This window comes from Tachysurus vachellii, chromosome 6 (genome assembly GCF_030014155.1).
Source record: "Tachysurus vachellii isolate PV-2020 chromosome 6, HZAU_Pvac_v1, whole genome shotgun sequence".
Classification (NCBI taxonomy): domain Eukaryota; kingdom Metazoa; phylum Chordata; class Actinopteri; order Siluriformes; family Bagridae; genus Tachysurus; species Tachysurus vachellii.
In genome coordinates, this window is record NC_083465.1 from 20493920 (window position 1) to 20564915 (window position 70996).

The 70996-nt window shown below is 36.9% G+C and overlaps 7 protein-coding genes and 1 long non-coding RNA gene across 13 annotated transcripts; 4 read left to right on the top strand and 4 right to left on the bottom strand.

Moving 5' to 3' along the window:
• Nucleotides 1–4674: 4674 nt before the first annotated feature.
• On the top strand, nt 4675–10026 carry opn3 (opsin 3). The gene is made up of 4 exons (XM_060872803.1): nt 4675–4993; nt 7687–8006; nt 9322–9573; nt 9760–10026. The coding sequence occupies exons 1-4, from the start codon at nt 4675–4677 to the stop codon at nt 10024–10026; spliced, it is 1158 nt and encodes a 385-aa protein (XP_060728786.1).
• A 1295-nt stretch (nt 10027–11321) lies between these two features.
• On the bottom strand, nt 11322–23225 carry LOC132847486 (kynurenine 3-monooxygenase). The gene is made up of 15 exons (XM_060872802.1): nt 23018–23225; nt 22395–22464; nt 22061–22158; nt 21692–21781; nt 20759–20807; nt 20396–20483; nt 20155–20320; nt 19601–19672; nt 16348–16469; nt 15068–15215; nt 14562–14619; nt 13816–13898; nt 12848–12949; nt 12694–12753; nt 11322–12265 (listed from the first exon to the last, which is right to left on the bottom strand). The coding sequence occupies exons 1-15, from the start codon at nt 23081–23083 to the stop codon at nt 12119–12121; spliced, it is 1419 nt and encodes a 472-aa protein (XP_060728785.1). The 5' UTR covers nt 23084–23225; the 3' UTR covers nt 11322–12118.
• LOC132847488 (uncharacterized) lies at nt 16599–19590 on the bottom strand. Its single transcript, XR_009648643.1, has 2 exons — nt 17725–19590; nt 16599–17606 (listed from the first exon to the last, which is right to left on the bottom strand). It is a non-coding gene; the product is annotated as an uncharacterized LOC132847488 (long non-coding RNA).
• Nucleotides 23226–26074: 2849 nt separating the features above from the next.
• Nucleotides 26075–30600, top strand: LOC132847490 (phenazine biosynthesis-like domain-containing protein 2). The gene is made up of 9 exons (XM_060872806.1): nt 26075–26256; nt 26339–26438; nt 26867–26965; nt 27051–27160; nt 28757–28786; nt 28923–29011; nt 29246–29421; nt 29706–29768; nt 30462–30600. The coding sequence occupies exons 1-9, from the start codon at nt 26173–26175 to the stop codon at nt 30572–30574; spliced, it is 864 nt and encodes a 287-aa protein (XP_060728789.1). The 5' UTR covers nt 26075–26172; the 3' UTR covers nt 30575–30600.
• A 433-nt stretch (nt 30601–31033) lies between these two features.
• Nucleotides 31034–45862, bottom strand: dna2 (DNA replication helicase/nuclease 2). The gene is made up of 24 exons (XM_060872805.1): nt 45672–45862; nt 45063–45107; nt 44836–44880; nt 43223–44211; nt 41440–41613; nt 41150–41333; nt 40766–40914; nt 40540–40671; nt 40178–40406; nt 39811–39928; nt 39318–39474; nt 38451–38642; nt 38106–38336; nt 37694–37810; nt 37473–37582; nt 37182–37291; nt 36786–37007; nt 36327–36520; nt 35508–35597; nt 34615–34816; nt 33584–33673; nt 32616–32798; nt 31691–31839; nt 31034–31164 (listed from the first exon to the last, which is right to left on the bottom strand). The coding sequence occupies exons 1-24, from the start codon at nt 45708–45710 to the stop codon at nt 31113–31115; spliced, it is 4203 nt and encodes a 1400-aa protein (XP_060728788.1). The 5' UTR covers nt 45711–45862; the 3' UTR covers nt 31034–31112.
• Nucleotides 45863–47300: 1438 nt separating this feature from the next.
• Nucleotides 47301–49895, top strand: LOC132846794 (E3 ubiquitin-protein ligase TRIM62-like). The gene is made up of 6 exons (XM_060871509.1): nt 47301–47882; nt 48112–48207; nt 48394–48627; nt 48734–48756; nt 49236–49249; nt 49330–49895. The coding sequence occupies exons 1-6, from the start codon at nt 47301–47303 to the stop codon at nt 49893–49895; spliced, it is 1515 nt and encodes a 504-aa protein (XP_060727492.1).
• Nucleotides 49896–50987: 1092 nt separating this feature from the next.
• On the top strand, nt 50988–56413 carry mtg1 (mitochondrial ribosome-associated GTPase 1). Its single transcript, XM_060872807.1, has 11 exons — nt 50988–51281; nt 52873–52937; nt 53155–53259; nt 53345–53431; nt 53514–53570; nt 54151–54241; nt 54327–54388; nt 54649–54745; nt 55579–55660; nt 55841–55953; nt 56078–56413. The coding sequence occupies exons 1-11, from the start codon at nt 51179–51181 to the stop codon at nt 56173–56175; spliced, it is 960 nt and encodes a 319-aa protein (XP_060728790.1). The 5' UTR covers nt 50988–51178; the 3' UTR covers nt 56176–56413.
• Nucleotides 56414–64174: 7761 nt separating this feature from the next.
• Nucleotides 64175–70494, bottom strand: si:dkey-191g9.7 (GRIN2-like protein). 6 transcript variants are annotated; one of them, XM_060872812.1, is made up of 4 exons: nt 70358–70393; nt 68918–69010; nt 68133–68742; nt 64175–66712 (listed from the first exon to the last, which is right to left on the bottom strand). In XM_060872812.1, exon 4 carries the CDS (start codon nt 66704–66706, stop codon nt 65306–65308), a length of 1401 nt encoding a protein of 466 aa, XP_060728795.1. In that variant the 5' UTR covers nt 66707–66712; nt 68133–68742; nt 68918–69010; nt 70358–70393; the 3' UTR covers nt 64175–65305. The 6 variants fall into 6 exon arrangements, with proteins under 6 accessions (XP_060728795.1, XP_060728796.1, XP_060728792.1 ...); XM_060872813.1 differs by lacking the exon at nt 68918–69010 and having other exon boundaries at nt 68133–68566; nt 70358–70494; XM_060872809.1 differs by having other exon boundaries at nt 68133–69010.
• Nucleotides 70495–70996: the final 502 nt, after the last annotated feature.

The window sequence follows — 70996 nt, forward strand, 5'->3', positions numbered from 1 at the left end:
ACAACAATATAACAAGTTATATATAATGGTATATAACAGTATTCTGGTGGTATGTGAGAGTGAAAAAGAAAGTTATACAAAATAAAAATTTCAAAGAGTTACTATTGTATTATTGTATACTGTAGCTGTTACAAGTAGCTGCTGTTTAATCTCAGAACCACTTTTTGCCTCTGCTTAAAAATTATGTTTTCTATTTTCATTCATTTTCTCTTTTGCTGGTTATTATCTTTTACATATCACATGTTAAAATTCACTCTTGGTGGTCTAATCAGTATATAAGATTTGATAACCAATATTACAAAACTTATGCTGGCATACACTTAACAATAACAAGGATAGGTTTGGTGGGGTGTTAGCATTTGTCCATTTTTTATCAACTTCCATCATTTATTTGTTGTTGAAATAAAAAATTAAATATGAACACCAAATAAATGATGGTTTATTTGGTTTGATACCAAAGGTTGATAAAAAATGGACAAAAGCTAACACCCACCAAACCTATCCTTGTTATTGTTAAGTGTATGGCAGCATAATACAGAGTTTTGTAATGTTGGTTATCAAATCTTATATACCGATTAGACCACCAAGAATGAATTTTAACATGTGATATTTAAAAGATAATAACTACAAGGCAATACAAAGTAATGCTACAAGGCAGCATGCAATGATCAGTGCACATTTTAAGCATATTTGTTCAAGGTTTTGTTTTTTTACCTCATCTTTTTTTAGGGCATAACCTTACCCGTATGTTCTGTTCATACAGTACCTTTAGTATGTAGAAATTAGACAGGTGTGTGTCTTAGTGTGTAAATACGTTAAGCACATTGAATATCACACTGTGTTCAAGATGAAGAACATCTTTCACTGACATTTCAGGAGGACTGAGTGTGAACACAATGGTGCCATGGGAGGCTACAACTAATGAGACAATGCAGTGACTCTAGCAATAAAGATGATCCTTTAGGTACCAGTGTGATTAAGGTACTTGAGTTTATCAGCTCTCTCTGTCACAGCTCTTCTACCAGAGGCAGTGAGCTTGAGGAAAAGCTGTCAGAAAATATAACAGTATATAGATTGCTGTTACATTATAACTCGATTCTATTTTCATGGTGAAAATAATGTTTGATACTTATTATACACTTTTCTGTACCTTTTCAAATTGTGACCTCATAGTATGATCACAGTTATGGTGTGCAAATGCTCCTAAATAGTGGACTTTGAGCCTGTAACCACCTGAAAGTTTCAAAGTATCAAAATTAGATGTATCCTGTTTAAGCATGATGGGTTTTGCTGCTGTAGTGAATCTGATCATGTTCATTATAAAGGAACAAGAAATGAAGCAACCGAAGACAGTTAACAGAGAAAGAAATGTTGCCTGACAGGCAGAAAGTGGTCAATTACAATTAACAAGAGTAGATATATTCACGTAAAACACTACAGCAGATTTAAATGTTTCAATTTATTTTTACATTCATTGACTTCATTGAAGTTTATGGGCACAAGAATATTACACATTCATTCATTTTAATATGATAATACTTGTTTGTTACTCAAAGCAAAAGAACATAAACGATAAAGCATCTAACAAAATTAAATGGATGCATCTCATTACTAATAAAAAAGTCTTTACCTAAACAGACTTAAAAAATATAGAAGCTGTAACAAAGCATATACTATAGACGTCGATTTACAAATAGAGCTCTTTAAGATGTGAATGAACGACTCTGATTTTTATTTGCAAGCTAATTTTGTACTGCACTTCTTCCTATTAATTTACATAAATGCAGTAGAACTGAAGAATTCAGGTCATTCTTTGGATTTCTGCTGCAGCAAGATAGGGATTTTTGCTCACAGCAGAACTACGGAGAAGAAGATAAAATGCTAATTAAACTTTTTTCTGCAAAATATTGCCCAGCACTGTGTTGAAATAAATGCACATTTATACCAATAGGGTTTTATTCTAGAACATTTACATATACTGTAGGAACTCTGGGTATTTAGATATCAATAATAATTCCACCTTTTAAGTCTGTATATTTTATACTGTTTTTGCAATTGATTGTTACATTCAATTTTGTAGATTATAACAAATGTTAATGCAAATGTGAGGGGTGTAAAAGTAGGTAGATGGTCACAAACAATAACACTGTCTTGTTTTTTGAGTTTCGGTTTTCTTTTCCCCCCAAGTGTTTCCTGTTTTTTTGTGTTCTGTTTTTATCTAGTAAATCTTGTGTTTTTAGCTTTCCCCACGTTTGTGTCTGAATTTTATTCACAAAGACATCCCCATTTCCCCTGACACTTTCCAAGACATCTAGTTCTTACAGGTACTGGGTCTTTATACAGAACATGGCTTAATGCTTAGAATAGCTAGAATAGCCCACAAGTAACTCATCCTATACTGTAGATGTTCAGCTAGACAGAGTCTGATTAGATCAAACAGTAAGCATGAATTTTGACCTGGAATGAGCAATCTTGGTCCTGAAAAAAGACACCTTGTGTCAAGATTGGGATTGGGATTAGGATTAATAAACACCTCACTGATGTTCCTGTGAATCCAAAAATAAAAGTGTCCTAAAAATATCCAGCTAAGAAAGAACACACCTTTAGAAAGTCTAATGGAAGCTTAACACAAATTTCATTCATGAATAAAATCTGTAAAATGGGTGTGTCTAATATGACAGTGTGGATCAATGAGGTATGAGTGTCTAATATAGTGGCCAATATAAGACCCACTGAAATGCACCCACATTATCAAGTGTTGATAAATGTGCTCAGAATGATCCACCTCTCATATAATGGTCTTTTGTAATTTGTCTTTGTACAGTGATGGATATGTAGGTTTAGCTGATAAAAAGAAAATGAGTGCAGGAGGTAGAAGGGTAGGGGTGGAAAATAAAGTGGTCACTGCGCGTGTAACAAGAGATTCAATTCTGCTGTTGGGAACCACACGCTAATTATAATTCGCTTGCTCTATGACAACTGACTCAAATAATCTATCAATACCTGTATGGATGTCTTAGCATGGAACACATATTTGAAACTGTTCAATGTGCATAACTTACCGGGAGTCTATCCCAGGACTCAGGGCACAAGGAGTGGGACACCCTGGGCAAGGTGTCAACCTATTGTAGGGCACAATTGCACACTCCCATTCAAACAATATGGACAATTTAGAGATGCCAGTCTGCCTGCAATGTGTCTTTGGACTGAAGGAAACTGTACTACCTGTTGGAAACCCCTAAAGCATGAAAGGAACATGCAAACTTCATGCACATAGGACAGATTGCATTCAACACAGTTTACAACCCACATTACAGTAAACACAGCACCCAACACAATTATCCTTATAATATCCAACTATTGCAGCTGAATCAGAAACTGGAAAACTATTTTGTAATGCATACAGTGAGGTGGAAATAGCAGCCAAATGCAGACCAGAATGCTGTATTTAATAAACAATAATACATTTAATACCCTAATTGTATCATCTCTACACTGGCTACCTGTTAAGTTTAGAATTGATTACAAACTGCTGCTACTTACATACAAGGCTCTTAATGGTTTAGCTCCCATGTTTCTAACAAGTCTTCTAACACGTTACAATCCTTCACGCTCTCTGAGATCACAAAACTCAGGACTTCTGGTAGTTCCCAGAATATCTGTCTACTAAAGGCGGTAGAGTGTTTACGCATTTCGTCTTCCTGATAGTGTTCGGGGCTCAGACACACTTTTCCATTTTAAATGTAGATTAAAAACTCATCTCTTTAGTCAGCCGTACACATAATTCATCCCATAATCTTGTGCTCTATTACATCTGACCAAATGCACATTATCATCTACTGCTTGCTAATATTATGAACAGCAGCTACGTTAATCCCTCTCCACTGCTTCTCTCTCACTGCTACCCATCCCGAGGCATCCAGTAATTGTACCAGCTCCGATTGTCTTCCGTGCCATGAAGATTTTGGACCTTCACCGAGATGAGGCCGACTCTGTGAGGATCCTGAGGCATCTACAGATGTTCCAGCTCCAGTTGGACTCTATACTAAAGAGGAGATGAGAACTCCATGTGGTTTTTGAGGACAACACTCTCCTCATCAATACATCATTTATCAGACTGTATATTTATAATCACACCCTCCAGTGTCACCCACATGAGGATGAGGTTCCCCTTTGTGTCTGGTTCCTCTCAAGGTTTCTTCCTTTACCATCTAAGGGAGTTTTTCCTCACCACAGTCACCTGAGTCACCTCAGACTTGCTCATTGGGGATAAATACAAACAGATTTAAATATATCTAATATTAATCTTGAATTTTTGTATTCTATTAATCTTTATATTATACTTTATTATATTATAATAACATTTTTGTTCTATGTTTATGTTCTGTAAAGCTGCTTTGAGACAATGTCAATTGTGAAAAACAAAATACAAATAAACTTGAATTTAACTGGAATTAACAAATATATAAATAAATAAATGAAATGCTATTCAGCATGGAGGGGCTCTGTAACTAAAGAGCGCGCGCGCGCGCATCTTAGGTACAGTGAGCTGTGCAGCCAGAGGACGCATTGACAATGATAAAGAACAGCTGAGAGAGGAGTTTCACACGTACTCTCTGCTAGGTTTCTCCAGCTGTGGTGCATCAGAATGGCAGACGTTAAATTACTTCTGTGATGACTCCTCTGAACGACACCGGGACGCGGATGCACGCAGATACCTCGCTGTTTCCCGTCGGCACGTACAAAGTTCTAGCCATTTCCATCGGGATCATTGGCGTGTTGGGTTTCTGCAACAATCTGCTCGTCCTCGCACTTTACTACAGGTTTAAGAGGCTGCGGACGCCCACTAACTTACTGCTAGTGAACATCAGTGTCAGTGACCTGCTGGTGTCGGTGTTCGGGACCAATTTCACCTTGGTCTCGTGCCTGGAGCACACATGGGTTTGGGACACCACCACGTGTGTGTGGGACGGATTCAGCAACAGTCTGTTCGGTTAGTCTTCATCATAATGTCATGTTTTTCTAATAACTTTTGAAGGATACGGGGAAATAGATGCATATACCCCATTTACAGTATGCTAGTACTCTGCAGATCTTCAGGTTAGTGCTCAGATTACAATTAGTGACTGAAACCCATTAAGCCCATTATTAAGCCATTCATTATTTGTCAGCTTTGTTCTACCTCATCAGCAATGGAAAAGGGCAACCACAATATCACCGCTGAGCACGGTTTACTTACATTTACATTTTCAGCATTTGGCAGACACCCTTATCCAGAGCAACATACATTATCTCATTTTTTAATTTTTTTATACAACTGAGCAATTGAGGGTTAAGGGCCTTGCTTCGGGTCCCAACAGTGGCAGCCTGATGGACCTTGGATTGAACTCACAACCTTCCAATTGGTAGCTCAACACCTTTATCACTAGGCTACCACACACCACAATACTTGACCCAGATATGGCAGTGTGTCTGAGCTACACTTACTCTCTACTAAGCTGGTTTTGTACAACAGAAGGCTACAAGTGGGCAATGTTGCCCCTTCAGATCTCCAGGGTCCCTCAGATCTCCTAGATCCTACACTTGTCACGGAGTCCTGGCCAGGAGGAAAGCGATACATAATTTTTATTACAGTATATGCCATTAATGAGATCTTGTAATATAATGTATAGCACAACTCTACTAGTTTCCTTGTATTAGATTAACCCTCCCATCTACTATTACTGACCAGCTGTCACTGATACTGGCCAATAATACATTTTCAGTACTATATAGTGGATATAAAAAGTGTACACATGCCTTTTAAAATGGCAGGATTTTGTGAGGTGAAAAAAAATTCAAAAAAAGATAAATCATAACAGAAATGTTAAACTAAATTCTAAACTAATTCTATCTAATATTTTCTTCACTTTTAAAAGACTCTTTCTTGTAAAAATTTTCTAGATCTGTCAAATTGTAAGTGCATCTACTGTTCACAGCCTGCTTGAGGTCACCCACAGATTTTTAGTTGGATTCAGCTCTGATCGTACATGTTATTTGGATGTATGCTTTAGGTCACTGTCGTGCTGAAAGGTGAAATTCCTTTTCATCTTCAGCCTACTAGCAGACACCTGAAGGTTGTACACTAATATTGATGGTATTTTTAGTAGTCCATGATTCCACATTAATAAAATCCCTCGTTCTAGCAGAAGAAAAGCAGCCATAAAGGAATATGCACCATGGTGCACTGTGGATATGGTGATTGCTTAGTGTAGTGTTTTAGTGTTTTTGCACCAAACATACCTTTTTGGAATTTGGTCCAAATTTGGTCCTTTTAAAATTGGTCTAATCAGACCATAACACATTTTGCAATATTATTTGGAGTGATTTATTTGATCTTCTGTCGAGTCAACACAGACGTGAAAAATATGAGATAGTTATCACATGCTGAGAGTAATTAGTGCTTGTTAGTTATTCTTTCTGCTCTTTAATGTTAGTGCATATCTCTTGGCAGCTTCTCTGGTAAGTTGTTGTTTTGTCTTTTTGTAAATTTTAGGCTGTCTTGTTTTTTTCTGATGTCATTGTGGTTACATCTAATGCAACAAAAATACCTTTACATAGAGAGATCCAGTGAAATAAGTCTATTGAAGTCTATGTTTCAAAATAGATATCACCGATTAACAATATAACAATATCACCTACCATGCATTGCATATGTTTACATTGTCTCTGGAGTAAGATTTATACATATGTGGGTAATTAGGTTAGTGTAACTAAGGTGTGTGCAGCAAAATATCTCATGCTTTTAATTGCACAGCCTCTGCAGATCAGTTGATGTTCAGAAGAGCAGCTGCAAAGGAGACAGAAACCAGAAAATCTTGTTAATAACTGTGGAAGGAGATACAGAGACAGTGTCTGTGTATGACCTAGATTTGCATCACGACTATGTTAATGAAAGGCAGAGTTTTGCACTCTGACTTCCAAGACAGGTACTTGTAAACATGGCACTGCTAGATTCTTAAAAGACTCTTTCATTGTTTAATTGAGGGGTTTGGTTTTGAACACAACACCCTTAAGCCAATCTCTAAGAAAAAGTTCCAAGTAGAAGTGGAAATCTTTTAGAAATTTTCACTTGTTCTCCCAGTTTTCCATTACCTGATTTGACAGGAAAAGCAATCAGAACACTTCAGAAGACTTCAGTTTACTTCTCATAGAATTTTTTTGCATATTGCTATTAACAATTGATATTGTTACAACACGGGTATACAGACATTTGTAGATAAATAGAGATCCCTAATAATCAAGGGGAAGAGAGAGTGCCAAGGAGAATACATGTAAAGCAGACAAGCTTGACAGACAGACAGAAGATAATTATGTATGATAAGACCTTACAGTGGTTTAAAATTGTACATCCTTTGAACAAAATGGAAGCTGGTTTGATCTTTTAATATAAGGTGGAATCCAGAAACCAGGGCATGAGGGAATTCTGATACATAAATCATCTACCAACTTTACCATGAACCTGAATGATTGACTCACTGGGGGATTGTTCCACACTGTAACATGCAGTCACATCCTGTGGTTGGCTATATTCAGTGTCAATCAAATGGCTTCTTAGAAAATGCAACACAAGGTACCTGGTATGCAACACAAGGCTTTCATTAGTGTTCTTGCTGAACCCATTGTGGTCTTTCTTTGTCATCCTAGGTATCGTGTCCATCATGACGCTATGTGCTCTGGCATATGAACGCTACATTCGAGTGGTACATGCCAAGGTCGTAGACTTCCCCTGGGCCTGGAAAGCCATCATGCATATCTGGCTGTACTCACTCGCATGGACTGTTGCTCCTCTCCTGGGCTGGAATAGGTACACCCTGGAGATCCACCAACTGGGCTGCTCTTTGGACTGGGCCTCTGAAGACCCCAATGATGCCTCCTTCATCCTGTTCTTCCTCCTTGCCTGCTTCTTTGTTCCTGTGGGGATCATGGCTTACTGCTATGGAAACATCTTGTACACAGTGCATATGGTAAGAAAAAAAGATCTTGCCATAAGATGTGTGTATATATATATATATATATATACGTATATATATATATATATATATATACGTATATATATATATATATATACGTATATATATATATATATATATATATATATATATATATATATATATATATATATATATATATATATATATATATATATCGCTGCTACTAGGCATTTTTCTATTATAAAGAAAACAAATTACCACATTTGGAAGATGGGGGTGTTTTTTTTTTTACTATGTTACTGTGCTTATTTCTCTGTATGTTTGCTAATGGATACTTGAACTTCCTCTGAATCAATAAAGTATCTATCCATTTATCTATGTTTATGTAGTCAGTTATGTCTAGTCTAATATTTCCTCATTGTCATGCTGGGACAGGTTTGCACTGAACAAAGATGTTTTACACAATTGTGTGCTTCTAACTTTGCAGCAACGGGTTGGCAAGGCTCAAAAAATGGGTGTGACGGTCAGGTGTCTGCACCATTTAGCAATGGTGTATCTGTCAATCAAAATCAAGACTTTATTACATACTGTTAGATCTGAAGGAAAACATAACTGGTGCCAGAAACCAGATATTCTTGTACTGTCAATAATGGTGGGCCACTTAATGAAAATATTTGTACTCACATAATTTGAAGAGTACAATCCAAAAACAATTGTGAAACACAGTCATTATATAATTGGTATTAATTAAAGAATATGAAACATGTAGAAAGCAAGCTAATACAATGTTTAATGGACATTTAATGATGCCATTATATTTTCAGAGGATGAAAGGTTTGTAAATTCCGTTTGCCAGTTGGCATGTTCTGCATGATGCTGTGCAACACTACTAGCACTTCTGCAAAGGCAAGTTTTAAACAAATTTTTTAAATGGACAAGTTATTCCCTATGAGGTGCTTGGTGTGGGTCATCAGCTGAGCGTAATACACAAACAAGATTTTATTTGTCCGTCACCATTGTCTTGTCACCTTACTTAATTTACACCAGATTCACTGGTCATAATTACTTTGTCTCTAGATTTTTACCTTTTATCAAATGTATGCTGTTCGTCATAACTAATATAAATATCCACAAATGGATTTAGCTTCAGCCATCCCCGACACTTCATTACATTCTTACGCTGTTAAATATTTTTGAGCTATGTCAGCAGCAAATTTTGGACTGTACAAGTGATCAAAATTCATGTGAAAATCAGACTTTCCGAAACTTTAGGTATACCATGTGAAGTAAAATACAGTTTATCATAGTGTTAATTCTTATCTCCCTTTCTCTCCATTTCTTTCTGTAGTTGCGTTCCATTGAGGATCTTCAAACAGTCCACATCATTAAGGTCCTACGCTATGAGAAGAAGTTGGCTGCTATGTTCCTGATGATGATTTTCTGTTATCTGGTGTGCTGGACACCCCATGTCGTGGTCTCAATGTTGGTAGCTTTTGGCAATCAGAATGCCGTCTCGCCCACTGTTGCCATCGTTCCCTCATTCTTCGCCAAGTCCAGCACAGCTTATAACCCAATTATATATGGCTTCATGAGCAGGAAGGTGAAGGAAATATACTCTAGACCTATAATTGAGATTACTGAGTAAGAAATCAGGGCATGAGGATATAAAATGATGCACACAGTAGATAGTGTTTATATCCTGTAGTACCAACATTAGTATGTCTTGTACACAAAGAATGCATTTATGTCTCATTTTCCCTTTGCATGTGTGTTTGTTCTTTGTTAGTTTCGGCGCTGCTTGCTGCAATTGCTGTGCTTCCGCTTGGCCCATCTGAAGTGCAGCATTAAGGATCACCCCCTGACCTGCTCCAGCCAACCAGTACGCCCCATAGTGATGTCCCAGAGCCGTGATGACAGGCCTAAGAAAAGGGTGACATTCAACTCCTCTTCCATTGTTTTCTTCATTGCCAGCAATGAAACAGACCCACCGGACATTAGCTACAAATATAGGGAGGCATCAGAGACCAATGTGATTCAAGTTCGACCCCTTTGACCCCACTACAAGAACACAAAACGTATTGGAACAGCAAAGCTTTTGTTTTTGCTGTGTACTGAAGACATTTGGGTTTGAGCTCAAAAAATGAATATCAGAATTTCAGATTTCATTTTAATTTCATTTTCTAGATGTGTTAAACAATGTGGCATATTTGGTGGCCACCCCCCCAATTTCTAGGTGGGCAAAACTCTTGGAACAGATTTTTAAATTAAGACGATATTTGGTTGCATATCCTTTCTTGCAATAGCTGCAAGCTGGAGACAAAATGACGTTCTTCCAATACTTTTGGAGAGCAAAATATATGTAATGAATTTCTATAGCTATTGTGTAGAGTCAGACTTTTCACATACTATCATGATGACTCATTCTATTTGATACATATACGTGAGGAAAAAACCCTTTTACATGATTGTTATGGTAAAAACTGTTCACATACATCATAAATACTGCTTTGTATAATATATATTTCTATAATATATAATTATATATTTACTTCGCTCATATAATTTTGAGTATTTGATAATGAAGGCTATATTTTATGCACCTTCATTACAGCCCCAAATAACCTGCTGTCTTACTCTGTTATTAATACTTTCCACATCCCGCCTGTATTTAGTCATCACAGTACTAAGGACCAGATACTTGACTTGACTGTGGAATGTTAAAAAATTATGCAAGATGAATTATCTTTTCGACATCCCTTGACTGAGTCAGCTTTTTGGTGTGCACACAGAATAAAATGACCTTCCATTCATCTAATGAACTTATCTACTGTAGGTAAAGAAGGAAGTTAAATGTAAATAATGTTTATATCTAAAAGGTCAGGCCTGCATATGGCCAAGATCATCTGAGCAGTTTCAAACTGAACAAGACTGATTGGGGTTCTAGGGCAGCATAACATATATCAGTGTGTATACAGGCACTCATCCATAGTACAATAGAGCAACACGATTATGCAGAATGTTACGTGAATATTAGTTTGATGGCCAATACTTTTATGGTATATGCCCTTATCCAGAACAACATACATTTATTTCGTTGATACAGCTGAGCAATTAGGATTATTAAGGGCCTTGCTCAGGGGCCCAGCAGAGGCAGCTTGGTAGCCCTGGAAATCGAACTCACAACTTTCCAGTCAATAATCCAAGACCTTCTGACTGATAAACAACTGAGGGATCATATCGATACAAACACAAAAATTATGTGTTGAGAAACAAGCAAACTGGGGAGGTCTGCTGACTAAAATGTTAGCAGAATGACTATGCATGAGTGCAAATGATGAGGCAGAGATGTAAAGTGTTATAGTCGTACATATATACCACATAAGAAGAGAGCAACACAGGTGATATGCAGCAAGCACAAATAAATCATATGGGCATTAGATAATGTATTGTAAATCTGAAATGACAGTATTACTTCTGTAGGTTGCTCTGGATTAGACCGTCTTCCAAGTGGCATAAGTGTAAATGTAATAAGTAAAACAAAAACAGACATAGTACTGTAAGTTGAACAAAATTCCAGAATTAAATTTTTAGATAGCAAATGGATAGTTCAATTTCATTCAAACATTGAAGTACATTTTCAATTTGCAAACACCTTTTATGTAAAAGATATTACTAATTCAATCCATGTATATGCAGGTAAATATTAAGTGTCTTGCTCAAGCGTTGCTCCAGGGCATTACAGCAATTTGACCTCGCCAGCTCCTAGTCACTAAGAAAGAGCTTCAACCTTAACCACCACAGCCAACTCTAATGCTTATTCATGGCATTAAAAATAAATCAAAAATATGTAACTATAATTTGAGTCTAAGAGACTTGTCTGGTCTGAAAACCGTGACATTATTTCTTTAATTATGTTCACTGATTTATAATTAATTTGTCTAATAGAAATTACTGTTATTCAACAAGATTAAACCCAGTCCAGCCCTCTTGTTCTGTTCATACAAAGCTTTTTTAAACACATAAGGATTTGTTGGATGTAATAGTAAATTTTAATATTAAGTATTCATTGGAATTGGGGATGGCCAAAAACTTATGGAGGATGATGGAGACATCTTGAAATATCTTCAAGGTTCTCTTGGGGAATCTTAGTTTTGGAACCAGTTAAGAGCTAGAAGTTTGCTCCATAGCTGCTCCACAGTGATGCTGGGCTTTTTGGGAAAGTATCTTATTAGCAAATAAGTCGCTCCCACTGTGGACACTGTCCCCCAAAGCAACAGGCCCTGAGTAATCGCCTGCAAAAAACAAGGACCAATTTAATGCCATGACCATGTATCAGATTTTTCTTATTGCTTTTCAAAAAAAGTAAGTGAAAACATAGGCAAAGATTTATGTAATATTTCTTACTAGAAGATTAGAGTGCAATCATATAAGACGATAAATGCTTTGTTCTATCAGCAGATAATATTAAGCTAATAATAATTTTTGTTCGTTTTTTGGGTAATGGACATATTTTTAATAATAATTGAGTTTAGTGATGAACAATTTAGGCATTAAAGGCAAATGCCATGTGGCAAACTGACATTTCTGTTAAAAAGGATGTCTGATATTCTCAGTCTTTCTAGTTGCTTGGACACAACTGTCATTTTCACACACAGACACACAACCAAACAAACACCCACCCACCCACACACACACACACACTTTTGAATGGTTTATTTACCTTGTTCTGCCATTTCCAACGCATCACTGCTTCATGGTAGCGTGTTCGTGTGAAGGTGACCTGAGAACAAACAAGCTCAAAGGTGATTTTTGTTCATTAAACAGACATAATAAGGTTTGGAAACAAGGAAAAGATTAAGCGCAAAATGACTTACCATTGTGTATAATGGGATTATTGTTCTTGGCATTATAAAATGTAGTGCATTGTCCAGATATTTACGGAACAGGAAGTATTTGGAGTTTACATGTGCTCGCATCTAAGACACAAAAAAGAACTGTTAAAATACTCAATAGCAAGATGTTTTATTCAAAGCATTACAACAAAAACATACAATTGCACATCCCTGTTAATTTGCTGACTTTTGTAATGCAAACAATTAAATTGAATACAAGTTAAATCATGTCAGAGGTTTTTCTACTTTGAATGTTATATAGCAACCATTCAAGGGTTTGCACACGAATGCTAAGAGATTACCATAAGTTTCAAATGTTTCGTATTTTCGTTTCGTTTTCGTATTTGGTTATCAAATTCAACATGAAAAAAGATCCAACATGATGATTTTTTTTACATGTAATTTTTAAATGAGTGTGTAGTCTTTTTCTATCCACTGTATATATATATATTTAAAACATCTACTGATATCCATAACCGTATTTACTATGTATCTGAGTTTGATTTTGTATGTTCTTTTTTTATCTTCAAATTTACAATCATGTCCCCATACTGATGTCTACCCCTTTAAGCTGGACTGTCTGCTACTGTGCTATTCCACATGTTAGCTGGTCTAAAATACTAAAATATTTCAGGATACATATACTGTATTATTTAAAAAAATTCAATCATTAAATCTTTGCCTCTACCCCCTAATGTTTCCTTGCAAATTTTTATACATTTTAAAAAAGAAAGCCTATCTTCTGTGATGTCCATGGATTAATAAAGACGGTGGATTTGAGGAGAAATTCTACACTGAATATAAATTTTTCAAACCCATCAATAGACAATAGGACAAAGCTGTATTAGTATTTACTGTAAATTCATTAGTATCATCCATGTAGTATTACATGTGTATACAACCTATACTCCAAATATATGCCACACTACATTTGTAATAAAATAAATTACCTCTATATAATTGTACATAGCCAAATCAGCTATGGCGTGGTCATCAGGTACACGAACTCGTGTGTACTCCGGGAGAACAGCAGCTGTCAAAAATACACGTATATATAAATAACCGGTTACTGTTACTCTATCGAATCACTAAGATCTGTTCTTGGTTACAACAACTACAATTATAATGCAGCTTAGACGAGGCTGACAATGTGATTCTCACTCACTCACTCATTTTCTACCGCTTATCCGAACTACCTCAGGTCACGGGGAGCCTGTGCCTATCTCAGGCATCATCAGGCATCAAGGCAGGATACACCCTGGACGGAGTGCCAACCCATCTCAGGGCGCACACACACTCCCTCATTCACACACTACAAACAATTTTCCAGAGATGCCAATCCACCTACCATGCATGTCTTTGGACCGGGGGAGGAAACCGGAGTACCCGGAGGAAACCCCCAAGGCACGGGGAGAACATGCAAACTCCACACACACACAAGGCGGAGGCGGGAATCGAACCCCGACCCTGGGGGCGTGAGGTGAACATGCTAACCACTAAGCCACCGTGCCCCCGACAATGTGATTAATGTGTAAATAAGCGAGGTCTACTCAGTAAGTGAAGCTTTTACTCCAACACAAGCTTATATATTTTAAATTACTGTGAATGTGAAGAATGTGAATAGTGGAGAGTGAATTATTCACTGTTATAAAAAAAAAACTGCAGATTGTGATAAAGCACAATGACACAGGCTTACAAAGATCTTCATTTAACTGATCCAGAATCTCATCAAAAACAAGGCAGTCCTCAAAGCCCTAAGACACAAAGGCAGAAAAATAACTCAGGCAGTTACAGATTAAATGTTTTTGTGACAGAATGCTTCATAATTGAATCTTTTTTATATTAGATTTTATATCGTTTCTGAATTATTCAGAATTCTGGATATGTAGTGCATGCCATTTTGAACATTTTAACATAGTTTTACTAGTTTCCATCTATTAAGTAGTTTATACATTATAAATCCGGTATGACAATAGCAAATTCATGAACATACTATGGCCTGTACAGAGAAAATTACAGGTTACACTGTACAACTTTGATTCTTATGATCCTTCCTTGGCACTATACTAAAATAATTTGATTTCTAATCAAACTATGGTTCAAAAACAGCTCAAATACTATACAAAATTCAGAAAATTAAAATAGCAGTAAAAATCCATTCACTATGGCCTCATAATTCCCATTCTTCTCATTTATACTCACTGCATTCATGCCCTGGCCATAAAATGGCACCACAGCATGAGCAGCGTCCCCCATTAAAACACATTTGTCGTTCAAATGATAAGGAAAGCACTTCACTGACACCATGGCCTGAGCAGGCAGTTGGAAAAAGTCCCTCTTTAGAGCATCACTGAAACACACAATGCAAAGAGATAAGAACTGGGAACCTAACTTCCTAGATTTATCCAAATTCATTTCAGTAAGTGCACAGAAAAATGCTACAGCTGTGCATAACTGCTGTAAAAGCCAGCACGTACGTGTATACACACCATAAACACATACACACCACACAATAGTCAACCGTATTTGCTGACCCAAGTTTACACTGCTTATGTAATTTTGGCATCATTAATCCTGGTCCCTGTGCAGCAACGGTTCATTCAACTCATGTGAACTGTGTGTGTTATTTTTTGTTGGAAATAATATATAATTGTATATATATATATATATATATATATATATATATATATATATATATATATATATACGAATCAAAATTTTTGAATCAAAATATCTTTTTACTTTTATATATCTGGCAGAAAAGTTTAGTTCAGTTTGGACTGTGAAAACTTTTACACACAACTATAATATAATAAAATATTTATAAGTGAAGTGAAATATTTATAAGTATAATAAAATATTTAATATCAGCGAAGCCCATTGTGCTGAGATCCTCTGAGATGTGAGTCAATATTAAATCCATTGACCAAAATCCACAAAAAAAATTGTCTTTATCTATAATTTCTAAATTTACAATTAATAATAATGGCAACAAATCTCTAGTGTCATTTTTTGATGCCAAATCTAATCTAGTGATTTCATTATGGTGAAATACAGCATAATGCAGGAAATGGTTTCTAATTGGGAACTTCAGTGTAATAGGTTTAACAGTAGATGGTTATAACAGACATAACCTACAGTAAACCCTGCATTGCAGAAGAAAATGAATATCCCATAGACTTCAAACAGCAGAGCACAGATTTTTTTCAGAGCTTAAAGTTTCTTCCCTCACTGGATTCAAAAGTCTTGCACAGTTTAACAGCTTCCATATCGTCAGTAACCTGATGCACCCTGTACTTCTCAAAGTAAAACCTTATAACTGTGGGCAGCACATCTGCCTACCTGCAATTTCACACTTAACAGACAGTAGGCTTGGAATTTCTGTGTGAATGCACAAATTGGGACAGTAAAAAAAAGGCTGTACTGTACAATACAATTCAGACTGCAAAATAAAGGAGAAAAAGAGATTGAACATTTCTTACACTCCTAAGAGTGGGATGGAATCTGGGAAGTATTTCTGAAAGAAGTTCAGCAGCTCATCGTCTGTGGTAATCTTCTCAAATTCCTCAAATGGCATGAAGAGGGTGCAGGTGAAGGTCTTGTCCTTTAAAACACATGATAAACACTCTAGGATCTTTGATTGGAGTCTTAATAGCAAGCACAGTACATGTATCATATTCAAAGTTTTTAAGCACAGTTCAATGCTTAAACATGATTGGTCTGTGGGTGTGCATTATTTTTGTATAACATTTTATTTGTCACATACATAAACATACACGGTACGACATGTAGTTTTACATGTGAGAAGAAATACAATAATAATGAATATGTAAAATGTAGGCGCAATGTAAAGAGAGAAAATATACAATAAACTACGGTGGTCAAGAAGTGCAAAACAAATTAACAAATCCGAAAACACATTATCAAATCTGAAAACACACTAACAAATCCGAAAACACATTAACATATCTGAAAACACATTAACAAATCCAAACTATGTGTTGGTATAGTCTGTGAATGGAAACTTAGCATCATCGGACGAGACACCTTTCATTCACCTGTATATCTTTAATGACAGGTGTCTTGTCCAATGATCGGTAAGTTTCCATTCACAAACTATACCTACCTCTTCCGGGTTGTCTGAATCGGTGCACTAAACACATTAACAAATCCGAAAACAAATTAGCAAATCTGAAAACACATTAACAAATCAGAAAACACATTAACAAATCAGAAAACACATTAACAAATCCGAAAACACATTAACAAATCTGAAAACACATTAACAAATCCGAAAACACGACATTTCAGACAACCCGGATGAGGTTGGTATAGTTTGTGATTGGACAAGACACCTGTCAATCAAGGTATACATGAAGTTCAACAGTCTTCCGCAGGGAAAAGTTGGAATGGATGGATGGAATGGATTACTGTGGATTAATTCTGTTATGGGGGGCACGGTGGCTTAGTGGTTAGCACGTTCGCCTCACACCTCCAGGGTTGGGGGTTCGATTCCCGCCTCCGCCTTGTGTGTGTGGAGTTTGCATGTTCTCCCCGTGCCTCGGGGTTTCCTCCGGGTACTCTGGTTTCCTCCCCCGGTCCAAAGACATGCATGGTAGGTTGACTGGCATCTCTGGAAAATTGTCCGTAGTCTGTGATTGCGTGAGTGTGTGTGTGTGTGTGCCCTGCGAAGGGTTGGCACTCCGTCAAGGGTGTATCCTGCCTTGATGCCCGATGACGCCTGAGATAGGCACAGGCTCCCCGTGACCCGAGGAAAATGAGTGAGTGAGTGAGAGTAATTCTGTTATTTTCTTATATTTAAATGGAGAACTTTACACATTACACATAAGATTCCATACCTGTATATCTTGAGTGACAGGTTTCTTGTCCAATGATCGGTAAGTTTCCATTCAAAAACGATACACTACCGTTTCCGGGTTGTCTGACTTGTCCTTGTGTTTTCGGATTTGTTAATGTGTTTTCGGATTTGTTCATTTGTTTTCGGATTTGTTCATTTGTTTTCGGATTTGTTAATGTGTTTTCGGATTTGTTCATTTGTTTTCAGATTTGTTAATTTGTTTTCGGATTTGTTAATGTGTTTTCGGATTTGTTAATTTGTTTTCGGGTTTGTTAATGTGTTTTCGGATTTGTTAATTTGTTTTCGGGTTTGTTAATGTGTTTTTGGATTTGTTAATTTGTTTTCGGGTTTGTTAATGTGTTTTCGGATTTGTTAATTTGTTTTCGGATTTGTTAATGTGTTTTCGGATTTGTTAATTTGTTTTCGGATTTGTTAATGTGTTTTCGGATTTGTTAATTTGTTTTCGGATTTGTTAATGTGTTTTCGGATTTGTTAATTTGTTTTCGGATTTGTTAATGTGTTTTCGGATTTGTTAATTTGTTTTTGGATTTGTTAATGTGTTTTCGGAGTTGTTAATTTGTTTTGCACTTCTCTGCCACTGTAATAAACAGATTTATGAATCTCCACACAATAAGGACAAATAAAAAAAGTAAGAATAAAAACAGATCTGTACAATATGCAATGAATGGGATGGAATGCGGATAAGTATGTTTAATATAATTTAGATCTATAGTATATACATGATAATGTGCAAACTAGTGTGACCAGTGCGAAAGGAGTGCTATTACATTACAGGCAGATCCGGCTGATACAAACGAGAGGTTAATATTAAAGGTGGTGTACACAATGTTTGAGAAATGCTTCAGAAAACTGAGTCGGGCCGACAAACAAAACAAACGTGTAGCCAATGAGCAGAAAGGGGCGTGTCTTGTCAATATGGGCGGAGAGAGTGTTCAGTGCACATGTCTGAAAGCGATTGAAACATTGACATGGCGGATAAAAACGAAAAGCAAAAGAAGGCTTATGATAAGGCAAGAAGCAGGACCCGTGTTAATATAGGATCAGCTTTCCAGCGCTGGAGAGAACTGAAGGAGCGGGAAAGCCTGCGATGGGACGCCGAGGTTGCTTTTTTCCTTCTTGATAGGTGAGTAACGTTGGTTTTGCTTTGTTTCACAGAACTAATATATGACGTTCTTTGCATGATTATGCTTGTGTGTCAATTTAGCTTGTTTGTTTATCTGCAATCATATTGTTCTTCCCTTCAGCTATGATAAAGACACATTTCTTTCATTTGCCTGGGTTATGTATGTGTGTTTGCAGAGCTATCAATACAGGGGTGACACCCATTTGGGTTAGAGGCGTGTTTGTTTTGGTGATTTCAAATGTCAACATTGGCTTTCAAACAACGGAGACCCCACCTTTAATGCATTATTGTTTCTTTAGTATACATAGGGATTTCCAGTCGTTCTTTTGTTATTCCTTACATATCATTGTGATGATATGTAATCCCAATAGTAGTTTTTATCAGATTAGAATGGAACTCTTAAGTGCATTTGTGCAAAAGTAAAGTAAAACCATGAAAATGTCATGGTTACTTGTTACTTGTTTTCTGGCTGACATCTTTATGTTCCTTTTTTATGTAGTACTGATATAATTTGGAATCCTATTTAGAGAGTAGACCTTTTTATTGACTCTTAATCAGGTTCAGGTGTAACCCACTTGGTATATACCTGGATTTAGCACATCAGATCACCAGAAACGTAAATGTAAAAGACTCTATAACTATAATTTAGTGATCAAAATCACTTCATGTAAAACTAAAAAAAAGAAAGTGTATAACTTCCTAAATGTGACTTACACATATGATTTACACTTACCATGTTTGGGAGAGCAATCATCATAAATGTGTTCCTAGGCCAGATATGAAGAAAATTGGGCTCCATTGCAAACTGAGGATAAAGACAAAGATTAACGGGGTACACTGTATATAAAAAAGGCAATTGCCTTCACAACTATAAAAATGCAAATGTTTAGCACAATGATGTGTACATTTGATAAAGGAAATAAATACTACACTGTAGATACCAAATATACACTGACAATATGAAACCATTACAGCATAGGACTTTTTAAGGTTCTTTAGAATGTTTAGGTTCAATATCACGTGTTATTTTTGAACAACTTAATTTTATAGATATACTCAGATATTAGATTAAAACTTTACTATAATAACTTGAAATATGCTGTTATGATAAAATAATGAGATATTACAAAAGAGAACTTATACAAAAGATGTTGTTCATTATACTGGGAAGGGTTTAAAGGCCATTCTCCAAACAAATTGAAATATACCAGTCTACAGTGAGAAGGGGTGTTTACAAATGGAGATTAGGGTGTAATTTTAGGGTCTGAGAGGGTTGCCATCACTTACATCACCATTTCTTGGAGGCATAGTGAGCTCAAGGTATCCATGTGGGATGTAGGTCTGGCTGTAATCAAAGCGACTGCGACGTAAAAACTGCTTTCTTGTGGCAGAGAAGGCACCGTCGCAGCCCACTATGAGATCTGCCTGGATCTCCTTTTCAGCACCATCAGGCCTACAAAGAGACAACATAAAAAAATTTCATTTAAAACAAACAAATTTCTATGAAATGAAAAAAGAGACTGTTTACCCAAGAAAGGTCATGGTCCCTGTTTCTGGACTCCAGTCAAGCAGTTTATGGTTAAAGTTCAGTTGTGTGTTTGGATATGCTTCAGCCGCTGGAGAGAGAGAATATTTGTCAAAACATGTTTTACTCATTGTACATGACATTTAAACAAAAGTCTCAGTATCACACCCTTGCCTCGTTGTGAATAAGTTTTAAAAACTTATATTGTAGTACCACAAACTCTCCATCATGAAACCAGGTTACTACTAAATACTAGAATACTTAGAAATTATGTTAACCTTTATTTTGGCAAGAACGTTTTTTCTTCTTCCCAATTGGTAGCTCAGTAATTACACGAATAAAGATTTAAAGCATATGTGTGATTACCTGTTAGCAGCTCCTTATTGAGGTTGGCTCTACCTACAGAAAGGATGTACTGAAAAGAAACAATATAGGAAAACATTTAAGCAATTAAATAGTGAATTACTAAATAATGAGCTCATGTAAATAGAATGAGGGCGGCAAAACATTTAAATGACAAAAAATTATGTCCTAACCAATGTGGTAAATTCTAAAACAGTTGAATATTTATTTTTACGTTCTAGCTGCTGCTTGTCACTTTTATTTTAATGACAATGTTATAACATTTCTGAGTAAAACAAACCTGTGAATACAAATTGACCGATGCTGAGCGTATTATTTATTAATATAGTTTTATTTCTATTGCTCCATTCATTTCATGATTTTTTTATATAAAATGACCAGAAAACTCCATTTAAACATACCAAATGTTGATAATACAGCTCAGTGAAGGAGGTAAAAGTTTCTAAAGAGTGGGAGTTTCACTCATTCTTTTGCTTTTATGTAGAGTGAACTTTATCCTGCAAACACTGGTTATAATGTACTTCTGGTCAATACAGAACCTATTATTTGAACCAGGGGTTAAAACACCTGATTCAACTCAATAGTCAATTACCAGGGTTTATATGTTTGGTAAAGCAATGAAATTGCTAAACATTTCTGGACTCCGACCCTGCAAAGATGTGCACCCTTGGTTTAAATATTCATAGTCCATGCTGAAAAACATGTGCGAACATCCAGGTTGATGATATTTTTAAAAGGTAATTGGGGTCAGGTGTTCTAGTCAGTAAGCTAGTGCTGGAGCCATGAGGAGCAGTTCATAGCAGTTAATTTAATAAAAGGCACCCAGAGTGTTAATTTTTACGTCAAGCAAATAGTAAACCATACCCTACTCAAAATAAAAATCTAAGATGCAAAAATGTGCTGTGCTGTGACAAAATAATATTGATACTGGCCTACCTGGCCTTTCTTTCCATAAGGTATGGGAGAACGTTTTCCATTCACATTGTGGATCATACGAGCATGCATCGGGATGCCCTTAGAAACAACCTGCATTTGATAGACAGCAAAATGATAAACATAGTGTATATTTGAGCATGTCGTCAAATCTTAATCTAACAAATATAGGTTTAAACTGTTTTGCCTTACGTCATATAAACTACAATTATTGCACCCTGAATTCAGAGAATGGTAAATAAAAAATACAACAAATGGTAAAAGAAATGATAAAAAATGCCAGATATCCAAAATGATGTTTAATTTTATATTTATGCTTTATATTAAAAATATATATTTAAATTATATTAATCACAGTCAGTATAGTGATACCTTGTCTTCCATTCCAACATGTTTTAAAGCTTGGCGTCCCCGATGAGAGAGGGCGAGATTTATGCTCCTGCCCTTTACTATTTTGGCACTGCGAATATCTGTGGAGGAATTAAAGTCAGTTATACATAATAACATACAACACCAAAATGAATAATAATAATAATAATAATAATAATAATAATAATAATAATAATAATAATAATAATAATAATAATAATGTTTTACATTTTAATTCTAGAATATTGCATTTAAGAGGTAAATTCTGGTTATTTACAAGTGCATACTTAATAAATGTACTTTGCTCTGCCTGTAGGAAATAAATCTATGTATATACCTTCTCTAGATTCAAACACTGCAACCTCAAAACCTCTTTTTGCAAGGAAACATGCATTTAAGCCACCAACCTAAATCAGAAGAAAGTCATGTTGATCATGTCTAAAAAGGACAGCATCATTAAATGTTATTGTGGAAATATAATTAATTGAATATATTTGAACTAATCATATAAGTTTTTTTTGGAAAAGTCTTCTTTTTTGACTATTTTTACAAACTTTGTGTGATGCATGAAGTCACATTCCATCCCATTCTAAAATTATTGTAAAACCATGTTTAATTTTCTGCACCTAAAACAATATGCCACGACATGAATTAATTACTATTATTTAATTTCCTCAGAGCAAGTACTTCTTTATCCAACTCCCATTTCTAACAATATTTAAGGGCTGTGATGTTATAATATTGCACAAGCATATTATAACTTATTGAGCACTCTGTGTTTCATTCAGAATTTAACAGAATTTTAATTAATTATTTAAGCATAAAATATGCTTATATACCTCTCAAAAAATATCTTAACAAATTTATAAACTGAAATGTAAGTAATGTGGTAAATTAGGAGTTTAGGATCTATGAAACGTATTTCACTGTATAATGAAGAATGCCATTAAGATGTCTTACCAATCCGCCTCCTACTATTGCTACTTTTTTCTTGGTGGATTTATTCTTCATGCTTGAGTACTCCATATTACTGCAAATACCTTTACCTCAGAAAAGACCTTGCGGTATCAGTAGAGATCCACAAGCTGTTAATAGTAAGCAAGAAAATAAAAGAAAAAAGCCAGCTACCTGTCGGCTGAGTATGTTCAGTTAAACTGATATGTACTGTAAATAAACGAAGGACTACAAACAGACATGGGTTCAAAGCTCGCATGCTTAGCACATGACTGTTAATAAAGGAAGTGAGATATATGAAATGTACAATTATTAACCCCCCACAGTGAAGACACAGCAGTGCAAGAGTAAATGGTGTAATATAAAATAAATACTGTTTTATATATATACATACAGTATCTCACAGAAGTAAGTGCACCCCTCACATTTTTGTAAATATTTTATATCTTTTCATGTGACAACACTGAAGAAATGGCACTTTTCTATAATATAAAGTAGTGAAAGTGACATACGGCTAAGTATGGTGACCCATACTCAGAATTCGTTCTCTGCATTTAAGTGCACACACACAGCAGTGAACACACACACCGTGAACACACACCCAGAGCAGTGGGCAGCCATTTTTATGCTGCGGCGCCCAGGGAGCAGTTGGGGGGATTTGGTGCCTTGCTCAAGGGCACCTCAGTCGTGGCTGACCCGAGACTCAAACCCACAACCTTAGGTTGAGACTCACGACTGTAGTGAGTGTACAGCATGTATAACAGTGTCAATTTGCTGTTCCCTCAAAATAACTCAACCCACAGTCTTTAATGTCTAAACCACTAGCAAAAAAAGTAAGTACACCCCTAAGTGAAAATGTCCAAATTTTGCCCAATTAGCCATTTTCTCTCCCCGGTGTCATGTGACTCGTTAGTGTTACAAGGTCTCAGGTGTGAATAGACAGCAGGTTTGTTAAATTTGGTGTTACCGCTCTCACTCTCTCATACTGGACACTGGAAGTTCAACATGGCACCTCATGACAAAGAACTCCCTAAGGATCTGAAAAAAAGAATTGTTGCTCTACATAAAGATGGCGTAGGCTATAAGAAGATTGCCAAGACCCTTAAACTGAGCTGCAACACGGTGGCCAAGACCATAAAGCTGTTTAACTGGACAGGTTCCACTCAAAACAGGTCTCGGCATGTCGACCAAAGAAGTTGAGTGTACGTGGTCAGCGTCATATACAGAGATTGTGTTTGGGAAATAGACTTATGAATGCTGCCAGCATTGCTGCAGAGACTGATGGGGTGGGGGGTCAGACTGTCAGCGCTCAGACCATACGCCACACACTGCATCAAATTGGTCTGCATGGCTGTCGTTCCAGAAGGGAGCCTCTTCTAAAGATGATGCACAAGAAAGCCAGCAAACAGTTTGTTGAAGACAAGCAGACTAAGGACATGGATTACTGAAACCATGTCCTGTGGTCTGATGAGACCAAGATAAACTTATTTGGTTCAGATGGTGTTAAGCGTGTGTGGTGGTAACCAGGTGAGGAATATAAAGACAAGTGTGGTCTTACCTACAGTCAAGCATGGTGGTGGGAGTTTCATGGTCTGGGGCTGCATGAGTGTTGTATATAATATATAATTGATTGGACATAATTTAGAAAAACACACACCTCTTTATAGAAGGCCTAATAGCTCACCATTCACGAAGCATTCAGAGATTGTACCAGCTTCAGTTGTGTTCCACTTCATGAAGATTTCGCACCTTCAGTGAGAAGAGGCTAACTCCGTGAAGACCATGTACCCGGTTGGAATTCGCTCAATGACTATTGCAAACATTCAAATACAAGTTACAAACTCCATTTTGTCCCTGAGGACAACAACCTCCTAATCAATACACAATTGTTGGACTGTATATGACTGTAGAAAGGACATTATTTATAATAACACCAGCTCTGTGATGTCATCATGGAGGAGTGGAAGAGTTCTCCAGTGGCATCCTGTGATGCTCTGGTGAACTACATGCCTAAGAGGCAGTGCTGAAAAACAGCATTTGGGGAAGAAGGGCTTTAGTAAGACAGGTGACCAAGAACCTGATAGTCTCTCTGACTGAGCTCTCAATATCCTGTGTAGAGATCCTGTGCAGATGTCGGAAAACTTTATGTATGTAATAGTTTGCTTGTTTATGTTCATTAACAATGTGTGCATTTGATTGGTTAAAGATAATTAAGACAAGAATCCACTCTACTGACACACACAACCACCCACACACCATATATCCATAATAATCTCTATACTGGCTATCTGTTGTTTAGAACTAATTACAAACTGTTGCTACTTATGTACAATCCGTCACACTCTGCCATCAAAAAACTCAGGACTTCTGGTAGTTCCCAGAAAAACAAAGTCTACTAAAGGCGGTAGAGTATTTTTGTATTTAGCTCCTAAATTTTGGAATAGTCTTCCTGACAGTGTTCAGGACTCAGACACACTCTTCCAGATTAAATGTGTATCTACTGGAGTGTTTATAACTAACTCCTCCTCAATACATTTGTCAGATTGTATATTGAATTATTGTATATGTATAATCACACCCTGCAGTGTCACTTTAATGATGATGGGTTCCCTTTTGAGTCTGGTTCATCTCAAGGTTTCTTCCCCTTCCATCTAAGGGAGTTTTTCCTTGCCACAGTTGCTTCAGTCACCTTAGCTTGCTCATTGGGAATAAATACAAACACATTTAAACATAAGTATAAATATAATATTCCATATACTAAGGAAGTTAGCACTCTTGCTTTCTGCAGTGTGTGTTCAGTACTTTGTGGCATAGCAAGAGCAGCAGTCTAAAAATATGTGGAGGGTAGATTCATTACTTGCACTTTTATTTGTTTCTGCGAAAACATATTCCAGTCTTCACCATCGCCTTATACATAGCAAGAAATCACTGTGGTTTAGGAATACAGAAATGATACAGGTTACAGAAGGAGTATAAATCAACAGTTCATTCCATTAGTATAAAATTATATGTTGCTGTCCCCTTAAACTGATGTAACGCACCAAGCTCAAAGTCCAAGTTGAGTAATAGTCTGTTGATACAAAAAACCTTCGGCTGGTTTTGGTGACCAATCTATCTAAAAATCCTATTACAGGACTTTTAGGAACATCTCAGGATCACTAATGGAGATTCCAATATATACTGTTGATGCATTTACTAATTTACCATTTAAAGGAAACCCTGCTGCAGTTTGTCTTTTAGAGAATGTAAGTCATTTTCAAATAGTCAAAAAGACTACAGTCCATTTAGGCAGTAGGATTTACCATGCAATGTTTATAATGTATCCAGGAACTGAAAGATGAGCTTTATCAGAAAATAGCAGCTGAAATGAACTTGTCTGAGACTGCATTCATCACAAAACTGCAACCAACAGAAGATTTTTGTTCAGGTACTCAACTCTTCAGGTCTTATTGTAATTATTTGCTTATAAGCGGTCATGTTTGTATATTTTACTGATGGGTATGAGATTGTGTTTCTTTTTTTCCAGTTTAATCACATAATTTATACATAACCACTTCTTAGGTCTGTGATTATCAGAGACAAATTCTGACCTCATTGAGGGTAGTTGTTTAGACAGACAAACTTTTAACATATGTGACATTTGCGAAACCTTTACCAGCGTTTTTCAGAATATGTACAAATTCAGAATTCATTTATACACACATGTTTCTGGAATTGTTTTTCCCTTGTGTCTCTTTTGCGTACACAGTGTTATAAACGTTTTGCAAAAATTAAAATGCAAAATGTGTTTCATATTGCATTTATTGTCAAAACAGATCTGACAGTAACACACATCTAATAAATGGTCTTTTACAGGAGCGAGGTTTGCCTTGCGCTGGTTCACCCCTAAAAATGAGATCGCACTTTGTGGCCATGCGACACTAGCTTCAGCAGCAGTGCTCTTTTACAAGAAAAGTAAAAGTATTTAATCTGTAACATTTTGCAAAAAAAAGCTCAGCAGAGATAAATGCAACTGTACCTAAAACCGATTATTTCTTAGGTAACACCAACTCTGTGTTGGCCTTTGAGACTCTGAGTGGAGAGCTGCTGGTGCATCAACGAGGGGAATCATTAGTGATGAACTTCCCTCTCAATAAACCAGAAGTCCAGGTACAGCCACTCATAATTATAGAGGTCCACAAATGTACTTGGACATTTTACCCAGTGTTTAACTTAAAAAAAAATTATAAATTAAAAAAGTATAAATTATTGTTAAAACATGAACCATCTTAATTTCAATGAGAACAAAACAGTCATTAGACACTTAGGCTTAGATCTAGTGTGCTTACATTCCTAATTCCTAATTCTGACACAACACATAGTATGTGATGATCTTTACCTATGAATATAATTACCTGCATGTCTTCAGTTAGTACTTTAAAGTAGGCTTACTAAAAGGGCAACAAAGGCCATGAGTTCTGAGAAAGGGCTTAGCAGTGTCTGTTTACTTGAACAAGGTCACTCCAATTTTCAGATCAGCAAAAATTCTCTCACTGGACAAGAAGTGTATATTTTTTTACAAATCTAAGAAATTGTAATTGTGAAATAACAGTATAAATGCAGAGCCAAAATTTCCACCAAAAAGATTCAATAGGAAATTTTTACATACAATAAAGAAATACAAATGACAAAAAGTAGCAAGTATTGCTCCTGAGATCAGTGAGGAATTCCAGATACAGTCGTCCAAACCTTTTCAGATGGGTTAAAACTTTAGATTAATCTGATGATAGACACTGTGTGGAATAAGCCTGGAGAAGAATTCTAACCAGACTGTACTATGGACACCATAAAGCGTTAAGGTCAGGGTCAGTTTTATCAGGAGTGTCCAAAGTCCAGCCCTATGAACAAATGCAGTAAAGTGAGGGATATTAATTGGCCTGTGGCTTCTCTCCTAGAATGAATGATATGAGGCAAAACAGCTAACATATTGCAATTTGTACATGACGGCAGCAGCAGACTATTGGACAAACTGTTAATGTGCAAATGTAGAATGCAAAGGCTTTTCCCCTTCTGACTAAACTCACTCACTCACTCATTTTCTACCGCTTTATCCGAACTACCTCGGGTCACGGGGAGCCTGTGCCTATCTCAGGCATCATCGGGCATCAAGGCAGGATCCTCTGACTAAACATGTACATTAATTTACTAAATAAACAGTAGTCATAGCAACAAAAACTGTCAGAACGTGATTTCAAAAGAGCTGAAATTAAGAATACTTTTTCCTCGACATCCATAACATATGCATTCATCATTCATGTTAAGAGACAGTTGAAAATTAATATTATGAGACACTACAAAACAAGGATCTCAGAGGATGAGAGAGCAGAGAAACCTATGGTAGCTGGATGATATCATGGCAGAAGCTATTTTATTTCAACCAGCACACAACATTGAAAAATCTAATTGCAATGTTTCTAAACAAAACATGGAAAATCCTTTGGGGATTTTTTGGGGAAATCTGAACAAAAAGGGTTCTAGTAAACATATATACTGTACACTTGTATAACAGCAGAAGGTGGATGAGGTATTGAAATTTGGTGTGAAAACCAGCAATGGAGTGAATGTGGAAGACAGAATGCACAAATCCAGCATGTAAACTGTTTAATATGGGTGGTGCTGTAGACATGGATGTATACTGTATAAGTGAATAGTTTACAGCCCAAAAGTTTTTTGTTCATAATTCATGTGTCTATATTTTACCTGTAGGACCAAAAGAAATTTAATAACATTCTTAAGGTAAGTTTACCTTTTTACAACTATTAATATAACCATCAACTCAGAGTATAGCATCATACAATAGCTATTTTAAAATGTTTACAGACCCATAAACCCAGTCTGGATGCCCATGTAGGTGTTTTCCTTAAAATTACAGGCTGCTGTGGGAGATTTGCCCATTCAAGAGGTCTGTTACTGTAAAACAACAAAGAAACTGCTAGTACGTTTGCTCGATACATGTGACAGGTACAGGACACTCACAACATATATGATAATCTTATTATAATTAAAACACCTCAATAAATTATTATATTCAGAAACCATTTGGCTAGGAAATGTTTTTCATCATAATTCTTATACTGTTTGCAACTTGCATTTGTTCTTCAAAATGCAGGCTAATTTATTTCCAAAAATATTGAGAATATAATAATAATAATAATAATAATAATAATAATAAAAAAACGTGACATTTGGTTGAAGGTCTGTGCTTACTTCCCTGAGTCCGGTTACTGACGCTCTACTGAAAAGTGAAGACAGTGGTAGGATTATGAGTGTTATCATCACAGTGAAAGGAGCTCCATCCCCACAGCCAGGATACGACTTTTACTCCCGTAACTTTGCACCATGGGTTGGAGTCCCTGAAGATCCAGTGACTGGTAAACTACCTTTTACATGACTTAATCTGTCCATGACTTAATCTGTCCCTGCCTTCAAATTTCCCAGCATGCAGGACTCCATTAACACAGGTTTTCAGTATTACAGAAATTGAATGTCTGTAATTAATTCTATTTTATTTACAAATAGAAGTTCCATAAAAAACTTTTATAATGCTGCACATTGGCAATCTGCACAGCTTAAAAATGCCTTCTATGTACAGTAATTGTCTCTATTTGCGTTGGACAGCACAGATACCTGATTTTGATTTTTGCTTTTCCTGAAGGCTCTGCACATACAGTCCTCGCTGCGTACTGGTCAGAGAAACTTGGAAAGAAGAAAATGTTAGGTAATAAGGCCTAATCGTGTTATTAGACTTTTGGTCAAAAAACAAAAAAACATTTTTTATGCCCATCTTCTTATGCCCATCTTCTTAGTTTATAATTCAGTTGTTTTCTAAAATAACAAATATGAAAATAAATTTGGGCATAAATTCCACCACTAAATATAAATAATAACTGATAAAATAATTGACATTGATAGAATGAAAGAATATGAATTTATTCATTGAACTATAGTAAGCCCTTTATCTTAGGCACGGTTGATCCTGAGTCTACCCCACTGGCTACACGAACACCTTGTATAGAAATCCTAGACAAATTCTTTACATTCAGTGCATAGGCTAATGCTTAGCTATTAGGCACTTATAACAAAGAGTGCATCACATTGATTAAATTAATTAAATCATAAGAAACAGCTGAATATAAAACCTCAATCATTCATGATTTATAAAAATATGAGGCTCTGGGCAAAGCCACATTTAGGGAAGATAAGTATAACAAATCATTTGAGAAAAATCCAGATTATACTCAATTTTTGAACAGAAATTCATAATACAGATTCCATTTATAGCTCAGTTGAGAGATCCAGAGGTAGAAGGCATTAAGATTTGTTCTTATGATTAACAGGTTGAAACTGACAAAAGAACAATGCTCCAAATTATTCACAGCCCTTCCTGCTTTGACTTGTGTTTGTGTGGCAGCCTACCAGTGCTCTAGACGTGGCGGTGAGCTCGAGTTGGAACTGAAAGGAGACACCAGAGTGGACATCGCTGGCCGAGCAGTGATTCTCCTTCAAGGAATCCTCAAACTCTAAAGACTTCCACAGAAACACTATGGAAACTTTTATTCATAGTGCACTGATCATCAGTAGATATATACATTTTAATAACAAATTTTGTTCGCCACCAAGTTTATTGGTGGATTTTATTCCAGCAGGTTAATTTGGTAATAAATTATGTAACAAATAATGTCTGTGGTGCTCTAAGAACAGATTTTTTTAATACATTGATCTAATTCTTTAGTCAAGAAAAGTTAGAAAATAAATACTTAAATAACTTTATTATTAGAAAACAGAGAAATTCTCACAGGACTGTATTTAAAAAATACTTTGTTCAGAATATCTTTAAACCAAAATGATTAAAAGCATGTAAAAAAAAAAGACTTGGTAAAATGAGGTAAGAATTACAAACATCAAAAATGGCATTAATCTCGCAGTATTATAATGTACCATTAACTTATCATCAGTCAAAACTCTCATTCAAGTACAAAGAAACTGCCTTCATTATGGGTCGTTAACTCAGTAACTGTGAGGTAGAAATAAGATGCTACAGAGTGTTCAGGTCCACCAAATGTCACATTTTGATGCGAGGTAGTGCCTCATGAGCAGCGGGTGGCAGCTGGCAGATGTAGTCCATGTTAAGGAGAACAAATGATGCTTCTTGACCTACAATAATCATGTCATTTCAAAGATACCTTAAAAGAGTGATGTACAAATAATATATACAACAGATCAGCCTAGTTTTCTTCATTTTAAGCATTCTATTCAATCAGCTGTGGCATCAGCTGGAGGGAAGAGGATTGATTGTCATTCCAGAAACTATTTGGAAACAATTTTAAAAAACTACAGTAAATGGCTACGTCACCACCAATTACAACAGCTGGACTACATGAAAGTGGTAACTATCCCTTACTAGTAACTAGTATAATCTAGTAAATAGTAGAGAAGACTTTTCTGAACTCAATGAATCATGTCATATTCGAATTAATCTTAAAGTTTACAGGAGCCTCAGGAAGCAGGGAAAAAGACTGAATGATGATAATGTAATTTAACTGAAATTTATTGATTATCAGAGACAACAAAATGTTATCACTCTGGTAAATCTGTTGTTCTTAAATGACCAAAACTAAAGCAGAGTCATGTATAAAGGATATCATGTTCTCCTGCTGCATGTGAGTGAGAAGTTTCTCCAGTGGTGCATAGAGACGCAGTGTAGGAACCGAGCCCAGCATCAGTAGCTTATGTTTGGCTCTGGTTATGGCTACGTTCAGCCTTCGCCAGTCTTTCAGCAGCTCTCCCAGCTAAAACACAAACACACAGTAAGAAAGAAAAAAAGAAAACACATCTGAATAAGCAGTAATGTGGTATTGGAAAGGTGGTCTACAATGAAAGTAGTTTTACAAATGTTGCTTTTCGGAAACAGTGTTTCTGTTCTCCAGTATAGGGAAATTCTCGTCGGTGGTAATTTGCAAAGATTCTGCAGATTAGTGGGTGGGAATATAATTGTCCAAAAAGTATCCAAAAAAAACTGCAGCCTGCCAAATACCATAAATGGAAATGGAAGCAACCTACTAGTCCACAGGAAAAAAACATCAGCTGTGGATTGACCCTAATGGTCTCAGTGTAGGGGAGATACAACCTCCAATCAGTAAATTTCGTCCCAGAGCTCTTACTAACTCAAACTGCTGTATTGTAAGTGAAGTCTACCAGACTCAAATTACCAGGAGTCTGTCTAGGACAGTCCAGATCTGGCTGCCTCCTGACTGGAATTGCATCAACTTGCTTAAACTGTGTTTTGCCTTATTTGAAAGTCAATTTGGATAAAAATTGTCTGCAAAGTTAATAAATGATTGAACCAAGAAACTCCACAAGGGCAGAACATGCTGGAATTGCCTTCCATTCATTATAAAGGAAATTGTCTTAACTGAAATGAAAGTTAAAAAGATAAATGAAGCTATAATGAGTTTCAGTGGAAGGAATCAGATTAATATTACATTCTTAAACTCCTTACAAAATAAAGCTCTGTAAAGCTACTATAGGCTCACATACTGCCCTACATGACAGATTCACTGCTTACATTGCCCTCTGTGTGGCTCCTGACAAAGGACACAATGATGACACTCTTGTCCCGGCCCTGATACTTGTCCACTGTGTTCACCTCCACGGCTCTGAAGGACTCTTCTTCCAGCAGAGTGGAGACAGCTTTGAGCTGCTGTCGGTATGGAGCGATGACGCCGATGTCACTTGCCCTGCAGCCGGCCTGAAACATCAATAAAACGTGTTTCTTTTCAGTATTTAATCACTCAATACAAAACCAAAAGTTTGCCTTCATGTTTGTTATGATGTATTGCTTGCGCAATATGTATAGCGTAGGGTTAGGGTATTTAAGGCATCTCCAGACTAAATCAAGAGCTGTGTTTTAAATGGAATGTTTACAACATCCCAGCTTCATTAAATCAATGGTTGTAGTGAGACTGGTCTCAGATAAATCCTGTAGGTATCTGTTTAATAACTTTGTTTTGCTGTGATTCTTGCACAAAGAAACGCTTCCTGAAGAGCCTTTTGTGCTGAAACAAAAAGCTCATATAGCATGCACATTAAAACTACAAGACTATTTAGCATATCTAACAAACACTCTATTCTCCCCATGGTTGTTTTCATGTATCCTTTTAACTACCACCTAATTTGTTTGGTGATATAAAAACCCAATAAATATTCAATAAAACAAAATAAATCCGGTTTCGGCTCAGTAATGAGCTACACACTGTGTTCTGCTTAAGTCTAAAAAAAATTAATGTGACAACAATAAAGTTCTTTTCTGTTGTCTCATTACTTCATTTAAAACAGCACAAGAATCAAGCAGTCTCAATGTGCATTTTGAACACAGCCAAGCACATTTAATCTAGCTAAATCAGGCAAGTATTTGATCAGGTTAGCCAGATTATAGCCAGATAATCTACGAGATGAAGGCTTAGAAGTCTTAAATGTCTGTTATATTCTGGCATATTATGATTTATAATGATAATAATTTGAGTACTATATAACCTTAAGCAGCAGGCTAACAAGAGCATGCACCAAGTTGGCCTCTGTGCGATTACTGACTCCACCTTTCTCCACAGTCTCTAGGGCTGGAACCTGCAGTGACAGAAACAGTGGAAGACGTCATAAATAAATAAATAAATCAAAGCCTACGTCCTGAGTAAGAGGTTAAAGGTGGGGTCTCCGTTGTTTGAGAAATGCTTCAGAAAACTGCGTTGGGCCGACAAACAAAACAAATACAAAACTAACGTGTAGTCAATGAGCAGAAAGGGGCGGGTCTTGTCAATATGGGCGGAGAGAGTGTTCACTGTGCATGTGAGACATTAAAAGAAAGCGATTGAAACATTGACATGGAGGATAAAAACAAAGAAAGAAAGCAAAGAAAGGCTTACGATAAGGCAAGAAGTAGGACCATGTTAATATAGGATCAGCTTTCCAGCGATGGAGAGAACTGAAGGAGCGGGAAGTTGGGGCATATTCACAGATTCGAGTTTCCCCGAGTCAATAACTCCTGAGCTAAACGCTGTTACTACACAAATAACACCTCTTTTCTATCGTAGTAATATAGAGAGGCAGCTACAACCGCGTTTTGTGTATTAACAGCATTTAGCTCAGGAGTTATTGACTCAGGAAACTCGAATCTGTGAATATGCGGCCAACTTTACTTAAGACGCCGAGGCGCTTTTTTCCTTCTCGATAGGTGAGTAAGGTTCGTTTTGCTTTGTTACACTGAACTAATATATGCCGTCCTTTGCATGATTATTCTTGTGTGTCATTTTTGCTTGTTTGTTTATCTGCAATCCTATTGTTCTTCCCTTCAGCTATGATAAGGACACATTTCTTTCCATTAGTTGCCTGGGTTACGTATGTATGTGTGGGCGGAGCTATCAATACAGGGGTGGGGCGTGATTGTTTTGGTGATTTCAAATGTCAACATTGGCTTTCAAACAACGGAGACCCTGCCTTTAACTAATCTTGCCTGCCTGTCTAAAATATCATGAGGTTAGCAGCACAACAACAGAGGAGGTCAGACAGACCTGTGACGTGTCCAGAAAGCAGACAGACTTTTGAGGATCGAGTGCAGCTTGAACCCAGGCAGTGTACTGAGGCTGACAAACACACAGCTCTTTCTCTAGCACGTCCCTGCAAGGCAGCTGTAGTTGTGCAATGGCGGTCCGCTCAGAGCCGCACTCCAACCTACCCTCGTACATCAGGGCGTTGCTCAGGGACATAATCATGCTGCAGCACACAAAGAAAAGCCAAAAGATTTACAACATCCATGTGGACCTCCCTGACTAATCAGAATTCTGATGGTCACCCTTCTCTGATATTTAAATATTTAAATGGACGATGTAGCAGATAAAAACAACCATCCACGTACCTCAAAAATAGTCAGTTAACAAGGGAAGGTTTTCCACCCTAGCTGTAGTATATTGTTGTATATACTGTGTACATTTTACTGTAATACACATTTAATAAAGCTCTAGCAATCAACAATATGTGACTAAACAACTTGGAAATTTCTCCCTAGCACAAGTTGGTTTTATTCTGTACAAAATTAAAGGATATTGTTTAAATTTATTGAGTCCTGAAGTTACACATTTAATATATTAATGAAGCAAATATCACATGTACATAATGTCATTTATATGGTTTTGCATAATTGTTTGAAATTTTAAGCATCAGACGTGTTCTGCACTGAAAATCTTATTATGACTGATGTTGATTCATTTCACTTGCAATTCAATTTGCAGTTCATCAAAAATATTGGTTAACGTGGAAACACAGATGTGGATACCAATTCATTATAAATGTACCAATTAAAATGGTGACCAGAGATAAAAACAAGTCAATTTGAGCCTAAATACAGTATAATCTGTATAAAGTATAAAGATTTTTGTCTAATGGCAAAAGACATGTTGTGCCCCACCTGTTCATCCTGTACTGGACATTGAGCTGAACTACAGCCTCACTGTGGTGCTCAAGACGCTTGAACAAGCTCTCATCCATGCCCAAAGTCCTGGGGAGAATTATACAAAACATGGCCGTTACTAAAGGTTACATTTACTGACATAAAATTTGCACTTCAAGTCAGGCAAAATAACTTGTGTGCAGACTGCTGAGAGGATCACTGGTGCACCCCTGCTCAGTCTATAGGATTAAACATCCCCAGGGGCAGGAAGCAGAAATAATCTTCATATGTAGTAATTAATAATAAAATCCACACATCCGAGCTATAACCTCATTTGAACTCCTTTGCTATAGAGCACTCTTCACTAAAACACACAAGTCTTTCGGTGCAATTTATAACTGCTACTTTATAAACAGACACTGGTTACTATTTCTTTTTTGTTGTTGTTGTTGTTTTTAACCTGCTGTACATTTGCAATTCTATGTAATGTTTATACTGGTCTACAATTTTCTATTGTTTTACTCTTGTTTCCATTTTACTATTCAATTCAACTCTATTTGTAATGCACTTTTAACAATTGTTAACAACTATCACAAAGCAGCTTTTACAGAAATACAGAAATACAGAAATTCAGGATATACATTTTAAACGTATAACTTTATGTCTAATGCGCAAGAGAAAAGATATGCCTGTGGCAGGGAAAAACTCCCTGGAACAAATTAAATGATTTATTTTTTATAACAGTGTACTATATGGACAAGTGAACTACAATAAAGAAGTTATCAAATGTTTTTTGTATACTGTCTTAACTATAGTATGGAAAATTATAAACAATACCTGGCCTCAGCATTTTGGACAATAGGAGGGAGCTGTTGGTGATCTCCTACAAGAACAAACCGCTGAGCATAGAAGAGTGGTCCCAAGCACACGGGCTGGCTGATCTGAGACGCCTCATCCACAATGCAGAAATCGAAGCGTCGTCGGCTGAAGATCGGATGCTTTACACCCATACATGTAGTGGCTACAATAAGCTGAGGAAAGAAAGATGAGAGCTTTGTTTTCACGTAACACATTTTCAAATAAAGTACAGCACCTGGTCTTACTGGCCTTCTCATAAGGAATGCTATCCTAACACAATTAAGATACAAACCTTTTACAAACAAGATACTTAAGCAGCGATGCTCATTTAAAATATCATGCGAAAAGTAATTTAACTCATCAAAATGCACAGATCAGAAATACAGGCTTTTAAAATTTGCTTGCTGTAGCCAAATGTTCAGCCTGCATTGTGTGTACCTCTTTGTTATAGAGATCCTCCAGCTGGTCGAGGGTGTCGATACCCCTGGTCCGATTCTGCTCCTCGGTGAAGGGCAAGATGTCACGGTGCACTTTCTGAGTTCGGCCCAGGCGCAAGAAGCCAACCTTAAACTTCTTCAGCTTCAACAAAATGTTATCTACAGCAGAATGTGTGTAGCTGGTCAAGAGCACACTGAAGCCACAAGCGTGCAGAATACGCACCTGCGGAACAAATAGATATAGATGACATCATATGGGAATACTATTCTCATAAACAAAATAAAACTCAGAATGTAAAGATTAACCATCACTAACTCCATTATTTCCGTGAAGAGGTTTCCAGCTGTTAACTGGCATTCATGCTCTATAAAGAAGTAAAGAGGGTCTTATTCTTACCAGAGTACAAATAGTGGTAGTTTTCCCAGTGCCAGGCATTCCAACAATAAGAGTATAGTCTTTGGACAGCAGGACCTTTTTCATGGCTTGCTTTTGAGGTTTGTTGAGCCCTAAGAAAAAATATGACATGTCTCAGAAATATAATCTCAGATTGAGAGCAAATTTTCAAATTGAGATCTCTCAAATTTTACAAAAGTCAAAAAAAAAAAGAAACAGGTGGCTTAGAAATAGCAATAGTAAGAGTTTACGGACCAAGCCCATGTCATGAAACAAAAATATAAACCAAGACACCTTTCAGAATGTTGGCTACAGTGTCCTTGGCCTCTCGGGGCAGAACACTACTGAGGCTATCGATGAATTGAGGAGGCTTAAACTCCACAATCAGCTGCCGCAGCCTCTCACTGCCAGACAGAACAACAGTCAGAACCATTACTGAACAGTATAGAGATCAAGGCAGGAATGCAATTATTATACTTAAAAAATAACAGAATAATCAGTCTAAGCATAGTGACCTGTTTGGCGAGTTCTCCATCAGCATAGAGAGGTTTCCAAGATGAGTGCTCAAGCCTCCAGCGCCTTCATCATGATCCAGCCGGAACACCATATCTGAGTAATTCTTGGAGAGATTTCTAAAAGGTGAAGCCATTAAAAATGGTCAATATATAACACACCCTTCTCAACATTAAGATGATCACACAGGAACAGGAATACAAGGAGGGGATAATTCTAGGCAAACCAGAGCATGGTCATTTGAATCTTTATAGGTGGGTGATTGGGGAAACTGAATGATGTGTCAAAATTATCCAACACAGAATCTGCCTTGAAACAAAGACAGCCTAAAATAAACACCCCTGATAATATAAAAAAGATTTATGTTAATTGAAAATGAGAAAACTGAATAAAGTAAATTAGAATGTGACTTACTTATCTAAACAGCATGTCACTTCTGCGTTTGTGATCTCGGTGATGTATCCAGAGGCTATACCGATGAATCTGGAGTTCTGGTCACTGATCACCACCCTGTCCCCAACTATCAGTGTGATGAGTCCATGCTCTTCTTGCCTACGTTTAAAGTGGTGCATATATGCACCATCAGAGAGAGCAGTCACCCCTCCCGCCAATACCATGTTCCCGACACAGCCACCATTCTTCTCCCTAAGGGACAACAAATACATTTAGCTGACTGGTTAGATTCTATCCTCTTCATTTACACATTTATTTTTGATATAACAATAATAATTACAGTATTCCCTTTGTCTCTACACCCACCTCTCCTGAGCAGACTGGAGCCAGATGTTGCGACGTCCTCCTTTGCTCTCCATGGTGAGTGCCTCCAAGCTGCAGAGCAGCAACCAGTGGCTGAAGTACTGCAGGTGAATCTGGTTCAAATGTTTACTCTCAAGCTGTAGAAAAGCCTGAGGGTCTTCAGAAGGACTTTCACCTAGACCCTTCTCCACAGCTCTAGACACAAAAGAAGTACATGAGTAGCCAGATGAGTAGATGGTACGATTTTGGGTCATACCGTTATGTGAGAAAGCAGATAAAAGTACATCTGTAAAGACTAACAACTATAACTATTTATGACAAACGGTTTATAGATGTTTGTATGAGGGCAAGTGAAGTCTATTCAGGAAATAAGAAAGAGCCAAGGATCATTTATAGAGTGTCCAACTCAAACCCAGGGAATTTAAAAACTTAAGTAAGAGAATTATATAAATCTGTAAATGTATCTAAAATTCATTCATTCATTCATTTTCTACCGCTTATCCGAACTACCTCGGGTCACGGGGAGCCTGTGCCTATCTCAGGCTCATTCAATCACACACTATGGACAATTTAGAGATGCCAATCAACCTACCATGCATGTCTTTGGACCGGCGGAGGAAACCGGAGTACCCGGAGGAAACCCCCGAGGCACGGGGAGAACATGCAAACTCCACACACACAAGACGGAGGCGGGAATCGAACCCCCAACCCTGGAGGTGTGAGGCGAACGTGCTAACCACTAAGCCACCGTGCCCCCGTATCTAATATTTATAAATAAAATTGTAATAAATTATTAAATTGATATTGTTTTAGCAGTTAATAAGCTGTTAATATGTCGTATGCAACGTGCATTATGGAGGTGTGAACTACCTGTTGTAAAGTGCACAGTTTCTTCTCTGTGGACAGTACTTGCAGGCCTGTGGGTCAGAGAGGACTTCAGGTAAACATGCCATTTGGCTTTTGCCCTCCAGTTTGATGAGGCTGTTGCTAAGATGGCGAACAAGACTGTTCCTCAGTTTGATCAGCTCTGTGAAGACAAAGACAAAAATAACCGTATCAGAGCTGACATGCTAAATAATTTGCCTATGCAGTGTCCTAGCTTTCTTGTAATGTTCTCATCTTAGTGTTCGCATTTATGTTTTCTACAATTTACAGAGCCTGGGGTGCCACAGTGACCAAACATCATCTTCTGAACAGATTACAGCTAAATGAGTGTCAGGACAACTCTGCTAAATTATTACAAGATTATTACATTATTTCTTTTCACTTAATCACTGATCCCACCTTTAAACATCTAAACAATTTATTTCTTTACCATGTGGTATCTGGCTTAAGTATTTTGTTAATAAAAATAAATACAAACCTCGTCTGTCCATGTGGTTACCCACTATAGGGTGTAGATTTCCAGTCTTCAAGTAGACAAGAAAACCCACCTCAGCATCTGACCGCCTCTCGGTACTCATTAGAGTATATAATATAACCTAAAATATAGAACTTTGTTTTAAGCCTGGATTTGTAATAGCTAACAGTGACAAAACAAAAACAGAATATCAACGTTCATTATTGTTCATAAGTGTTTTGCAATTGTTTAAAAAGTCTCAAAAAGATCATAACAAAAAAATACAATAAAAAAGAACGGGTTTAAACAACAACCCTACTATTTAACTGTCAAGTGTTAAACATGTGTTGATAGTGGATTATGTTCAGCTATGTTCTCCTCAGTCTTATACCTGGCTACGATGCTCAATGGAGTTAGACTCCTTGCCTGTCTTCAGCTCCAATGGTACGATCTTGTTCACATGCTTCCTGCCTCGGCGGTGGATCCTTACCCCTGCTGTCACATCAATTTTTCCTTTCAGACCAAACCTTGGAGACCAGATATTTTCCTCAATGTCCACAAAATCAGCGACGGTGACACTGCAGGCCGAGTCCTCCCGACTCAGAGCTCCATCACTGGGGCTGAGGACAGATACATAGCTAATGAGAATAATACTTTACCCTATGCCTAGTTTAAAACCACAACACATTCCTAAACAAGTTCTATTCATTTTTAAATTCCATCCTGCTAATAAAAGGAGAGAAAAATGCTCACAGTCTCAAAGTCAGCTGTTTCTGCCTGGTCTGATCAGAGCTGTGGAGATAATCTTTAGCCCATGCAGCAATTGCAGGAAGATATTCCTCCAGCTCCTGCTTCATGTCTGCTTGAGTCACTTTCAGACTGTACCTGGTCAAAACGGACATATGCAGTATAAACACACATATACACACACATATGTAATTACATCTCATAAGGTGTATGAGATGTTAACGTTTCTTACATTTGTCCCAGGTAGGTTGGGCTGAGCAGGGCTTCATTGGCCAGTTTCTCAAGCTTATCAGAAGAAAAGTCTAAGCTCATAGCAGCTTTTTGAAAGATGTCATGAACTATTGTCCCGTTCAGCATCTGCTTGCTTCCACCATCCAAATTCTGGAAGTAAAACAATGATTAGTTTTACATGTATGAAATAATCTGGTGATAAATCACCTATTCAATTGTAGGCATTTAAGAAATCTGCCATTGGGAAAACTCTGGATCTGCATGAGTCCGTCAATAAACAGCTGAATCACATTAACTGCCATTAAATCCACCCAAGCAAGAGCACATGTGATACAAATAAACCCAACTGCAGCTTTTTCATACATCATATACCTCAGGTTCGTACCTTAAACATCTCTCCAAGTACAGCACGTCTCATACAGCGGACACTGTTAGCTATACTGGTTCCTGAGATGAGTACATCAGGCAGAAGCACCAGGAAACTATAGTTCCTGTCAATCACCCATAAGCCAGAAACGCACTCCCCTTCCAGGTGAACAATGTCCCCCTCAGCAACCGGCGTATCCTCCCTTAAATATGCAAATAATACAACAAAGTGTAAACCCATTACACAACAAAGTACAGACTTTGAGCCCCCCTCAAAACACTCTGTAACTCCAGTGTAAAGCTCTCTACCAGCCATCCTTTAGAATACAGGTCTCTGTAGGGTGTGAAGACTTGGAGCAAGTGATAGTTAAATGCTTCTCGTTGTATCCTTGGGTTCCAGTGGTTTCTTGCACACCTAGAACCCAGTACCGGTTGTTGAGTCCAGAGGCTAGAATAACATGCTCAGGAATGCTTCTCTTCTTTCTATAAGTCAAAGAGAGACATGACAGGTTTGTAAAAAGCCATAAATGAGCAAAAAAAAGGGGGTTAAATTCTTAGGTTTAACTTCACTGAAATTATTTATTGAATAAGTGTATAGTACTTAAATAGTATTGAATGACGCAAGTCATTAACAAACATATTTAATACACCAAACATACTGTTAGCAAAGTAGCTACCACTTTTAGTAATTGAGCTTTTTATAGTACATCTGCAACAACCAATATTCAGTATGAAATGCCTAATCTAACTAATGCCATAATTAACATGTTCGAGCTTGTTTCTTGCCAACACATGGGGCTGAATCGTGGACTAGCATCTAGAACATACAATAAAAACATAGGTTTAACAATCTTAATTTGATAACTTTACTTGTACTAATGATGTTTATGTAAAAAATGTAATACAATGGGCCATATTATTGTTATCACCCTGGAGGAAAGAGATGTCCAGAAGTATTTAATTCCTTTTATAACACAGTAACTTGTCAATGCTAATAACAGTCTTCAAATAACATTTTTTACACTGTTTATAGCAGGGTGCCCGATCTTATCCGCAAAGGGCCGGTACGGGTGCAGGTTTTCACTAATATCAAGCAGGAGTCACACCTGATTCCTCCTGTTTAATTAGTTCATCTTGGCTGTTAGTAGACTCAGCTGTGGCTTCTGACTGATAAGAATAAAAATCTGCACCACGCCAGACAACTCTGTATTGTATTAATATTGTGACTGTAGGAGCCAATGTTGTGAATGCATTTTGGGCTGTCACCAGGTGGGGGCAGTGTGTGCAAAGAGGGTTTTTAAACAGGTGTTTCTTACAGGTAGGGTGGAGGGGAAACACGTACAGTTTTTTTACCACACAAACTATAAGAGAAACACACTGGATATCTACTTTCATCTTCAAAGATTGTAAATATATGTTTACATTATGTTCAATAAATTAGACAAGTTAAAATCTACTACAAAGGTCTTTTGGTGTGTGTAAAGCATGCGTTGTTTATCCAAGCCATCAGCAGCTATAGGAGTAACAGTGACTCAATCAGAGAGGTTTGTTCATATTATTACTTTCAGTATAAATGATAAGTTCCTTTACCAGATGCCATCTTAATGTTAATAATACAAAAAATGGACACAAAGCCCACTTTCCTGAAGAATTTCCCATTTTGGAGAACTTTAAGGAGAGGCTTTAGCTTTGACTGTTAAAGTGCTGAAGTGCTAAAACTTTGAAGACTCCTTCTATCAAAGATAAATAAATGTATGTTCACACACAAAAAAAAAAAAAAAACATTATCTTATAAACAATTACACAAAATTTTAAAATTGGTTTGTGGAGTGTTTGCCAAGTCCATGTGCTATTATAGAAATATATAACACATTAGAAAGATCACATCTGTGATTTAGCATACAAACAGAATTACTGTCCTTCTGACAAATCGGAATCAGGAATTCTACACCACTATGCTATAATGCTTGTTACTGGTCAGGAAATCAATACGTGATGGAAATTTACTATGCTGCATTACCAACCTAAGCAGGACACAGGAAATTATTCACCTTTAAATAATACAACCCAAAAGAATGAAACAAATACATACTCAAGTTTGGACTTTTTATGTTCTGGCTCTTCAAAACTTTGCTCCATTTTGTCATTAAACCAGCTGTCATCCAGTATACAGAGGTTCTCCTCAGCGGTTGTGACAACATTTTCTTTGTCACCAAGGTTCTTAAGCTCTTTTGATTTCTTCTCATTTACACAAACGATAACACTCTTCTCCTTTTCACCACCATCACTGTTGCATACCCATGAAGTGTAGGACACCATGAGATCCGACTGATTATCACTGGATGGTTCGGTAAAGTCCATGCTTGGGTTTATACAGAGAGGAATGTTCTCTTTCTCATCTTCACTAGAGCTGATTTTATGATGACTGACTCGTGATTTTGTAAAAGACCCAATGGCACCACTCCCCTTTCCTGATGTCATATATTCCAGCATCTTATCAGGAGTTAAGCTTGAACTATTCTTCTCAGATAAAGTCTTCTCAGCTTTGCCAGACTTATTCTGAATGATCTTTGAGAAAACTTTTTTTGATTTTTCATTTTTCAAATCAGCAGTTTCACGAATAATCTGAAGAAATTTGCCCAAGTCATCTCCCTCGAAGTTTGACTCCTGTTCAGAACGTTTCGGTAACTGCACTGTTCTGGGGCGTTTGGCTTTCTGATGCGTCTCCGAACCACGCATCAGCCGTTTCACTGAACCAAAATGACCAATAGCGTTTTCTGCTTTAAGTGTGTCCCCCGATTTTGGACTCGTCTTGTTCTGTGGTTGGAGTGATCGAGTGGACATGAGTTTAGTCCTGCATGTGAGACCTCGGGAACGTGGACTACGGGACACAGGGGAGCGCGGAGAATCAGAAAATGGCTGTGTTGGGCAATGCCGCTTTTTCTCACTCTCAGGCGTCTCAGGGATGGTGAGAGGGAACAGAGGGAACCTAGTGTCTTGCCCAACACAGGTCTTTACTACATTGGAGAGATCTACGTTTGTATGCATCGCTGTACCTCTTTTAGGGGATTTTGGTAGTACCTGTGAAAATATTAAAGGGTACATAATGGTGTTAGGTGATTCTCTCTTCAAGGCAGTTTTAGTACATGTAAAAAATAAAATAAAACAGGGAGAAGGACTAACATCATCAGCAAGTTCCATTTGACCATAATAATAATCATTTAGAGAATAGACCTGATAGCTCCTGTTCAGATGTACACACTGTCTAAGCACAAATCAAACAGATTTCAGAAAAGTGTTTCAACATCCAGGCTGATGCATATAAAATGTTATTTATATTTATATAAAATCTATTACTCTGAACACACCATCATGTATCATGCATCCTTGTTAGCCAGATGCTAGTGAAAATTAAATAATTGCTATAGAATTACAAAAGGCACCTCATCAGTCACCGTGAGCTTTTTTTCCTGTTATTATCTAGAAATGAAACCTCACAGTTCCACAGGACCTGATTAAATCCTGTGTGGACTTTCTAATGCTCTGTTCCTGTAGGTTTCCTCCAAGATCTCCTCAGATTTCTTTGCACATCACAAAAACATGCTGGTAGCTGGATTATATACATAGTGTTATCTAATGTGTTCCTATATGTGTGAATGTGTGTGTTGTTCCCAACAATGTGTCCTATACAGGGTGTATTCCCACCTCATGCTCAGCGTTTCTGTAACAGGACCCGGAGCCTCTTCCACCCTGACCAGGATAAAGAAAAGAAGGAAGAGAGAGAGAGAGAGAGAGAGAGAGAGAGAGAGACTTTATGAGTCCTGAACTTTGGTCTCTATCTTATCTCTAAACATGACTCCAGTAATACAGGAAGTTCATCAATCCATAAGATGAGTCACACATCCTGGTTTATTACTGAGGGATTAACTTACCTTGGGGAAAAATGCAGAAATGTCTGATTGCAGTCCACTGCTCACCTGAAACATGAGAAAGTTCACTGTTAAACAACACCACAGCTAGTTAACTACAGCTAGTTTACCCACAGCTAGTTAACTACAGCTAGTTACCCACAGCTAGTTAACTACAGCTTTTTACCCACATCTAGTTTACCCACAGCTAGTTAACTACAGCTTTTTACCCACATCTAGTTTACCCACAGCTAGTTAACTACAGCTAGTTACCTACTGCTTTTTACCCACATCTAGTTTACCCACAGCTACTTAACTACAGCTAGTTACCCACAGCTAGTTTACCCACAGCTAGTTAACTACAGCTTTTTACCCACATCTAGTTTACTCACAGCTAGTTAACTACTGCAAGTTACCCACAGCTAGTTTACCCACATCTAGTTAACTACAGGTTTTACCCACATCTAGTTTACCCACAGCTAGTTAACTACAGCTAGTTAACTACAGCTTTTTACCCACATCTAGTTTACTCACAGCTAGTTACCCACATCTAGTTTACTCACAGCTAGTTACCCACATCTAGTTTACTCACAGCTAGTTTACCTACAGCTAGTTACGTTCATCAGAACTCACCATGTTTTTCTTTGACTTGATTCTCGACATCGTCGACATTGTAATGTAAGAAAACGGCTATTCAGAAAGTTTCAGTACTAGATTATATAACACTGGTGTAAACAGGATTATATCCATACAGATTTACACACATTCTCCTTTCACAGATTCGCGCCAATGGTATAAACACAAGGTTCATTTCTTCTGGTGTTTTTTTTCTCCACCACGTTAATATGACGGGAAAAGTGTTCCGCCCTCTAGTGTTAGAGACAGGATACTACACATCACTGTTTACAAGCCATTGTATACAAGATAGTTAGGTCAGGTTAGGTTGGATTTTATCCTTAATGTCAGTGAATGAGTACAGAGACAATGACAAGCAGTCAATGTAATTTTACTGGGAGCCAAATGATGTGATCAATTCTTCTGGTTTTAAAGAATGACACTGGTTTCTGTTGTCTTTATTAACTGGAGCTTGTTTGTGCACTTTCTGGACCATACAGACAGCAAAACTTTACAATAGTCCACTCTAAAGTTTTGGGTTTATTTTCTATTCTTATTTCTGAGATGAAGATTAATATAAATATTAGATTATAAATGGAAGGTTTGTCATTCAAACAATATTGCGTGTGCAGAAATACTGGAGTGAACACAGTATTATAGCAGCAGTTGCATGAGGTAATGTAAAGTATTGTGCAAAACAGCAATCAACTGAAATGTGAGACAGCATGTGCAAAGAGCAAAAAACAGTGTGTAAAAACAGCATGTAAACAGTTTGATGGATGTATAATGGAAGAGTGTGTATTTGGTGTAGGTTTGTGCAGTCCATACACTTGATGTGCGTGTTGTGCTCAGTACAGTTCAGTTCTGTTATTGAGGAGTCTGATGACTTGTGGAAAGAAACTGTTAAACAGTCTGGTCGTGAGGGCCCGAATGCTTCGGTCAAGGGTTGGTTCAGGTTTTCATTTGCATACAAAGTTTGTGCTAAAGCAGGAGTTGATTATTTGTACTAGAAGTTTGTTTTTGGTAGAATCTCTTTACAAATATGTGTAAGTAATGGATCTAGTACATAAGTTAATGATTTTGAGGAAATTAGTGAAAATAGTTTGCAAATTTTGGGATTGGAGTAAAAGATTGTAATCTACTGATGTGATTATATTGTTCTCTTTATAGTTATTTATCAAACTGATGGTAGGTATATGCCCTGAAATGTCAGTTTAATGTTTTGTTATTGTAAAAACTCAAAACCATATCTACTACACATGGTTGTACTACACATATTTGTGCAGTAGTGATGGTTTTGTAACTTGTTAAACTTGCTACTCTATTCAATATGTATGTAGGATATTATGTTCAAGGATAATATCCTAGATACTTATTTTAAGGATGTAATATCAGAAATAATTTTCCACCAGATATGAATTATTATTATTATTATTATTATTATTATTATTATTATTATTATTATTATTACCATTTATACCATAAATTGTATCAGTAATTGTATTTTTTTTAAATAGCTTACAATAATAAATGTAGAAAAGTGATCCATGCATCACTCAACAGCACTGAAACCTGAGCCTTAGCTCTAAAACATTCATGGAAATCCAGCACAGTCCATTCAGTGGAGGGTCTTCAGCAAGAGTAGACATGGAGGTTAAAGACCAGGCACTAACATGTCCCATCTGTGTGGATGTCTTTACAAAACCTATAGGTCTTCCCTGTGGACATAGCTTTTGCCAGTCCTGCATCCGTATCGTCTGGAACGAGGATGATAATGACTCAGAGGTAGGGCTGCGATTCTGTCCTGAATGCCAGATCTTCCTTCCACCTGACCTAAAGCTTGAACTCAACACAGACCTGGAGCAAAAGGTAAAGCATGCCAGCACATGTGGACATGTGAGTGAAGAGACTGCATTAATGCATTCTTCAGATATCACGTGCGATCAGTGCATTGAGAGAACTTCAGTGGCTGTGAAAAGTTGTCTGAACTGTGATGCTTCATTGTGCTCAGTTCACACTCTGCATCATCAGCACAGTGAAAGGCTGAGAGGACACACACTTATCGAACTGACCCAAGATCCGCTTTTCTATAAGTGTCAGGAGCATGGAGAGGAGCAGAAGCTGTTTTGTCAGGATGACCAGGTTGCTGTGTGCTGTCTCTGTGTGGTGTTTGGGACACACAAGGGTCACCGGATCATCCAGCTGCAAGAAGCCTGCTCGGATTTCAAGGTAGGAGACAATTATCTACGTGTAATAGTATTATAGTTTATTACACTTATTATAGTGTTATAATGTGATTATGTTTTTAGTTGTTTTCCATTTGCATGTATTTTATTTGTTTATTTCTAATTTTTTGTTCATTTTTCATTCACGTTTTGACAAAACATATTTACAGATCACAATTCAAGATCCTAAACATGTATTTTTCTGTCCTCTGGTTCTCTGAGAGTCTCTTTAGAAAGCACTGGAGGAAAGAGACACAGCTTTGCTGAAGAACAGACACCAGGCTGAGTGTGCATTACAAGACCTGCAGCGATTGGTGTCAGAGACATCTGTAAATATTCACTTAACATAAAGATATTATAGATTTTATTTGTTTTTAATCACTTAGCAAACTATTATTTGAATGTAACTTTTCAACTTGTTATAAGATGCTTAATTCAATAATCAGATTTTTTTCAAAATCTTCCTAAATGTTATTTCCTGAAAAATAAGCATTATTTGTGTGTGCGCTTTCCAGTCTTTGGCCAACACCTCCAGAGTCAGAATAGCAGAAACATACAGCCAAATAAAAGACTTGATTGTAAAGGATCAACAGCTGATGATGGATATTATCGAAATGGAGGAATTTTACACCAACAAGTGGTTGGATTCTAAGAGAGAGTGTTTGGAGCAGCAGATAACAAAAATGGATTCTTTATTAAGTGAAAGCAAATCTTTTCTCCAAGAAAAGAATGAGTTAAAACTTCTCAAGGTACCATGACAAACTGTGTTTAGAATGTTTTTATTATTATTATTATTATTATTATTATTATTATTATTATTATTATGGAGATCACGTTAATATTTTATTTTTGTAGAATCTCAAAAGGCACACATTTTGGTGAGTAATGCAATTTTTGCCAATTTTCTTTTTGCATATAGAGACAAGTGCAAAATTTGCATATCCTTAAAAAGATAAAAAAAAAAACAATTATTTACACCAATAAGACAGCATGTTTGGTTTCATACATATTCTTTTTATTTTCACAAATAACAAAAGTATGCTATCAGATCATTTTAAAAAGCAATGACATTATTAGTGATATCTCATTCTTCTACAGTGTCTGGAAACCAAGTGGTCCATTTTTTTATTCATTTAATTAATTTTCTGAAATTTTCTTAAAATGTTTCCCTCCTATTTTCGGTTTTCTCATTGAAGTACACCACTTCCTTTTATTTAAACATATAAATATTTTTTCATGTTAACAGGGGAAAATTGAAAACAACATCACTACCATCAGTGGACACACAAACCCACAGGATGGAAATAGTACAACAGCTGGCTGAAAGTTTTTATAAAGCTGTGTTCCAAATCACTAGGCGACTGTGGGCAAGTAAGTGCAATTGCATGATATACTGTAAATATATTCTGAATGTTTTTATGATAACCAACACGAAGCATTTCTTCTTCCAGACATGAAGGAAATACACTTAGATGCAGATACAGCACATCCTAATCTGGAAGTTTCTGAAGACCTGCTGGAGGTCCGCTGGAGCAAAAAGAACAGGAAGGAAAGCAAAGACACAGAACACATCAGCACTGAGTACAGCATCCTGGCCAAGGAGTCACTCCTCAGTGGCTCTCATTACTGGGAGACTGCAGTGTGGGAGAAACCGTACTGGCTAATCGGTCTGTCATGTGAGTCCAATACGCAGGCAGGAGAGAAGAATGTGACTCCTGACCTTACCTTCATAAACAAGACATTCTGCTACATCTATCATGGAAATGGAAGATATCTTGTATGTAATGGCTCTCAGGAGACTATGTTAGCAGTTGAAAAGAAGATTCAGAAAGTTGGGGTCAGTGTGGAAATTGAGAAAGGAACAGTGTCTTTCTATGATGCAGACACAATGGCATTGCTCCATTTGTTTGCAGTAGAATTTCCGGGTCCAGTGAGACCTTTGTTCAACCCCTGCCTTTGTTTAAATGAGCAAAATGCACAAGCTCTCATCCTTATTAAGCCGGAGAGGCCAAAATGAGGTCTTATAAAATAAAAGATTATTAGGTCTTATAACATCTACGGTACTGCAGATGAAGGTTTTTATGTCATAATGCACCGACGGCATATAACATCTTGCCGATATTGACACTGTGTGTGTCTGTTACAAGTTATGTAACATATGCAGTTGTTTAGTATCATATTTCTTGTCCTGTCCTGAATTTGTGTTCATAAAAATTTGAACATGATACAATGCTTATATACTCTCATGTCAGGGACAGATGAGAAAATATACTAAATAAGCTCTCCATCTGTACCAATAAACTGTTAAGTATTTCGTGCTCTTGTATTTTTTGTGAATGTTAGACAGTAGTAGAAGCAGCAGTGGCATAAACTGTTATCAATCCATCATTAACCAGTTTCCCTGTATAAATACTGTTGCCACTAAATAACGTGAGGACATTTATACAACTCTTCCTGTCTACCTGCAGGAGGCCTTCAGAAATTCGTTAACCCTCATTCTATCCCTAAAGTTTAGCTGCCTAGTTGCTTTCAAGCGTAAACAGGAAACATGCTTGGTTCTAATTGGCTCATTCTGATAGGCAACAAAATGTGATTGAACAAACATGAAGTGTTTATATGATGTCTGGCTTGGTTAAATATGGAATTGTAATGATAAATTATTTACTTTTCACGACCTGTTATAGTGCAATTTGACACTCACCTAACCAACTCTGCTGTTTGTGTATTACGTTGGATGATGTTGTAGCTTAGCGGTTAAAGCGTTAGACTAATGATTGGAAGGTTGGGAGTTCGAATTCCACCAAGCTGCCACTGCTGGGCCCCTGAATGAGGCCCTTAACAAGCTTTAATTGCTCAAGTGTATAAAAAGTGGATTGCTCTGGGTTTGGAACTACTATAAAATATTCAAGGGGATTCTGTTTATAAATAAATATTATATTTTTTGTGCCATTAAACAATGTTTAACCAGAGGTTTTTAACTTGAGTGAGTGAGCCAAAACCTTAATGAATTTCTCATGTATCTATAAACTTATTTTGTATCTGAAATGACAACCTACGAACGGTTGGGGGCGATCGCGTGCTTTAAAGTCAGATAAACAGAGAGGAGCACAGAAGAACACAGTGACCCGAGCAGAGAGCATGCTTTTGTTTGTTTACAATCTGTTTATCTATTATAGCTCGTCAACGTGCTTGTTTTAATACGCCATGTTTTAGCACAATAAATAACAAATCACATAATTATTTCTATTCCGTTAAGGCTGATCAACTCCTCTTTAAACAGAGCTAGTTACCCGAGTGAAGATGAGGCTTTGTCACACTTTACTTAATGCTGTCAGGTTCAGGACTGGGTTTGATTTCGGAGAAAGAGAAGTTGCTCACTGGTTCCCTGGACATATGGCGAAAGGTTTGTTTGGAAAGCAAATGCACAAGTCTTATGGTCCTGTGTAATGATTCATTTTGTTACTATAGTTACTATAAACTTAATACATGACATCATATCATAATCATTCACTCAGCATCTACACTGTAAGTGCACCTTGTACAGCAAGTGTACATTAACACCTTGTACATGAAGTGTACATTAACACCTTGTACATGAAGTGTACATTAACACCTTGTACATGAAGTGTACATTGACACCTTTTACAGCAAGTGTACATTAACACCTTGTACATGAAGTGTACATTAACACCTTGTACAGCAAGTGTACATTAACACCTTGTACAGCAAGTGTACATTAACACCTTGTACAGCAAGTGTACATTAACACCTTGTACATGAAGTATACATTAACACCTTGTACAGCAAGTGTACATTAACACCTTTTACAGCAAGTGTACATTAACACCTTGTACATAAAGTGTACATTGACACCTTGTACATAAAGTGTACATTGACATCTTGTACATGAAGTGTACATTAACACCTTTTACAGTAAGTGTACATTGACACCTTGTACATACTGTGTACATTGATACCTTGTACATAAAGTGTACATTGACACCTTGTACTGGAAGTGTACATTAACACCTTATACATAAAGTGTACATTGACACCTTGTACATACAGTGTACATTGACACCTTGTAAATAAAGTGCACATTGACACCTTGTACTGGAAGTGTACATTAACACCTTGTACATAAAGTGTACATTGACACCTTGTACGTAAAGTGTACATTGACACCTTGTACGTAAAGTGTACATTGATACCTTGTACATAAAGTGTACATTGACACCTTATACATGAAGTGTACATTAACACCTTGTACATGAAGTGTACATTAACACTTTTTACAGTAAGTGTACATTGACACCTTTTACATGAAGTGTACATTAACACCTTTTACAGTAAGTGTACATTGACACCTTGTACTGGAAGTGTACATTGACACCTTGTACATGAAGTGTACATTAACACCTTGTACATGAAGTGTACATTAACACCTTGTACATGAAGTGTACATTAACACCTTGTACTGGAAGTGTACATTGGCACCTTGTACATGAAGTGTACATTGACACCTTGTACATGAAGTGTACATTAACACCTTGTACTGGAAGTGTACATTAACTGGCAGCTCCAAATACTCATCTATTGCTGGTGAAGAAAGAAAGAAAAAAGAAAGAAAGAAAATCTCAGCTACAGCTACAGGTCATTCTCAGCACAGCATCAAACTGTCATTAACAAGATTTCTGTCTCCAGTCCCTTGGCCTGAGCAATATGACAAGATGTTATAGATATTGTGATGGCATGCATTTGTTTCAATGCCATAACAGTATATGTATATATCGCTGTCTATATATTACAGTTATGTTTTTTGGACATATATATCGTTGTCCACATCATGTGTATGTACTGTATAAAAGTATTGTCATTACCTACCAGTCACTACTATATAACGTCTATGAATACTGTAACTTTATTATTACTATTATTTTTATTATTGAAGTTTGTTGTTCTTTCTGTAATCAGTTCAGTGTGTCACCTTTTAGGACTCAAGCAGATGAGAGCCAGTCTGAGGAAGGTTGACTGCATCATTGAAATCCATGATGCCAGAATATCCTTGTCAAGGGAACAAATACAAATCCATGGTTCCATGTACCAGCCTGTAACTCTTCCATGCCTTTTAAATTTTCTCAATTGCTTCCAGCCTGAGTTAGGCCTGATTTTTATCTGGAAAAAAAATAATGAGAACTGAAATAATGTATTTGAACAATCAAAACGCATGAGTGTTTCATTGCACACCATTCTAAAAGCTTCTTTAACTGGCAAACATACCATTTTCTGGAAGAAATCCTTTGTTTCAAGAGAGCCTTGATGTCCGGCCGCATTTACTCATCCTGAATAAGATGGATCTGGCAGACACATCAAACAAATTGGTATCACAATCGACATAAACTAAAGTAACGTATATCTCTTTGAACATGTAAGTGATTTTATAATGTGTAATCTTTATTTCTCCAGAGTGTCCTGAAACGTCTTGAGAAAGATGGAGTTAAAAACGTCATGTTCACAGACTGTCTAAAGCAAAGAGACATGAGTATCAAAAAGGTGAGCATAACTAGTCACATTTAAAAAAAAAAATTCTTTTAATATACTTTCATTTCTAGTAACATTGTTTGTTGTGTTGTAGATAATTCCTCTTGTAACAGACACAATAGAGAACGCGCCTCGTTTCCACAGAGAGGAGGTGAGCAGAGCTACATTTCTTTTTTCTCTTTAAAATATACTACAAATTCTGAGAATTCAAACATTGTTGGATTCTCGATCCTGATTAGTTAGAAGGTGAACCTTGATTTTGATTTTCTTCTGCAAGAACGTCTGTAACATAATTTGCAAAATTTATATTAATGTGCTAATATGTTATCTTGCACAGGGAGGAATTAAAACGTGTGGTGACTTAAACGATAATGTATAATATTTGATATATAAGCACTAACTTGTTTTGCAGATGTTCCACAACATCATCACAACATTAAATGCATGTAACTGCAAATTGACATAAAGAAAAATGTGCTATTCTTTAATTAATTAATTCTTACATGACACCAATCCATTACTATTTAGTGTCCTGTCTGCTTTTATTCTTTAAATGATGCACTTTGCTTTCTTAATTATTTTATATGATATATACAGGGTGGGAGAAAAAAAAAAACCTAAAATCATTCTTCAGTTTAATTACTGGCTGTTATATGCCCATATCCATTAATTTCCAGTTTGTATAGATGTAGCTAAATAAATAAATTCGGTACATTTTCGTCACTGCACAGAACAGAAGTTATTGCGTAATGGTGGTTGGAGTGCCAAACGTTGGCAAGTCTTCACTCATTAATGCTTTAAGAAGAACAAACCTGAAAAAAGGTAAATTGTACATGTTGCAATTGTTTTTTATTCTGTTCTATAAAATGATTAATTTTTTTAAACTTATAAATAAATTTTAATATAGGCAAAGCCTCAAGGGTTGGAGGTGAACCTGGAATTACCAAAGCTGTTCTGACCAAAATCCAGGTATTTTCGCTGACAGTGTTTAAATAAGACCAAATTTTTCTCTGATGCATTGTTTTTCCACTTTGTCTTTCTATATGATTTAAATGAGAACATATACTGACTGGTAAGGTGGATGCATGCTAATGGATATGTCTAGCTCCTTATAAATTCCATTGTGCTGCTAATTGGACTAAGTTTGCTTGATCATAATCTTTCTTTTGTGTGATTGCCTGGAAACCTCTGCCCTTTTCTGATCATAAGCACAATGTGTGTGTTATCAGGTGTGTGAAAGACCCGTCATACATGTGCTGGACACACCGGGTGTGCTGGCTCCTAAGATCGAGAATGTAGAAACTGGGATGAAACTCGCGTTATGTGGTAAGATTGTGTGGTGCAGTGATTTCCAGACCAGTCCTTAGGAACATTCTACATGGTTACTCTCTCCTTGCTGGCAACGCAATAGATACATTTACATGCGAATAAATAATCTGATAGTAATCAGATATATGGGTTAAAGATTGAACAGCCTTCATGATTCAGCCCGAGCCATTTAAAATTTTAGAGTTGCTCCTAGTGACGCAATTCTAAGAACATTTTGTGGGCATGTGGGCATTTCCCCATAATATTAAACAGAAGATCCTAGTAAAGATACAAGTTGTTAACTTTTAAAAGGGGCTCATAAGGTCAAAAAGTGTTAGGAGTAGAGAGAAGGACTTTTAAGGGGCTTAAGAGTTTCTTTAGCAGAGGAGAACTGAACTGGACTAAGAATTCTGAAGCCGTCTCTATACTTGCTGAGGAGGCTGAGGTCCTTCAACATCTGCCAGACGATGCTGAAGATATTTTATGAGTCTGTGGTAGAAAATGCTATCTTTTTTTGCCAACCAACGTGCTCCACAGAGCGACACAGGAAATCATTCCTACCAGTGTCCAGTAGACTGTATAATTCCTCTGTGCAACAACATCTTAAAGTGCAACTTATTTAAATCCTAGATTTATTTGTATTTTTTTGTACAACATATTTCACTATGCAACAATACACCTTTATTATAGATAATTATGGAAGATTATGTATTCAGTCAGTGCTGTTTAATCTAAACCGATGCACAGAACACTTGGATACCAGGTGAGCAACACTGGATTAGAGACAGGTCCTTAACTATAACATTGCTAGAAATTAGTGTGAAGTCGCAAAGAATTTTTTTTTCTTGCAGGTACTATACTGGACCACTTGGTTGGTGAAGATATAATCGCTGATTATCTGCTTTTTACACTCAACAGACTTGAACGGTTTGGGTAGGTAACGTATAGACGATTGATATGTACTTTTTTTGGACCATAAAAAGCGTTCAGCTTTTCTAAAAAAAAAAAATAAATAAATAAAAATAAATGCATTAATGATTTAAAGTTATTCGCATATAAAAAGTCATTCAATGTTTTTAATTTAAAAAAATCCTGATATGAACATTGTCTTAGCTATGTGGAGAGGTATGATCTAGAATCACCATCTGATGATATTCGACATGTGCTGAAATGTATCGCTGTTAAGCTCGGTAAGACTCAGCGAGTGAAAGCCATCACAGGAGTAGGTGAGTGAATATCATTACATGACGCAAAATAAAGTATCAGTGAAGAATCATTTGCAACACAGAAATGGAAACACTAGTCTTGGACTGCAAGAAATAATTATTTATTTTACTTTTAATTCCATAGGTGACATAACGGTCAGAATGCCTAACTACACCGCTGCAGCCTATGACTTCATCAGAGCTTTCCGAAAAGGAGAGCTGGGGAAAGTCATGCTTGACTAAAAAATCCCAAAAGATGCTGCATATGCTAATGAGAGATTCATGATATTCATGATATGATATTCATGGTAATGGTAACTGTGATAATCCTGTATTATTAAATTGACTAAATTTGCTTTTGCTTTGATAAAATGCTTTGGTGGGGTTTCTTACAGTTCTGTGATGTCATACAAATAAATGAAATAAAATATAGTTACATAAAAAGAGATTTCTTGTGCAATATTAAAACAGCACCTATAATAAATGATACAGTAAATACTTTCATTTAAACATCTTTTTTTTTAAAAAAAAAAAAAAAAAAAAGCTCTAACATTGATTTTTTTCCTAGTCAGACTACTATACACACACATACAATGATCTGGGCTTATAATAATTTCACAGTCTTCGTAAATATACTTCACAGGTATTGTAAATAAGCAATGAAAAAAAAACAGCTTTTTATATGTAATCCTAAAAATCTTATCTAACACATGGGGGACAAGTTTGTTGTCATGTTGTTTAATCTGTAATTGCATGAGTAAATATTGAAGTTACATTGAAAGATATAGTATTCATCTTTAGTATTGTCAGTTGCTAAAATACTTAGAAATAAATAACTTCTATTCTGTTCTATTACAAGTGTGAACAATTACAAACTTGTATAAATTGCCGTTTATATGATTTATAACAAAACTTGTTCTAATAATCGGTTATACAGTATACTAGAAGCATGGCAAGAATTTGTCTGAAAAACAAGGCAGACAGACTCAGTTACAAGAAAGAATTAATACAGTAACTACTAACACTCTCTATGCTGTTAAGATTACCCTCCTTGTATGTATGTATAGACTATTAGAAGTCTTTTTAAAAAGTATACCCTGACTGGCAGTGTATGCAATCTGCTAGCTAGCATTTGTTATTCAGCTCACTCTTCGATTTAAGGAATAACCCTAAAAGGCTTAGTTTTGCCATTGTGATGTATCAAATATTGGTACAGGGTTGTCAGGAAAATACCACGGCACATTGGCTCTTATGAAGAAAAAATTTTGCTAGATAATCTATCAGCCTAGTGTATGGAATCAAAAAAAAGACATTTGAATGTTAAAATCCATTGAATTCTCAATACTAAAATTTAAATACACTTTTCATTCAAAGAAATGAAATGTTTTATTTGAAAAAATGACGTCTCTATTTATTTATTCTGAATTAACCTCCTTGAATTTCAAAGTAGCTTTATCTCAATGTTTGATTCAGATATCAGTTGTTTTTCCCAGTGTTGAAAAATTCTGTTTTAAATATTTTATAAAAATGTTTATATTTTAAAAACTATGCAAGACTTGTTCAATGCTGTTTAAATTTCATTATTAACAATTCAATGGCTTTTGTAACAGTAAATATTTCTAGTGTTTGGCTTCCTTAACAGAGGTGTATAGGGATTACATATCCAAGCAGAGTATTGTTTGTTCTATACAGTAACAGTGATGAAGTGAAATATATCCACAGTTTTAATAGCTTTTTAAATTATCTGCTCGTTTAAATTTGATGATTATATTCATTCTTTACTATTCTTGCTGAAACATAATATGTATTAAAACCAATGAAGTCCTGTAAAAGCTTGTTTAAATGTTGTGAGCGATCAGTCTACCACTTCTAAAACCAGGTTTCTTTATGAAGTGCAACCGTGCATTGCATTAAAAATACTAGGCATACACATTGCACAGTAAACTTGAATCGTTCAAGCTCTCAAAAAGCTTCTGATTCCAGCCTCAAGGAAGCAGAAAGTTTATTGGCAGTATTAATGAGAACAGTCCATTATATTTGAAATCATGAGTTACTGCACTAGACGTTTGGGTGAGGTAAATTTCCAAGTCTGTCCTGTTTCTGTAATAATTGTCTCCATCCTCTGAGCTGTCTTCTGGTTTGCGTTGAGCCGAAGCGTACCATCCTCCGGCTCCCAGCGCTACTGCAGCACCGGCTGCAGCCGCTCCTGCAACCCTCACAGAATTTGAGCCACCGATTCGGGATGTTCGTCCGCCGTGTGCACCGCCTCGACCGGAACCTCTAGCAGAACCCCGAGCAGAACCCCTGGCACCTCCTCTGCCACCTTTGGACATCACCTGGTCGCACAAGAAAGCAGAGAGAAGCAGGAATATGCAGCAGGTGGCTATGGCCCGGTTCATTCTGGAACAACCTGAAATAAAAGAAAACAAATACTTTCATGATAAAGCAAGATTGTTTGTAGCTCTTCAATTACTGATAAAAAGGAAATACATAAACAATTCTTGAAGAAATTGCATTAGTATTCAAGGTCTTTCTTTATTCAGTCTCATTGTTTGGAAGTGTCTGCACACCATCTTCTTACTACCACTGATTAAACTCTCTCTAGTTTCTGTAACCTGCTGCTAACCCCACCAACCTATTTATTTCCTAAATGTCAATATACAGTAGGCAATTATATATGGTCAGTACTTCAATTACTTATCTTCACTTATTTTAAGACATATAATAACTACTTGCTTGATGTAAGGTCCATAAAATATTACAATAGAAATGTGTTTTGTTTTAGCAAGTTTGAAATTGTAAGGATAAACCTGACTAGCTAATCTTCATCGTCCAGTTTATGAGGAAACCTGCACATTCAGGAAGTAAATAATCAGCCAATCTTATGGCAGCAGCACAATAAAACAAATCATGTAGATACAGGTTCATTGCTTCATTTAACGTTCACAAAAAACAGAATGTAGAAAAAAATCTGATCTCAGTGACATGGATTGGTATTGTGCTAGATGCGCTGCTTTTGATTATTTCAGATACTGCTGATCTTGTGGGGTTTTCACACAAAACAGTCTCTAGTATTTATACAGAATGGTGTGAAAAACAACAGACACAGAGAGACAGTTCTGTTTGTAGAAATGCCTTGATAAGAGAAGTCATAGAAAATTGTACAAATTGGTTTGAGCTGACAGGAAGGATACAGTAACTTGAACTTGCACTGGAACCAGAACTGGAAACTAAATATTAAAAATAAATCAGGTTGTAACGATTGCATATTTAAGTTGCTTCCTGTGAGCTCTAAGCAGTCTAAAGCAGTCTAGTGATATCTTTCAAAAAGTGTCCAGGCCTACAGATGGTTCACTTATAGGATGTTGCCCCATTCTCAAACCAGCCCATCTGGCACCAACAATTAGTCCATGGATAAAGTCACAGAGATAACAATTTTTCTTCATTCTGATGATTGATCTGAACAACAACTATAGTTCCTGTCCTGTATATGCATTATTTTATGCCTTGCACCGATTGTCTGATTTGACAACTGCATGAATGTACAGGTGATCCTAATAAATTGGACAGTAAGTGTATATAACGTGACAATATAATGGTATACTAAACAGCATTAAACAGCATTAAATATTTAATGTTCACTTGGCCCCTACTCAGTTGGCAGGACGAGCAGCTGGACATTTTTCATGATTGCAATGCTGAACATACTGTAGATAGTTTAAGCTAGTTTATATTGTGCCATATAAATAACACCTGAGTGGCATGCTGAACACAATAAAAAGTGCTTCTTTAGGGATATGATTAGAGTACTCCAGTTTACTCCCCATCAAAATGTGTGGTAGGCGGATTGGCATCTCTAAATTGTCAGTAGTGAGTCGGTGTGTGTTTGTGTAATGGGTTCACACCCTGTCCAGCATGACCCTTGGATTTAGCTTTAGGCTCCCCACTATACTGTGTAGAATAAGCAATACTTACACTCACCGTCCAACTGCTCGTTAACACAAATTTCTAATCAGCCAATCACATGGCAGCAACTCAATGCATTAAGGCATGTAGACATGGTCAAGATGATCTGCTGCAGTTCAAACCGAGCGTCAGAATGGGGAAGAAAGGTGATTTAAGTGACTCTGAACGTGGCATGGTTGTTGGTGCCAGACGGGCTGGTCTGAGTATTTCAGAAACTGCTGATCTACTGGGATTTTCACGCACAACCATCTCTAGGGTTTGCAGAGAATGGTCCGAAAAAGAGAAAATATCCAGTGAGCGGCAGTTCTGTGGGCGCAAATGCCTTGTTGATGCCAGAGGTCAGAGGAGAATGGCCAGACTGGTTCGAGCTGATAGAAAGGCAACAGTAACTGAAATAACCACTCGTTACAACCGAGGTATGCAGAGGAGCATCTCTGAACACACAACACGTCGAACCTTGAGGCAGATGGGCTACAGCAGCAGAAGACCACACCGGGTGCCACTCCTGACAGCTAACAGGAAACTGAGGCTACAATTCGCACAGGCTCACCAAAATTGGACAATAGAAGATTGGAAAAATGTTGACTGGTCTGATGAGTCTCGATTTCTGCTGCGACATTCGGATGGTAGGGTCAGAATTTGGCGTCAACAACATGAAAGCATGGATCTATCCTGCCTTGTACCAACGTTCAGGCTGGTGGTGGTGTAATGGTGTGGGGGATATTTTCTTGGCACACTTTGGGCCCATTAGTACCAATTGAGCATCGTGTCAATGCCACAGCCTTGTATTGTTGCTGACCATGTCCATCCCTTTATGACCACAGTGTACCCATCTTCTGATGGATACTTCCAGCAGGATAACGCGCCATGTCATAAAGCGCGAATCATCTCAGGCTGGTTTCTTGAACATGACAATGAGTTCACTGTACTCAAATGGCCTCCACAGTCACCAGATCTCAGTCCAATAGAGCACCTTTGGGATGTGGTGGAACGGGAGATTAGCATCATGGATGTGCAGCCGACAAATCTGCATCAACTGCGTGATGCAGTTGATGCAATATGTCAATATGGACCAAAATCTCTGAGGAATGTTTCCAGTACCTTGTTGAATCTATGCCTCGAAGGATTAAGGCAGTTCTGAAGGCAAAAGGGGGTCCATCCCGATACTACAGTAGTAAGGTGTACCTAATAAAGTGGCCGGTGAGTGTATATTTTAGAGCAATTTACCCACTTGCATAATGACTTTGTCAGTGTTGTTCTTCGAACAGGAGATGATTCACAGGATCCACAGAGTCTAAGGGTGCCAATAATTATGAAGTGGACTGCATAGTCTGTTGTTTGTATGAGAGCTGGGCTGTTGTGTTGAAAATAGGTCAAAACGAAATGGCAGCCTAACGCAGAGCTTGAAAATCATGTACAATTTGTGAATGTAAGAAACTACAGTGTGGTTTATTCCACTGATTATTAGGCCTACATGCGTACAGAAAACAAAAGGCTGCATTTGTATTGTTCTGCAAATAACCAAAAACATGAAAATGGAATTAACGGTTCTTGTCAGGGATAATCTGTGACATGTACATGCAAATAAATAATAGAGTGCTTATATATATAATGCATCACGCGTCAGAGTCGGTATTTTAGTCATATTTAAGTAGTTGAAGGTTATTTGCAGTTGCTCAGGTAAACTCTATGTAGGATTAAGCAAATAATCTTATTTTTAATATGACTCTAATCTGGGGTGGGAATAAGAGATTAAAAATAGCAATATTGCCTAGACTACACCCAATGCGTTTAGGCTACTACCTTTGATATACTCTCTAGGCTTCTGTGGCACTATTTATCCTTGGTCTTGACTCCTGATCTATAGCACATTTTGCATTTATATGTTGCATGACAAATGGCGTTAAATATAAGATGCCAGCATTGTTGAAAACCTGAGTAGATTTCTGAGTAGGATTCGGCTCCATTCACTCATCCTGCATCCGCACCCTAATTAAGAAAGCCTGTAATCAACACTGATCGGACTTACCTCTGCCTTTTGCTGTGGATGCTCTCCCAAATCCGTGCAGTTTACCTCTGCTCTTCTCATGCAGGTGTTATGTAAGGATGTTAATACATGACAGTAACCGGTAGAGTGATGGCGGAGAGAGCTCCAGTGCGCGCAACCCTACAGTAGAAAGTGTGTGTGTGTGTGTGCATGCGTGTGTGTGTGTGTGTGCATGCGTGTGTGCATGCGTGTGCGCACGCGTGTGTGTGAGTTTATATCTTGGTGTAGACTAAATGTCCTCTAAAGGAAATGAATACAGTATCCGACTACTTAACCCTTTGTCTATTCGTTTAGTGCTCAGGAGTGTTTAGGTTTGGAGAGGGCGTGTTTAGGTTAAAATCAACTGGAGCAGGAGAGTGAAATGAGCAATCAACAACTCATTCTTCTTCTGTTTAGGTTAGCACAACAATAATTAACCCAGAAAATGTTTATAGACCTCAAACATGTTATAATGAGGGAATGGGTTCAACTGTTGAGGGTATGTAAGAGGGTAGGGGGGAAAAAAAGGAGTGGAACCTGACATGGTCTTCTGCTGTCACATCCACCCACCTGTTTTGTTCATACTTTTTTTTTTTTTGCATTTTCCTTTTGGATTTAAAAGATTATTGTGAGTTACTATTCAATGTATTTATTTTATTTGTATAGTGCTTTTAACAATAGATCTTGTCTCAAATCAGCTTTGCAGAAATAGATCAATTCAGGATCTAAACTTTTAATTAAAAATTATACCTAATGAGCAAGCCAGAAGAAGTTGTGGAAATGAAAAACTCCCTGAGAGGATATAAGAGGAATCCTTGAGAGGAGCCAGACTCAATAGAAAGACATCTGTTAAACACTGGATAGTGCAATTATAAAAGATAAATATATTTCCTTCCAGATGTAAAGATTTTCCTCTGATTTTCATCTCTTATCAACAAGGTATCTCCACCACAGAAATGTCACTCATTCATTGATTTTTGTTTTGTGTGTACCACTAACTCTGCCTTGGTTAAAATAACAGATTTGAAATTTTCCCCCAATTTGATGTTTGATGTGAACCTTATCCACAGCGAAAGACTTGTATCTGCAAGTCGTTTTTTTTCTGCTGCCGCCACCTGATTGGCTGAATCAACTCATTAGTCTTTAATACAATGAAAAACAGTGTAGTCTGTCTGCTTGACTGTTATTTAATATCATTTAAAATCATTCTCTGTTATAGCTTCCAAGTGAATAAAGAATCTTTATTTGTCCTAAACATATTACTTATCACCATTACACTGATAAAAAAAATGTCCAAACTATATTCGTGCATCCCAAAAAAGTGATGTGATAGACATTTTAATGCTAGGAATGAAACATTTAGGACAACCCTATCAAGATTATGGTGTGACACTATGGATCAGAGCTCATTATTAGTTATGCTGTAGGAATAAATAATAGAAACACTTTGCAAATTTGCAAAACATGTCCTACTCTCACACTGAAAATGTTATTGTTGCTGAATTCATTTGCAATATGTGTTAAATTAATATGTATTGTGTGAAATAGATCAAGATTCTTTCTCCCCATTCTTGTCACTATTAAAATAATTGCACTAGAATTTACTTACATTATTAGAATTTAATTTACATTAGGCTCATTAGTTCATTTTAATGTCAGTTGTGTTAGTCTTTCAGTTTTTCAATTTTATTTTCATTTTCATCCATATTATACGGCTGATAGGTGTTTAATATAGGTATATAATATAAATACATCCAAAATATAAACACAATTTTTTTGTTAAAGGACTTTTTCCCCAAACAACATCGACTGAATGTTCTGTTTAGTTTAACAGTAGTTGTAGTAATAACATGGTCAATCGGAGTACTACTCTTCATACTACTCTTCACTATCATCATACCATTGTAATCACAGACAAAATGAAAGACAGAGAGACATTTAGACCATTAAATGGTGGAACAATTGAGCTCTTATGCGGTGTCTCATCACAGTGTGCTACACACAATACATTTGCTGATCTAATTTTTTTAAAGATAGCTCAGAAATCCTTATATACTTTAGAAAAAAAAACTTACGATTTTTTTTCTTTTTACACAAGTCTCACAATCCACACTTTAGATTCTTGTGAATATTAGTATTTGCTCATATTTTTGGATACATGGAAGAGAGTGTGGTTTATTGTATGACATGCCTATGAATACATGGAATATTTTAGGTTTTATATATATATATATATATATATATATATATATATATATATATATATATATATATATATATATATATATATATATACACATATTATGTATATAAAATATATGACAAAGGCAATCAACCTGAGGTCACTAGAAAGGATGCAGTTGTAATGAGCAAAAATACGAGTACAAAAGTAAAACTGCTCTGATCTTTTCAGCATTTTTCTAAATCAATGTGAATATAGACTGATGTCCACTATAATATTCTTAGTATCTCAATTAATCAAAGAAAATTAAAGGAATCTTAAACCCACTTAGGGCTTCCCCAGACCTTGCATCTAGTTTACTTTAAGATATGTTTTTAGGTCCCCTAATGGAGCTCTTGCTGTGAAAATCTGGGTTCTCTTGAACCTTCATTATTTCAAGTCTTTATCTGCTGTTCTTTATTACTTCTTGACTATCAAAAGAATTATGTCTTGTTTCAGACATTTCTTAGAACACTATAGAATTCTCCAGAATAGCAGTGATTCTTTATTGGACATTGTATTGCTACATAGGACTTTTCTCTTAGCATACTTCTCCAACGAAGCACAGGGTCAAAACTCAGTATTAGTTTCTTTGGTACCCCTGGGACTTTTAAGGATTAAGGGGCCTTGTTCTTTGGGAAGACCCATTTGTTTGACAGGATTGTAGAAATTGGTAATGCTAACTACCAGTTAACAATTAACAAGGTCACTCTTGTCAGCCTCTGCCAGTTCTGGTACTATGACCATAGCCTGCGAACTTACTTGCATTATTAGCTGGGATATTTAACTTTAGTCAAGAGTCAGTAGGTGTCAGATGGTCACAGGCTCACAGTTGGGTTTGTGCTTTCTGTCTTATCCATTGCAGTCTTAGCCTAGTAAAGTTATTATACTGCTGCTTAAGAATGATGGGACATTTTATTTTACTGCAGTAAGAAATAAAGTGCTACAATGATAGATAGACAAATGGCTACAAGTACACCCAAAACAAATAGCCCTTAAGGTCAATAAAGTTTTCCAAAGTAATGCATGAGGTTCTGAAAATGAAAGGAAGACTTAGGCACATGTTCTTTCTCATCCAGTGTACTACTTCTAATATTACACACTGTGTATAGTTCTGAGAAATCTATGATGCTTGAAAATACAAAACCCAGGTTTGGTTGTTAGTCCACTGCAGTAGAGGTGCGGCTACAACATACTGAAGGACGAAGAACTGCCATTACTCCCCCCTTCCTCTTGGGTTTCCTTTGCTCAATTTCCAGCTTAGAGGTGGTTGTGTTCTTCTGTGAGTTCCTTGTTGCTCCTCCTGCTGCCTCCTTGATCTGCAGCTCCAAGTGCTTTTGAATAGCTAAACCCAGTTCCTCAGGGTCCACCGAGGCACCGTAGACCTCCCATGTCATGCCTTCTGAGTCCCACTTCACATCCTTTACTGGATCTTTTTGATCCCCTGTAAGCTTGTCAGTTCCAATCTCCTCCTTGTCCACCAGACACACTTTTGGGAAAACATGTTGAGGTGACTTTTCTGAGTTCTGACCCACTTGCACCCCTATGTCCTTTAACTCTCTGCAGGAGGTCATAGTCCCTGCATCTCTCATTTTTCTTACCTCTTTCAACAATTGCACCTGACCCCCAGCTTGGCACAAAGGACCAGACCACTTACAGTCCAGGCTGCAACAGTGGACCAGCCTTTTAGAATCCAGTCTTGTCTCACTGACGGAGGAAACAAGTGGGGGAAGAGATAACAAAGTTGGTCCTGCTTTCTGCACCTTGCAGTCTACATCCATGTTTATTAGTCTTGGTACAACTTGGGCAGGAGCAGGTATGGGCTGGGGGTGACAGTAGGCAGCGAACGTGTCCTCAACATCTACATGATGGTATGGGCTGCAGCAAGCAGTTGCTTCCAACCTAGTAGGTTTAATATCTCTGTTAAACTCTCCTGATGTCTGAGCACAACCAGAAGTGCAAATCTGAACAGAGCTTGCCTGGATTGGGCTGTTTGCTGCTCTGCTGAAAGTGGTTACGCTACTGCTTTGCTGTGTATGCATGGCCTCCTTACAAGCTAAGGACAGAAGCAATGCTTCTCGGTTCCTATTCAAAGAAGTAGGTTCAATTGTTTCACTGTGAAGAGGATGAATTTGGTCATTTTGCTGTATTTGAAAGTTATGTGAATGACTCCTCCGGTTGGTTAGGGACAGGTTCTCGTCTGTTAGGTGTCTGTGTAGAGAGGAGGCATTTTCTTGGCGCACCAATGACGCCTGTTCAATCTGAGGGTTCACACCAGATGCTATCTGTACACCTGCTTCATTGGTTATGTGAACCTCTGCAATACTGTGGGGACGTGGTGCATTGTGAAGACATTTGTCTTTTTCTTTTATATAAACTCTGTCTTCCAGAATAGTTTTTGAGCATGGTACTTCACTAGAACTCTTCTGGAGCTCCTCAGGCTGGAGGTCCTGCAGTTCAGTAGAACATGGATTAATAATCTCATTAGTGACAGTAGGGTTGGATGGGATAGTGCTCCTGGGTGGAAACGGTTCAGACACAGGGCACCCAATCTCTGCCATGGAAAACTGAAATAAGACAGAATAATAGTATCTGTTACTCATGCAAAGCTCACAACACCAGCAACACTACATACATCCTTAGTGCATTTAGTGAGAAACTCATTTAATAGGAAAAATGAAATATAAATCCAAATGAGACATACCAAATTTATAAATGATACTATAGCCAGTATATAGTTCAGGTCAAAATGAAAGTAGCTGTTTTATATGCTTTCTATTTACAATTCAATCAATTCATTAAACTGATCATTGTTAAAACTTGTTTATTTTATACGTGTTTTGGATAGAGTTTACTTATAGGGTTACACTTTTACACTTCAGGATGCGTGTAAAGATCAGAGAAGTAAGATTACATCCAAATTAACCTCCATAAGAAATAAAAAGAAATTCTGAATTGTAATTATGTTCTACAGAAAGCAATACAAAGTCCATTGTACTCCCAGGGAGAATATGTAAGACAGAAATACAATTTTAAGGGTTCGTTAGATGCCTAACAACTTTTTCTAATAGGAAAACTATTGCAGGTTTCTACACAATATCTTTAAGGGTCTTCCCTTGATGGACACATCATTAGACCTTTAAATTGTAAAATATAATACAGGAAAATGTAATCACTAAACCATACAATAGTCATTATATATTTACATTATATATAATTACATTACATAATAATAATAATAATAATAATAATAATAATAATAATAATAATAATACCACTAAAATGGAAAAGGATTACACATATTTATATATGTAGAGAAATGTCTAAGCAAAGACACTAAGCTTGTAATGCATATTAAATTAAAAATGAAGGGTTTCATTTACCTAATAGAAGATTAGATACAATCTAATACAATCTAATACAAAGGGGGCTCATTATTTATTAAAAGGGGGTTCCTTATTTTTTAAATTCATTCTTTTTACATCATGAGATAGCTAACGTACAACACACACCATCCAACACATAAGAATCCGGTTCCATTCACTCTCATGCTCTCTGTGATTAACTGCCTGTGTGGCCCCAAGTGGAAGAGATACTCAATGAAAATCAACTGACTTTAGGGGTTAAGTGTTTTTGAGGTCAATAAGCTAATTTAGTTGATTTTCACAGACCTGCCAGTTTGATTGCTTCAACGGTTTGAAATGATGGCGCAAAGCCTCATTTGCACACACGACACAAAAAATATCTGCTGATAGGAATTTTATTATTTAGCTATTAAGGGGGATGGTAAAGTCTGGAGAATATACTCATTCAGAACCTACTCGTACATTATTCGTCCACAAGATGTAAAAATATCTGACAATGCAGGGTCCCATATGCAAACACAAACACGCAAAAACCACTTACAGAGGTATCAGACAGTTAGTTTTCCAATGATCCATTTGCAGAGTTTTATTGCACAGAACACTTAGGATAAATAATCCTTACCCTGTGAGGAGAGTTGAAGGCAGAATTTGTATTCTTTTCTTGATATTTCCTTTAGTACCAGTAGTCCTTCCCAGCCCTCTCTGCCTCTGTCTTTTCTTCCTTTCTCTAATGTCGGCACGCAGTCATCTCAGTGTCTGTGTGGGACCTTGAAAGGAAACAGGATTCGGCAATAGTGTCTCTTTTCCCCATACACATCCACAGGTGAACCCCTCCTCCCTTTTTCACTCAGTCACTCTGTCAGACCCTACCCCTCGTGACCCAGAGTCTCCTCCTGCTCCTCCTCCTCCTCCTCCTCCACCTTCTTTAATGTTTCTCCAGCAGTGGGTAAGATAAAGGAATCCGTGGGATAATCTTGTGTTTCATCTGATTACAAGCCTGCCTCAGTTGCAGATCTTTAAATCCCCAGCCTACATAGAGTTAAAGACGGTGTGTGTCTATGTGTGTGAGGGAGAGCAAGAAAGACAAAGAGATAGAGAATGAGAAAGGGAGGGAGTGGTTATTGTATGTAGTGAAGGGGGTGAGGGGGTTGGACATGGAGATAAAGAGGGCATACAGTGATATAAGCACAGAATGGTAGTCAGACAGTCAACCTCGCTGTGCCTTTATCGACCTGTAAAAAAGTGAGAGATTTTCAAATTTGTGCACAGTTTAAACAGTTTTATTTTGCATTCTCTGTGATATTGGTTCTCCTTCCTCCCGAAAGACGCTGCAGGATTCTTCCTCTTACACCTATTCACATAATACTATTGCCTCTCACAACATCTAGCAGCTCACTCAGCTCTCACCATCACTCTCTCGCTGTTGCCATAGCAACATCGTTGCTCAATGGGATTGCTGATTCCTGTTTTGGCTCTTTTTTGCTTCTCTGCAAGACACACCTGAAAAAATACATCAGTATCCACTCTCACATGTAATCACAGAAATGTTAACACATTTTTAACAGGGGAGTCCTGAGCAAGAAACACAAAAGAGAAGGTAAATGTGTTTGAAATATAAAGGCAAACATTTATAAACATAATTTTATGATTTTATAGAGAAGAGGATAAAGAAGAAGTACACCTCTTTGTTGGTGAGGTTCTGAACACTGAAATAGTATCTGTTTGAGAGATCACGAAACAATTTCAGCCACCTCCTGTCCTTGTGGCATAACCAATACCCACATAATCTTTCTGTATGGATTTGCAGCTAATAGCTTTACATGGAAATTATAGATTATTTTAACCTTGTGATAAATGCAGTAAATGCTGAGCCTGTGAGTGTTCAACAGAGCTGGACAGAGAGCTAACCCTGAAAAAGAACAATTGGATAGTTGCAGGGATGCAAATATCTACAAAATTGAGTTTGAATTAAAAGAACAGAACTTATAACAATGGACTCTTGAGGTCAGGAAAGTACTGACTTTTTTTATTCTGACTCTCCAGAGCCAGTAACTCATACATCTTAGGATCAAAATAACCACACAAGTTATTTAAAGTGAGAAAACTAAACAGTGACTTATTTAGAACTAATGTAAATGTGCCTGCAGGTTGTTGTTATATCAGTAAGTTTATATATTTGAAAAGGACTGCATTCCCATCACTCTCTCTTTTTTTTTTTCAAACATCAGTGTTTGAGCTAACAATCCTTTCTAAAAATTTCTGCCTGTATTATTAGTAGGTTTAAAATGTACAGTATACAGACCAAAACAGAGAACATTCTTCATACTATTACATAATAACTAAATTATTGCATCACATTTTGTCTAATAAAACAATTTATGATCTGCTCGCTTTACTGATAATAGCAGTGCTGAAGTAAAGGTAAATGTGAAGACTGTGATATACAAACGAACAATTCTATATATATATATAGGTTTCTTATGTTCTATAAGTCGTAAATGTTCCGATCTGAGACATTTAAAGTGGCAAAAACATATAATGAAATCCAGAAAGCATATTATACAGTACTTTCTCTTTTTTATTATACTGAATATGAAAAAGTAACACCTTAAATGCCTTATTCTGGCCATGATGACACTGATGGCAAATAAATACTCTGGCTTGTGAAATATCTAGTTCACACTATCAGTGACATAGTTTACTCCAGATAGATCAAGTATGTAGCTGACTGACACAAGCACAAAGTCCCTGCGCCATTTTTCTTATCTACTGCCATGCTGTAAGTGTGTAGGTAGAGCAATGAATCAGAGTTTTTATATTAAATATTGACTAAAAATATCTTCTTACCCTTGTTGAAAGAGGTTTCCAGTATTCCTACAGTACAGCTATTTCAATAGCACTGCACCTTTCAGTCTAAATGGCACTCCTTCACACAGGTGAGTTTCATCTGTTCCAAAGGGTAATGTTCCTCTCTCTCTTTCACCTCCAGCAAGGCTTTTTCTCAGGGCCTTTTCACATGACATAATGCAGCCACACCCACGCAGCCATGTGAGTGTGTTCACAATCCTACCTGTACAGGTGGGTTTTCTTACTAACACCTGGTAGAGACAGTTTTTGCATATTTGTTCCATCTGTAATCCGCTATTTGTTACAAAGGATTAATAAGGCCTTCCTGATAACAGGAGGTTACTGTATAAACAAAAGGATATTTTATATGGCAAATCGATTCAAAAGTGATAATTTATCACCTGTATTGTTTAGCTCTGTTTGTTGTTGTTGTTATTTTTAAATTTACAATGAGTACAATAAATTAAAAAGTATATTAAACAATACATAAAAGGTTTTCAGTAAATAAAATGTTATTTCTTTTTTTTTTATTATTTCCATTATTTTGTTTTAGTACATTTGATAGAATTTAGACATGGTAAAATGATGACTGATCAAAATCCCGAGCTTATGGAACCACATGTGCCATGTTATCAACAA

Coding starts and splice junctions, on each gene's coding strand:
- opn3 (XM_060872803.1), top strand. CDS start 4,675: ATGACTCCTCTGAACGACACCGGGACGCGGATGCACGCAGATACCTCG. Junction 4,994..7,686: donor ATTCAGCAACAGTCTGTTCG/GTTAGTCTTCAT, acceptor TTGTCATCCTAG/GTATCGTGTCCATCATGACG. Junction 9,574..9,759: donor ATGGCTTCATGAGCAGGAAG/GTGAAGGAAATA, acceptor GTTCTTTGTTAG/TTTCGGCGCTGCTTGCTGCA.
- LOC132847486 (XM_060872802.1), bottom strand. CDS start 23,083: ATGGAGTACTCAAGCATGAAGAATAAATCCACCAAGAAAAAAGTAGCA. Junction 15,216..16,347: donor TCCATCCCACTCTTAGGAGT/GTAAGAAATGTT, acceptor TGTGTGTTTCAG/TGATGCTCTAAAGAGGGACT. Junction 12,950..13,815: donor CTATGTACAATTATATAGAG/GTAATTTATTTT, acceptor TTTGTGTCTTAG/ATGCGAGCACATGTAAACTC.
- LOC132847490 (XM_060872806.1), top strand. CDS start 26,173: ATGGAGATTCCAATATATACTGTTGATGCATTTACTAATTTACCATTT. Junction 26,257..26,338: donor CAGTTTGTCTTTTAGAGAAT/GTAAGTCATTTT, acceptor TAATGTATCCAG/GAACTGAAAGATGAGCTTTA. Junction 29,422..29,705: donor CCCTGAAGATCCAGTGACTG/GTAAACTACCTT, acceptor CTTTTCCTGAAG/GCTCTGCACATACAGTCCTC.
- dna2 (XM_060872805.1), bottom strand. CDS start 45,710: ATGTCGACGATGTCGAGAATCAAGTCAAAGAAAAACATG. Junction 45,108..45,671: donor TCAAGTCAAAGAAAAACATG/GTGAGTTCTGAT, acceptor CTCATGTTTCAG/GTGAGCAGTGGACTGCAATC. Junction 32,799..33,583: donor TTGTTAGCCTGCTGCTTAAG/GTTATATAGTAC, acceptor TTGATGTTTCAG/GCCGGCTGCAGGGCAAGTGA.
- LOC132846794 (XM_060871509.1), top strand. CDS start 47,301: ATGGAGGTTAAAGACCAGGCACTAACATGTCCCATCTGTGTGGATGTC. Junction 47,883..48,111: donor AAGCCTGCTCGGATTTCAAG/GTAGGAGACAAT, acceptor GAGTCTCTTTAG/AAAGCACTGGAGGAAAGAGA. Junction 48,628..48,733: donor ATGAGTTAAAACTTCTCAAG/GTACCATGACAA, acceptor TTATTTTTGTAG/AATCTCAAAAGGCACACATT.
- mtg1 (XM_060872807.1), top strand. CDS start 51,179: ATGAGGCTTTGTCACACTTTACTTAATGCTGTCAGGTTCAGGACTGGG. Junction 54,389..54,648: donor CTGTTCTGACCAAAATCCAG/GTATTTTCGCTG, acceptor GTGTGTTATCAG/GTGTGTGAAAGACCCGTCAT. Junction 54,746..55,578: donor GATGAAACTCGCGTTATGTG/GTAAGATTGTGT, acceptor TTTTTCTTGCAG/GTACTATACTGGACCACTTG.
- si:dkey-191g9.7 (XM_060872813.1), bottom strand. CDS start 66,706: ATGGCAGAGATTGGGTGCCCTGTGTCTGAACCGTTTCCACCCAGGAGC.